The sequence below is a fragment of the Rhineura floridana genome, chromosome 1, assembly GCF_030035675.1.
Source record: "Rhineura floridana isolate rRhiFlo1 chromosome 1, rRhiFlo1.hap2, whole genome shotgun sequence".
Classification (NCBI taxonomy): Eukaryota; Metazoa; Chordata; class Lepidosauria; order Squamata; family Rhineuridae; genus Rhineura; species Rhineura floridana.
The window spans coordinates 235702662-235774750 of record NC_084480.1 but is presented as its reverse complement, the minus strand read 5'-3'; the positions used below and the strand labels follow the sequence as shown (position 1 = coordinate 235774750).

Below are 72089 nucleotides of genomic sequence, written 5' to 3'. Positions count from 1 at the left end.
ATTCTTTGAAAAGGGCTGCAGTCACCCATGCTTTTCTATTAGACCTCCAATGCACTGGAAGTCTAGTTTTAACATAGTTCTTCAAAGCTCTAGGGTTTTGCCAAGGATAAATTAGCATAGGCTTTAGCTTTAAGGTACCAGAAGCATTGCCGCCTAACAGAAGGGTTATTCTATCTTTAGCTGCCTTGCAGCCTGGCATTGTTTTCTCCTCTCTTGCGATGAAGGTTCTTGTAGGCATCTTTTTCCAGAACAGCCCAGTCTCATCCACTTTAAAAATTTGATCCTTGGAGTAGCCTCCCTCTTCAATAATTTTGACAAGGTGGATAGCTTTCTGCAGCCTCAGTATCTGCAGCAGCTGCCTTTCCTTGCACTTTGATGTTATGTAGGTTAGACCTCTTCTTGAACCTATCAAACCATCCAAAGCTTGCAACAAATTCGGCATCCTTCGCTGCCTTACCTTTCTTAGCCTTCAGGTCACTGAATAGGCTTAAGGCTTTATTTTGAATCATTGCCTGGCTTACAGGAGCCTGGTGTGCGGTCTGATTTTCTAACCAAACTATTAAGAGTCTCCCCATGTCTGCAACAATGCTATCCCTTTTTCTCATTGTTGTTGTGTTAACTGGCATAGCACTCTTAACTTCCACAAGAATTTTTTCTTTACTCTTCAGACAGTTTAATCATTTTAAGCTTCATATCTAAGGTAATAGATTTACGACTTTTCTTTTTATCTGCCATTATGTACTGTACTACTGTACTGAACTGTACTGTACTGTACAGTACTGTATGAAATTGTGAAGCCAAACAATTCTGTTGATTCTCCTTGATCTCTCAGCTGCTTTTGATACCATCGACCATGGTATCCTTCTGGGAAGACTCACGGAGTTGGGAGTTGGGGGTACTGCTTGGCAGTGGCTCCGCTCCTACTTGGTGGGTTGCCACCAGAAGGTAGTACTTGGGGAACATTGCTCGATGCCCTGGACTCTCCATTGTGGAGTCCCGCAGGGATCCGTACTGTCCCCCATGCTTTTCAACATCTACATGAAGCCGCAAGGTGTGGTCATCAGGAGTTTTGGGGTGCGTTGCCATCAGTACGCTGATGACACGCAGCTCTATTTCTCCTTTTCATCCTCTTCAGGTGAGGCTGTTAACGTGCTAAACCGCTGCCTGGCCGCGATAATGGACTGGATGGGAGCTAACAGACTGAAGCTCAATCCAGACAAGACCGAGACGCTGTTGGTGAGTGCCTTCTCTGCCCAGATGGAGGATGTTCATCCTGTTCTTGATGGGGTTACACTCCCCTTGAAGGAACAGGTGCGTAGCTTGGGGGTTCTTTTTGATCCTTCCTTGTCACTTGAGGCCCAGGTGGCCTCGGTGGCACGGAATGCTTTCTGCCATCTTCGCCTGGTAGCCCAGCTACATCCCTATCTGGACAGTGACGACCTCACCTCAGTTGTTCATGCTCTGGTAACTTCTAGACTGGACTACTGCAATGCGCTCTATGTTGGGCTGCCCTTGAAGACTGTTCGGAAACTACAACTAGTCCAGAATGCAGCGGCCAGATTGCTGACACGGACCAGAAGGTCCACTCATATAACACCTGTTCTGGCCCGTCTGCACTGGCTTCCTGTTTGTTTCCGGGCTAGATTCAAAGTGCTGGTTTTGACCTATAAAGCCCTACACGGCATGGGACCGCAATACCTGGTAGACCGCCTCTCCCAATATGAACCTACCCGGACACTGTGCTCAACATCTAAATCCCTCCTCCGAGTACCATCCCATCGAGAAGCTCGGAGGGTGGTGACTAGAACCAGGGCCTTTTCCGTGGTGGCCCCCGAACTGTGGAACAGCCTGTTCGATGAGGTGTGCCTGGCGCCGACGCTACTATCTTTTCGGCGCCAGGTGAAAACCTTTTTATACTCCCAGGCATTTTAAAGTGTGTTTTAATAGTATTTTCATCATTATTTGTATTTTGGATGTTGTTTGGTTCTTTTATTGTTTGTTTGTTTTCTTTTCTTGATTTATTGTATTTATACATTGCTTGTTTTTTTATCTTTTTGTACACCGCCCAGAGAGCCTTTGGGCTTAGGGCGGTATATAAATTAAATTAAATAAATAAAATAAATAATAAATTCCAGTTTCTGTTGGGAGTCACAAGCCAGCAGTGGCAAAAGCCAGAACTAATGATGGGCAGAGACAGAGAGAAAAGTATTCTGGATTAATTAATTCAGAATAAAGACTGCCCTGCTTCAATTTTCACTAGGGTAAAATTCCCGATCCTATGCAAGTCTACTTAGAAGTCTTCTTTTGGAAAGAAGTGAACACAATTGCTTTTTTACTTTAGTGTGCTACAGAGAGAGCGAGCGAGCAAGAGCAAGAGCGCAGACTTCTGCTATTTTGTTCTCAGGAGGCCCGTGTAACTCCTCGACTTCAGGTTGCAGTACTGTAAGCACGAGGTGCCCCCCCCCACAAACACTAAGCTGCCATCGACCTAGGCCGGGGCAGGCAGAGCCAGCAGCTGCTGGCTAGACTCGGATCGCTACAGATATGGCTTGCGCCAAGGGACTTAAATGGCTTGCACCAAGGGACAAGAACAAGGAGGAACAAGAACAAAGTTGCTCAGATACCAACGGAGTCGCTCAGAAACCAATGGAGTTGCTCAGATACAAAGACGACACTGCTACCGCAAGGTATGTACTGTACGCAAGTTTGGGCGATAGCGTCAGTGTTTGTAAGTGTGAAGCGAGCGTACGTAAAGTGGGGAATGGTGGCGTATGGAGTACGTCTGTACTTGCGAGTGTCCGTAAAGTGAAGGTACGTATAGCGGGGTATTCCTGTATTGGAGTTGGTCTTATGTCTATTTATCTGTGTCAGTCAGAGTGATACGCTGGAACCCCATGATGTGAAAGTATAATTGGAAAAGCTTCCTGTTTAATGAGGAAGAATTTGAGTGGGCAAAGTTAAAAGGAGTAATTTCTCACCTGAAGCAAGGGTCAAAAGTACAGTCTGTGAACTAATGAGCAAATACATGTCATGTGCCAAAATTTATTTATTTATTTATTTATTGTATTTGTATACTGCCCTATAGCCAAAGCTCTCTGGGTGGTTTACAGTAACTAAAAACATTAAAAACAAATATACAAATTTAAAACACATCTTTTAAAAACAATTTAAAACACAATTTAAAAAATTTAAAACAATTTAAAAACACATGATAAAATGCCTGGGAGAAGAGGAAAGTCTTGACCTGGTGCCGAAAATAACAGTGATGTCCTCCTGAGTTTTTTTTTTTCACCAGAAACCTTTGATGAATGATGTAGAATGCATCTTCAGTGCCCTTTATCTGGGAATGGCAGTCAGAAAATAGCACTGAATGAACAATGAGGAGAAGCAGCAGCAGCAGCAGCAGCAACCAGAGAGAATAACAAAAGGTGCTGGAGTCAGAAAAGGAGCAGAACGTAAGAAAGAACTTGATATTGCAAGATATATATTCATGTCTACCCTTGGCTGATAAAGAGTTCATCATCAGTCCTAAAATTAAAGACATTATTGTTGAAAAAAACTAAAATCTAGTTACACACATGTTGATATTAATCTGAAAATCCTAACAGTGTGGTAAAGTGCAACAACACCTCGCCTTACAATAGACAATCTGGGGCTGAAACTGCTGTGTTTGATCCTAAACTAACATGTAAAAGTCAATGCATTGCATAGGACATCTTACATGAGCTTCCAAAGCTTTTTAATCCTACCTAGACGTTTTTCAAAGCAGGTAGTTCCAGGGATAGCTGTTCAAAAGGTCAACAAGTCTCAAGTTTAGGATGAAGCAAAGCGCAAGAGCCTTCTCCCATTTCCCATGAAAGATGTGTTTAAAGAGGGTTGTATCCAATGCTCAGAGCTTGGAAGATTACTTTTAAAAAGTAATAAATTACAGTTACAATTACTTGGCCCAAAAAGTAGTAATTACCGTTACAATTACAATCGCTCTGAAAGTAACTGATTACTTTACTTTTTCTCAAAAGTAATCACTACAATTACATTTCAGTTACTTTTTTAAAAAAACTCCTACAAGGTGCTGGCCTTGGCTGCTGCACATCTAAGAAGCCTAAAACAATATTAAAAATAAACACACACACAGAGGGGGTAGTAGAATAAAAAAATTTATCTGTAAGATTAACATAACGGCATAACAGAATCTCACATCCCCCCAAGCAATGATGATACCCCAACTCTTGAAATCAAATTTTACACTTGAAATGCTTTTATAATATGTTTCTGTTATGTCTCAAAAGAACAAGATGCTCAAAGAGCATGTCAGACAAGGAATGTCTTTTTACAGTCATTACGTTGCCACCAGTACTGAACAGGCGTTCTACTGCGGCGCTTGAAGGCATGCCTGTGTTGTGCTGCAAAAAACACCGCAGCACACATGGAAAGTCATGGAGTGATGACACTTCCCTGCTGGGAGACCTCAGGTACCTCACCAGTTCCTCCTCAGCAGTGTCCACTGCTGACTTCTTGCCCTGGGGCAGAAAGTTAAAGAAGTCATCTTCTAAGTCATCTCCTTCCTGGTCTTTATCTGAAGACTGATCACTGTCCTCATTAAGTACACCCATCTTTATTTCAGCTTTCAACAAGGCTTCCATTGTGTATCTAAGAAAGAGAGAGGATATGTTAACACATATATGTTAGGAAACCATCATCTGCTCTTCATTTCCTGATGCTTGTCATGTCCCCTGGTTCAGGGTCCAGCCTGAGCCTGTGGATGATGACATGGAAGGTAGGAAGGTGACCAAGTCACCACACTCATGGGGCAGCACAGCAGACCCTTAAGGATTACCTGCAGCAACCCAAGGTTGTGACGAGGAGCCCCAGGAAGAAAAGGACCAGCCCCTGCCTACCACCTTAAGCCCTCTGATGCCTCCCTTGAGACAACATTTCCCTTGGAGTAATCCACCCAAAGGGCTTCCCTAATGTTCTTACTTGTTGGTATGGGTGGTGGCCTGACACAATTCCAGCCAATCTAGTTTGAAGCGAGGGTGTAGGCAGGCTGCCAGAAGAAGCCTCTTGTCCTCCCAGATAGCTGCAAACCGCTTTCTTAGGGCTTCGCGCACACCTCTCAGCAGCTGAAAACAGTATGTGTACCTCTCAGGTTTGTTTTCCAGTCCTTCTAACTTGCGGTCCAGATTGCAGAGCGTTGGTAGCAAATACCCCATGAACATGCCGTTCTCCTGTTGCAGGATATCTAGGGACTGGGCTAGTGGCTCCATAATCTCTGTGTATTCCTGTACCACTTCAATCTCAGCAGCTGTGATCCTGGACAAGGTGCAGCGGTCCATTATGGCGTGCATTTTTAGTGGCACAGTTGACAGGAGCTCATGTAGTTGCTTCAACGCATCAAAGGTGGAATTCCACCTGGTCTTATTCGGTACCTTCAGATACACACCACATTGCGCACGGATATACTCAGCAATCTGTGCTGACTGGTTCTGCTTGGACCACAACTTGCTGCACTTTCCCATCAAGGAATGAAACTGTTTCTTGAAAGGACCAAGAAGACTACTTTTGGAGGAGTCAGAAAGCATGGCCTCTATGTCTTGTGTTGCCACAAGGTTGAGGGTGTGGCTAGCACATCTCTGGTGTGGTGGTAAAACAAAATCCTCTCCTGAGTCTGCAGCTTCTTCCTCTGCCTCAGGTCCTGTGTCCAGGATCTCACAGATAGGCACAAACTCCACCTCAGCCTCCTCCTCCTCCTGGTTATCACCATCCTCGTCACTGGTGCCTGCAGCTTCCACTGGTTCTTTGGCCATGAAAACTCTGAACGCTTTCACAAAGTTGGAGCCATGGTCTGTAGTAGTGCACATAATTTTGTTGTGGATCCTGTACTGCACATGTACATCATGCAGTGCTTTTGAAAGGACATCGTATGTATGGCGCCCCTTCAGACGCTTACAAGCCAAGGCCCCGACCTCACGTTTCAGGGTCGTTGGGTTGATCCAGTGGGCTGTTACCCCAAAGTAACTCTTCTTGCCATTGGTCCAACAATCTGCAGTGGTTGCTATATATGCCACAGCACCCATTCGGTTTGCAAGAGTTTCTCTCATGTGGCATGCTCTCTTCTCAATTCTGTCTCTCAGAGTCTTGGCACATATGATGGTGAGATCTATGGGGAGTCCAATGCAAACCAGATTAATGAATGATGGTTTGTCCACAGTCTGAAGTGGTAATGTCTCCTCTACAATGAAATCAATGATTCTCCTGTCGAGATTGCTCTGGGTGACAGGCTCCCTGCCAGATCCCCACCTCTCAAGGGTTGTCTGCTGCTGCTTCAGCATTTTGGGAGGAAGGGTGTCATGCATTGGTTCAGGAAGGCCACGTCTCCTTGCCTTTATTGCTTCTTCAATTGCTCTCAGCTTCTCAGGGTGTGCCTGTGATGCGTCCTTCCCTGGCTCTCCCTGTCAGGTTCCTACCTGCTCGTGGTTACTGCCTGTCTCTAGGCACCACCAGGGACTCCACCAGTCCGGACCGCACTCTCTTATTGTTTCTCTCCCCGCTCTAGCACAGATCTCAACAGATCCCCCTGCTAGGCAACCACCAGTAACGTCCTAATACTAGTATTCCCAGAGACTCTGAATACTGGTATTGTTATTCTCTTCACCACTGCCACCATTTGTTACAGTTCCCCTTCAGCCTTGGTCATTACCTTACCCTCCCTTCTGGTCTGTGAAACTCCAGCCAAGGATCAGGCCTTTGGTAAACCAAATTAAGTAATTATTACAGATAACAAAGCTAACAAGATTAACAAGATTTCTTCTTAAGGCACATAAGCATATGGTTTTACTCAATACTAATCCGAACTCCACCTCCCTCCTTCTTCACTCTCTCCTGGCAAACAACTCTCTCAAACCCCACCAAGCAATCCACTCAGTTCTCTTCTCCCCCCGATTCCACTCTCACTCTTCCTTTTATACATTCAGCCATTTTAAACACTCAGCCAATCATCTCGCATTCTACTGCCCATTCACTCCCCCTCCTCTTTCACTCCACTTACCATGTATCTTCTAAAACAACAACACTTACCATATATACATTAATATAGGAACATCACAGTGCCCTCTGAGGAAAAAGAACAAAGCATGAATCCAAGAAGAAATGGAAGAGGAACTTCACAATTTAAACATAAATAGACAATGGACACTCTTTGAGGACCAGCATGACAAAGGCTTACCTCAAAATGTTTCTTCACATTGGATGAGGAGGAAACAGCTGATCTCAGATTTTTGATCCTTGGAAGGCAGTAATTGCATCGTACAACAACATTTTTCCCACTCTGGCTCACAAATGTACAAGCTTTCTCAAAGCCAAACCATGGTACTTGCTGTTCTGCAGATGTGGCTGTGGGCAACTGGCACTGCTTCATGCCCTCCTCCTCCTCATGCACAGGGCCTCCTTTCTGAACCTCACTTTCTAGTTTTGCCTCCTCAGGATCAACAAACTGTGACTCAAGTGGCCGCACTAACTGACTGCTGCTCTCAGCAGCAAAACCTGCAACAGGCGTCTCTGTAATAAACAAGAGATAATGCTCCTATATGGGTGAACTTCAGCTGTGATGTGCCCCCATCTCTTCCCCATGCTGCAAGATCCCCCAGTCAGAGTGGAAGTAAGCAGGAAGTAAGCACAATTAAAAGAGATCCTATTTGCATCATTTTTGCTCACTGAATAACCCTGCCTGGGCCAGTCTAACCTACTATCTCACAGGGTTGTTGTGAGAACAAAATGAGACTAGGGTTCAAATCCCCACATAGCCATGAAGCTCACTGGGTGACCTTGGGCCAGTCACTGCCTCTCAGCCTCATGAAAACCCTATTCATAGGGTCACCATAAGTTGGAATCAACTTGAAGGCGGTACATATATTTTTTATTTTGAATATGATGATTATGATAATAAATATGCAGCATTTCAAATTAATTCTGTATGAGAAGCATTCCATGCCAAGCTTGGAAAACCAAGGATGAGGTATAAAATGTAGACAAAAATACTTTTGACAAAATGCCGTTTATCTTTTATATCTATATCTATAATTAGCAATACAGCTGAATGATGTTTGTAAAGTATTTTTTCTTTCCTTTTTCTTTTTTATTAATATTTTAGTACTACTGCTAAAGTTCTGATGAAAGAATAAAGCATTCATTAGCCAAATTCAAATGATTAGAACACATCACATAAATTCCACTGAAGTTGGAGTTTTTGCCATAGAAAATGAAAAAAAAATATAACCTATGATAGCCCAATAGACAATCAGAACTAATATAAAACCCTATTGCTTCTCATTTGCAAATCTTGCAAGATCTAAGGTAACTCTAGATCATGTGAGTTCAGGTGATGCATGTTATGTACATTTGTATAGATATTAGCAGAGATTGTCAACAGTCTCTCTCTCTCTGGGACTGGGAATCTCTCTCTTTCTCACAGAACATGAGTTTGAGAGCTGGGGGACTGAGAGGAGGAGCTGCAAGGACCCTACTTCTCACCTCATCTCTGCCAAGAACAAAAAAATCAGCCTCAAGCCATTTATTATACGCCTAATGATTTTAATTTTATTATTATTATTATTATTACTGAGACAGTTTTTGTCCCACATACAATTCAGTCTTGTGATTAAACAGGACAAAAATACAAATAAAAAGAAAGATGGAGTTCAAATAAATATACAATAAAAAGCTAGCCGGCATTTTAAAAGGCAGGAGTGCTCTGTCTGGATAAATACAGCACACAGGTATGCATAGGAACAAGGGGGAGAGTTCAAAAAAGGGGGGAAGGAAGAGAAGTAGGCCAGAGCTTGGAAAAGTTACTTTTTTGAACTACAGCTCCCATCAGCCTAATCCAGTGGCCATGTTGCCCAAGGCTGATGGGAGTTGTAGTTCAAAAAAGTAACTTTTCCAAGCTCTGAGTAGGCCGAAGTTTCAGAAGTGCCTTGTGATTGATGGGGGGGCGGCAGCAAGGCAAGGACAGGCAGTGGGAGGGGCAGAAGGGGCTGTGGGGGGGGGCAGGGGGCAAAAATGCCATGGGGGTGGAAGGGGCCGCGGGGGGCACACACAGACACACACACACACACACACACAAATCATTGTCACTCACCTCTACAGCTCTTCGCCATTCTGCTGCTGCCTTCTCCTCCGTTGTCCTTGCCCTGGCTTTTTCCTCCGGCGTCCATTTTTTCCTCTCAGACGCTAGCAGGCCCTGCCTATTCACCTCTACCCTCGTGCCTCCTAACATAGATCACGAGGGAAGAGAGAGTCTGCGCAGAGGTCCAATCAGTGTGAGGCACATGTCTTGTGTTAACCAATCACAGCCAGGAGCTGACTTCCCTTTGTTCCCGCCCCCAAGTAACGTCCAACCTAACGTGGAAACATTAAAGTTGCAGCTGAAAAGTAGGGAAATTACTAGTCGTTCCGTTACTTGCCAAATGCAATGGAATTACCCACTCGTTATTTAAAATTGTAACTAATTACAAGTAACTCGTTAAAAATAACGAGTTACTTCCAAGCTCTGCCAATGCTGCTGTTTTGCTCACACAACAGACTTCCAGTTGTGCAATGAACTTTCCCCCTCCTCCCCTCTACAGCCTCTAAATCTGTTCCAGAGGGTTGGAGCAGAGTTTTTGAGAGGGGGGAGGTGAAGAGAAGGAGAGTCCTGGCGCATGAGTGGATGCAACCAGTATTTATTTATTTGGTGGATTTGTTTTTTAAAAAAAGTTTTGTTGTTATGTGCCTTCAAGTCGACTACGACTCATGGCGACCCTATGAATCAGCAACCTCCAATAGCATCTGTCGTGAACCACCCTGTTCAGATCTTGTACGTTCAGGTCTGTGTCTTCCTTTATGGAATCAATCCATCTCTTGTTTAGCCTTCCTCTTTTTCTACACCCTTCTGTTTTTCCCAGCATTATTGTCTTTTCTACTGAATCATGTTTTCTTATTATGTGTCCAATGTATGATAACCTCAGCTTCATCATTTTAGCTTCTAGTGACAGTTCTGGTTTAATTTGTTCTAACATCCAATTATTTGTCTTTTTCGCAGTCCATGGTATGCGCAAAGCTCTTCTCCAACACCACATTTCAAATGAGTTGATTTTTCTCTTATCCGCTTTTTTTCCTGTCCAACTTTCACATCCATACAGAGATCGGGAATACCACGGTCTGAATGATACTGACTTTGGTGTTCAGTGATACATCTTTGCATTTGAGGACCTTTTCTAGTTCTCTCATAGCTGCCCTTCCCAGTCTTAGCCTTCTTCTGATTTCTTGACTATTGTCTCCATTTTGGTCAATGACTGTGCCAAGGTATTGATAATCCTTGACAAGTTCAATGTCCTCATTGTCAACTTTAAAGTTACATAACTCTTCTACTGTCATTACTTTAGTCTTCTTGACGTTCAGTTGTAGTCCTGCTTTTGTGCTTTTCTCTTTCACTTTCATCAGCATTCGTTTCAACTCATTACTGGTTTTTGCTAGTAGTATGGTATCGTCTGCATGTCTTAAATTAATGTTATTTCTTCCTCCAATTTTCACACCTCCTTCTTCTTGGTCCAATCCTGCTTTCCTTACGATATGTTCTGCATACAGATTAAACAAATAGGGTGATAAAATACACCCCTGTCTCACACCCTTTCCTATTGGGAACCAATTGGTTTCTCCATATTCTGTCCTTACAGTAGCCTCTTGTCCAGAGTATAGGTTGTGCCAGAGCTTGGAAAAGTTACTTTTTTGAACTACAACTCCCATCAACCCCAGCCAGCTTGGCCACCGGATTGGGCTGCTGCGCATCAGGATAATCAGATGCTGTGGCACCTCCATTTCTTTTAAAGCATTCCATAGTTTTTCATGATCTACACAGTCAAAGGCTTTGTTGTAATCTATGAAGCACAGGGTGATTTTCTTCTGAAATTCCTTGCTCCATTCCATTATCCAATGTATGTTTGAGATATGATCTCTGGTGCCTCTTCCTTTTCTAAATCCAGCTTGGACGTCTGGCATTTCTCGCTCCATATATGGTAAGAGCAGAGCTTGGAAAAGTTACTTTTTTGAACTACAACTCCCATCAGCCCAATCCAGTAGCCATGCTGGCTGAGGCTGATGGGAGTTGTAGTTCAAAAAAGTAACTTTTCCAAGCTCTGGTAGAGCCTTTGTTGTAGAATCCTGAGCATTACTTTACTTGCAAGGGATATTAAGGCAATAGTTTGATATTACTGCATTCCCTAGGATCTCCTTTCTTTGGAATTGGGATATATATTGAACGCTTCCAGTCTGTGGGCCATTGTTTACTTTTCTATATTTCTTGACAATTTTTGTCAAAATTTGGTCAGATTCAGTCTCAGTAGCTTGTAGTAACTCTGTTGGTATGCCATCTGCTCCTGGTGATTTGTTTCTTCCAAGTATTTTAAAAGCAGCTTTTACCTCACATTCTAAAATTTCTGGTTCTTCATCATATGGTTCCTCAGTGAATGAATCTGTGATCCTGTCATCTCTTCTTCAGTGTATTGCTTCCATCTTCCTTTTATTTCATTTTGGTCAGTCAGTGTGTTCCCCTGTTGATTATTCAACATCCCTACTCTTGGTTTAAATTTCCCTTTCATTTCTCTAATTTTTTGGAATAGGGCTCTTGTTCTTCCCTTTTTGTTGTCCTCTTCTATTTCTATACAATAACTATTGTAATAGTTCTCTTTGTCCCTATGTACTAGTCGCTGTATTGTTGCATTTAGGGTTCTGACCGTGTTTCTATCTCCTTTTGCTTTTGCTTTCCTTCTCTCTTTAACCATTTTAAGAGTTTCTTCAATCATCCACTGAGGTCTTTCTCTCTTTTTAACAAGAGGCATTATCTTTTTGCATTCTTCCCTGATAATGTCTCTTGCTTCACTCCATAGTTCTTCCAGTTCTCTGTCAACTAGGTTTAAAGCCTCAAATCTGTTCCTTATTTGATCTTTATATTCTTCTGGGATGTTATTTAAATTGTATTTTGGCATTATGATTGCTTTGTTGTTCTTCTTTAGCTTTACTCTGATTTTCAATACAACTAGTTCATGATCTGTACCGCAGTCTGCTCCTGGTCTTGTTTTTGCAGAAAGTATGAGACTTCTCCATCTTCTGTTACCAATTATATAATCAATTTGATTCCTATATTGACCATCTGGTGATGTCCATGTGTACAGTCATCTTTGTGGTTGCTCAATAAATGTGTTTGCAAGAAACAAATGATTGGCTTCACAGAATTCAATAAGTCTTTCTCCTGCTTCATTTCTATCTCCTAATCTCCATTTCCCCACAATTCCTAGTTCTTCTCTGTTCCCTGCTTTTGCATTCCAGTCTCCCATGATTATCAGAACATCTTGTTTTGGTGTGTGATCAATTTCCTCCTGTACTTCTGCGTAAAATCTCTCCAATTCCTCTTCTTCTGCATTTGCCGTTTGAGTGTAGATTTGAATTCTATGGATTCTATGGAATTCAAATTGTAATACAATTAAACACAGTATAAGAAATAAAAGGAACAATCAAAATATAATTAAAATCATACAGCTCCTAGCACAATGCATTATAAGTGCTACAACAGGCATAAAAAACATGAAGTGGTCCACCAAGACCCTTAGCAATTTTCAACTGGTGCATAGGGAAAAAAGTTTGGGAATCATTGGTCTACGCCATACTTCATCCAAATAGACCTCAGGATGTGGACAATAACAACTACGTAATGAAATAGAAGGAAAGCAAAACATAGACCATCGTGAAACAATAAAAAAGATGAAAATGGACTGCCTTCAAGTCGATCCCGACTTATGGTGACCCTATGAATAGGGTTTTCATGGTAAGCAGTATTCAGAGGTGCTTTACCATTGCCTCCCTCTGAGGCTGAGAGGCAGTGACTAGCCCAAGGTCACCCAGTGAGCTTCATGGATGTGTGGGGATTCGAACCCCAGTCTCCCAGGTCATAGTCCAACACTCTAACCACTACGCCACACTGGCTCTCTCAAACAATAAAAGACAACAGCTAAAAAAAAGTAGCCCTTTAAAATGGTGGGCAGACAAGAAAGTCTTACTGTGAAAAATATTTAGACATTGCAAGAAGATCATAATGGCAACACCATCCTTTGTGCAAGCATAATGCCCTTAAGCAAGTGTTGGCATGTGGAGATGGTCCTCAATTGAAGATCTGAATGTATAGGCAGGACAATATGGAGAGGTGGCACACCTTTGGGTATGTGGGTGTCAAGTCATTTAGGATTTTAAAGGGAAGCACCAGCACAATGAATTGGGCCTAGAAACAAATAGGAAGCCACTGTAGTTCTTTAAGTATTGGTATAATGTGGCTCCACCTACCCACATCAGGTAGAACTATTGCAGCCAAAGTCTGAACTAATTGAAGCTTCTGAGTTGTCTTCAAGTGCAGCCGCACTTATAAGGGATGTTGTTGTTATGTGCCTTCAAGTCAATTATGACTTATGGCAGCCCTATGAATCAGTGACCTCCAACAGCATTAGGAATGACAGTAGTCAAATTGGCAGGTTACCAGACCATGGATCCCCATAGCTAAGCTTTCCCTATCTGGGAATGGCTGCAGCAGGTGAATCAATGTAAGCAAGTAACTGCTATAAACTGCCCAGAGAGCTTCGGCTATGGGGTGGTATGTAAATGTAATAAATAAATAAGTAAAATGTATTTCATGCCATCAAGACGCTCCATCTGTGGACCCCCAGACTGTGCAGCTGTTATTTCATGGGAAGTTTAACCCTGCCCAGAACAGAAAAACATCAAATTCCTGTAGCCATGACCCATCTATTTATAACACTTCTATCTTGTCAAGATTCAGTTTTAGTGTGTTGGCCCTCATCCAGCCCATTACTGGACCTAGACACCAATTTACCATCTGCACAGTCTCACCTGACTCTGATGACAGGGAAAACAGAGCATACTGATGACACTTCACTCCAGATTCCCAGATGACCTACCCCAGCGGCTTCATATACTTGTTGCAAAGCTGTTGGCAGACCTTTGTCTTTTCCTTCTGAAACACTTCAGATATTTCTATTTGAACACAATCATCCAAGGAAATATTGCCTTGCTGCCTCTGTTTGCTAAGCAGGGGAACCATTTTAATTTCTAAGGCTTCCATGTTTTAATATTTGCTTCTCAGTGGCAGCACACTTGCAAAAGAACCTTGCTAAAGAATACCCAGATTAGGGTAATGCGGGTTGCAAAGATCAGTTTGAGGCTCAGACTGTCTGTTGTGCTCTTTTTTTTTTTTTGGCAGTTTGCAAAATTCTTCCTCAAAAGCATCAAATGTCCCGAAAGAAGATATTTACTTAGGTTAAATATCCATAAAAAAATATGACCTTTTAGCAGTGTGAATCTGAATGGTGCTAAATAAATGCTAAGGTAATGTTGCTAAAAGAATATTGGAGTAAAAAAGGGAACATTTACAAAAAGCTAAGGGCTAAACAGGACAATAAAATATAAGCAGAGATAACGAATGTGGTGCCCTCCAGATGTTGCTAGACACTGACTATGCTGGCTAGGACTGATGGGAGTTGGAGTCCAACAACATCTGGAATAGAAGGTACCAAACTGGTTATATGCGTTATATAAGAAATAGGGACGACATTACTGAAGCAGATGATAGGGTAAATATGGCATTTTGGGGTAGTTGATTTAGAGCCATTTTCATATTTCCCCCCTTTCTTGGCCTATCTCATCAGATCAGCCTTTCCCAACCAGTGTGCCTCCAGATGTTGTTGGACCACAATTCCCATCTTTCCTGACCATCGGCAATGCTGGCTGAGGCTGATGGGAGTTGTGGTCCAACAATATCTGGAGGCACACTGGTTGGGAAAGGCTGCATCAGATTAATGTTCTTAGGGATCCTCTTGTTGTTAAAACGATGAACTGAACTTATTTTGTTTTATTTGTTTATTTAATGGAGTTTGCATACTACTCAATTGTAAAGACTGAACCATCTTCCTTAATGCTGAGCAAAACGATTAATTTTATGGCCCAGCATTTCACTCATCTTGACTTCTGCAAATATGAACACCATCAGTGAGCTCAAGAGTGAATTAACAGTCTATTGATTGGAATCTCCCACCTCTTGGGATAAAATAGCCTAATGTCAAGCCTGTATCTCCGGTTTGTTGTAGCCAACTCGTGATAGATGTGAACAACCCTATTATCAGAGCAGCTTGACTTTTAAGCCCCTTAGCGTTGCTATTTAAATGGGCATGCATAAGCTTATAACTGCCCCCTAGGCATAGGTGCTCTTATCAGTTAGGACATGTTTGTGGCTTTGACAGTGCATTTGGACAGGAAGCATGCTATCATTCACAGCTATGTAAGATTAGAAAAGGAAAATGTGAAAATGTTAAATGGCCACATGAACTACAAATGGATTATCTGTATATTGGTGATATTCAGTAAGCACATGAATCTCTCTCTCTCTCTCTCTCTCTCTCTCTCTCTCTCTCCCTCCCTCCCTCTGTGTGTGTGTGTGTGTGTGCGCGTGTGGCAGGTCTGGAAAGCAGGCCACCCAATTTGACCAAATCCTGCCCCAAATCCATTAAACAAATCAGAGGGACACTATGGTTGACAGTGAGCACCTATCTCATTTTCATCATGACTGGGGCTCTTTCTCATAGCTGTTTTGAGGACTTGTATTCAATCTGTGCAAATTTGCAAGCTCCAATGGAATATGTGTATGGTGAAGTGGTCACCTACTATTTTATTTTATTTTATTTTATTTTATTTATGGCCTGCCCTTCCTCCCAGAAGGAGCCCAGGTTGGCAAACTAAAACACTAAAAGCACTTTAAAACATCTTAAAAACAAAAGACTTTAAAACATATTAAAGCAAAACAGCTTTAAAAACATATTAAACAAAACATCTTAAAAACATCTTTAAAAACAACTTTAAAAACATCTTAAAAAGCAATTCCAACACAGATGCAGACTGGCATAAGGTCTCTGTTGAAAGGCTTGTTGAAAGAGGAAGGTTTTCAATAGGTGCTGCAAAGATAACAGAGATGATGCCTGTCTAATATTTAAGGAGAGGGAATCCCAAAGTGTCGATGCCACAGTGCTAAAGATCTGCTTCGTATGTTGTGTGGAATGGACCTCCTGATAAGATTGTATCTGCAGGAGGCTCTCACCTGCAGTGATTGACTGGGTATATAAGGGGTAAGATGATCTTTCAAGTATCCTGGTCTCAAGCTGTGTAGGGCTTTGTGCACCAAAACAAGAACATTGAACCTTTGACATATAAGCTCAGATGCTGATTCAACACACATTGCAAATTTTTCCAGCAGGTTCATAGTGTTGCAGTTCAGTTTTTCCTTGTCAGGTTGCAGGCAATGATTGGGCTGTGGAGGAAAAGGGTTGGAGCTCTTTCTCCCCATCCTATAACCCTGATCCAAATATGCGGACTTGCACTGCTTCTTTTTTTTTTTAGAAAGAAAAAGATGTTGGGTGCTCCAAACATGGAACTCTGATGGCATGTCAAGAATGATCCTACAGCTAAAGTTTGAAGCCATCACTCAGCAGCTCTGACGGGTCTAAGTATAGGTCCACAGTTAAAATCAATAACAAACACACCTGTTCTGTAAGTGAGCTGTTACCCTTAGATAAGAAAGCAGGGATGTGCACATAAGGCTCAGGAGCCCATCACAGATTAAAAATGGGGCAGCACTTGGGAGGGGACAGCACTCTTAAAAATGTCCCCATCTCACTGTTTTTGATGATCTGCTGAAACTTAGAATGTGTGAAAATTATATCACAGACTTCAATGAATGTAGAATTTTGCCTGCTCCTTAGTTAAAGTAATGCATTAATTCTGTGCTAATTCTTGGCTATTGTGTTATGCATACTGCTGGAAAAGAGCAAAAACACAGAACTCCACACTTCCACATGTATGTGATGTTGCAAGATCCTTTTTTTAAAAAAAAGGATGGCATCCTAATGAATAATTTTACAGAGCATCTTAAGACATGTTGAGTTGTTTATTGATCAGATAATTATTCTAGTTTCTTTTTTTCCTCCAAGAACCTAATTAGCAGAAGGGTCTCAGGAGACCCGGGAGAGAGCTACAGGCAAACAAAATTAGAAGAAACAGAAGAATTGCCTTAAATTGAAGGATTAAAAGAATTAATTAAGCTTACTTCAACTAAGCAACAATGCAGGACAAATGGAAGAAAACTGACTTTACTATAAACTGACTTTATAGTTAGTTTTAAATTGATTTTATCTTTGTTGCATTTGTTAAACTTATTGCCCACTGCTTAGAGACTATAGTAATTGAGTGGTATATAAATTGAAGAAATTCGATCTGGACCATGCCACCACACATCTATGGCTTGGTAAGCTCCCCAGTTGGATTGCTGTGATGCATTTAACATGGAGCTGGCTTTGAAAAGTCAGAAGCCACTGCTAACCCAGACTTCAGCATCCCAATGTTGCCCCTAGTTTGGCATGACAGCATGGCTTCCATCTCCAGTGCTACATATTACCTTTAAAGTCCTAAGCAACCTGGGCCCCTTTGAGGGAAAACCTTCCATTTATTTCCCCCTCCTCACATCCATCTTCTATTGGTACAAGGTGTAGGGTGGATGTTTATGGGATGCTACAAAAAGATGTTAGCCATGCTGCGACCTGTGTCTTGTGCTGGCACCTACTTTTTGGGATGATCTCCTCTCTGCAATATGGCAGGCATCAGCAGTGCTGTGCTTCCATCATTTACTAAAAAAGTATCCCATTGTACAAGTGTTTCCTGACTTTTGATGCCAGCTTTTAATGAGCATGGTACAGTAATTGTTTATTTCTTATGTTGTATTAACATCATTGTTTATTAGCAATTTATTGTTGTTATTTTATTGTTGTAAACCATCTTGGGATTTATTTTCAAATGTAAAGTGGTAAAGTAATGATTTTAAATAAAATAAATCCATAATCATAAAGTGGAAGTGCATCACCAAAAAAGAGGGCAAAAGAGAACACAGAACTGCATATGCTGATTTATATGTATAGATGCAAATTTTGCAGACATTACTAAAATTTAAATAGAAATATATCTTACCATAGTGGGGAAGACTGTGACCAGTGTGCCTGCTCAACTTGCTATCCAGAGCAACAACAAGACCCCTGTCCTTCAGTTCAGTAGAGGACTCCTTCAAACAGAGGCCTGTCCTTTCATAGGCCTTCAAATGGGGCACTGTCCTCTGTAAAACAGGATACATGGCCATCCTAACTAACGATTCTATGTCACTTCTTTCAAAGAAGTCAGATGGGTGAGAGAATGGGGTGAGGCTTTTTCTCTGGTGATGCCTTGAAGCTGAACTGCCTTCCTAATGTGGCTCACTTTGTTTCTGCCAAAGGTGCTAATGGTCAATAAGGGGGAAATGTGCAGGTTTAAGAGTTTAAGCTAATGGTGTGGCTGATAGGTACTTCAGGATAATGTTTGGGAGTCTGGCAAAGTTGGCATGAAAATTAACCACATCATCAGTGATATCCTGGAGTGGCGTCCTGGGGCAGCAATAGCCATGGTAGTCCTGCTAGTTGCAAATGGCACACACATAATCTTGGAGATCTACTCAGCAAAGAATAAAGAATAACGTCCAGATTTGTAGTGTTAACTTAAGCTGTTTGGATCCCCCCCCCACTCCCCCAAAATAAAACTGTATAAGGGGATTAAAAAAGAGCTCTGGCTGATACCAACAATCTCACAACTTTCATATATCTTGACCACTTTTAATTTTTTTTTTAGTCTATAACATAATTTTTTGTTATAGAGCAGAAACAGCAAACTTGGCTTCAGAGCTAACAAAATCATTTATAAATCAAATCCACATAAAGCTCAAGTGACTGCTTGATTGGTCCTGTAAATTCACAGGTAAGCAACTGGGTTGCCATTTGCCAAGGATGCAGGATTGAGGGCTTTGTCTGTGGGCAGCTGAGGGTGTGTTTGGGGGAGTGACCATATGTTGAGAGTAGCTGAAAATTTACAGCACAATGAATGCTAGAGTCAAGGAGATCAATACAGGCATTTGCATACTATTTATTTATTTATTTATTTAGTATTTTATTTTATTTATACCCCACCTTCCCCCCAGCAGGAGCCCAGGGTGGCAAACAGAAACACCAAAAACACTTTAAAACATCATAAAAAGACCTTAAAATACATTAAAACAAAACAACTTTAAAAACATTTAAAAAACACTTTAAAAACATTTTTAAAAAGGGTTAAAGATATTAAAAGACATATTAAAAGCAATTCTAACACAGATGCAGACTGGGATAGGTCTCACCTGAAAAGGCTTGTTGGAAGAGGAAAGTTTTCCAAAAGTGCCGAAAAGATAGCAGAGATGGCGCCTGCCTAAAATTTAAGGGGAGGGGATTCCACAGGGTAGTTGCTGCCAGACTAAAGGTCCGTTTCCTATATTGTACTGAATAAACCTCCTGATAAGATGGTATCTGCAGGAGGCCCTCACTTGCAGAGCGCAGTGATCGGCTGGGTATATAGGGGTAAGACAGTCTTTCAGGTATCCTGGTCCTGAGCTGTCTAGGGCTTTGTACACCAAAACTAGAACCTTGAACTTGGCCCGGTAGCAAATGGGCAGTCAGTGCAGTTCTTTCAGCAGCGGGGTGACATGTTGACGATACCCTGCCCCAGTGAGCAGTCTTGCCACCGCATTTTGCACTAGCTACAGCTTCCGGAACAACCTCAAGGGCAGCCCCACATAGAGCGCATTACAGTAATCCAGCCTAGAGGTTACCAGTGTGTGGACAACAGTGGTCAGGCTATCCCGGTCCAGAAATGGCCGCAGCTGTCTTATCAGCTGAAGCTGGTAAAAGGCACTCCTAGCCACAGAGGTCACCTGAGCCTCTAGTGACAAAGATGGATCCAGGAGCACCCCCAGACTATGGACCTGCTCTTTCAGAGGGAGTACAACCGCATCCAAAGCAGGCAACTGACCAATTATCCAAACTTGGGAACCACCAACCCACAGTGCCTCCGTCATACTAGGATTCAGATTCAGTTTATTGGCCCTCATCCAGCCCACCACCGAGTCTGTGGTTGGCTGTGATTGGTGAACACAAGACATGTGCCTCACACTGATTGGACCTCTGCGCAGACTCTCTCTTCCCTCGTGATCTGAATAGGCAGGGCCTGCTAGCGTCTGAGAGGAAAAAATGGACGCTGGAGGAAAAAGCCAGGGCAAGGACAACGGAGGAGAAGGCAGCAGCAGAATGGCGAAGAGCTGTGGAGGTGAGTGACGATGATTTGTGTGTGTGTGTGTGTGTGTGTGTGCCTCTCCTTACCTCGCTGCTGCCTCCGCGGCACCTTCTGCCCCCCCACAGCCTACTTCTCTTCCTTCCCCCCTTTTTTGAACTCTCCCCCTTGTTCCCATGCATACCTGTGTGCTGTATTTATCCAGACAGAGCACTCCTGCCTTTTAAAATGCCGGCTAGCTTTTTATTGTATATTTATTTGAACTCCATCTTTCTTTTTATTTGTATTTTTGTCCTGTTTAATCACAAGACTGAATTGTATGTGGGACAAAAACTGTCTCAGTAATAATAATAATAAAAATAAAAAATCATTAGGCGTATAATAAATGGCTTAAGGCTGATTTTTTTGTTCTTGGCAGAGATGAGGTGAGAAGTAGGGTCCTTGCAGCTCCTCCTCTCAGTCCCCCAGCTCTCAAACTCGTGTTCTGTGAGAAAGAGAGAGATTCCCAGTCCCAGAGAGAGACAACTCCTGTAAACCCCATTCTCTCCAACAGCATCCCCAGGCGGGGTACCTGTGAAGATCACCTCTTGTTGAAAAAAATCCATTTATTGCAGCTGAATATCTGGGCAATGTAAAATTAAAATGTTTAACTGATTAATCCTCTCCCTTTCAATAAACTGATCAATTACATTTCAATTGATTTGCTTATCACCAAGACTTCAAATCTATGAGAATTTCCAGAATATAATAATTAAAAGGAGTGCAAGACAATGAAGAATTCAATACAGAAGCTCTAGGGCACACAGTAAAAAAAAATGAAGGCTGATCTTTGTTATTGTTTCATGCATTCCCCGGTACAGTAACACACAAAATTACTCTAAAAACAATAAACAAGTGTCTCATATTAAAACTCATTCTTATCAATAAAAATAGGCCCCACTGATTAATCAACTCTCCTTTTAGTTAATTAATCTGCTGAAAATTAAAGCTTGTAGCCCTAGAGTTGTTTTTTTTTTTTAATCATTTGACCAGGAAGACAAGTACCATTCAGTTCGCATACAGTGAATTTCAGAGTTGAGATTAATCTGTTCTCATCACAGCCCAGGCTTGTGTATTTATGTACAAGCCCTTTCTTGATGACATTGCCATGTGGTGACCAAAGCAAGGAGGAGAGAAGTCTCAGGCTGTGTGGTGCAGTCGCTGCAACACAATTGCTGCCTAGACAAGAATGTGCAGGTGCAAAAAGCAGAAGCTCAAGTAAGCTTCAATAAGATGAACAGTGCCAAAGCTGCACAGGCTGCAATAGGCAATGTTGAGAGGTTTCATCATTACTGCTTTTTAGGAAGTGAAGGTCAACCACTGTCAGTGCCACCCTGGGCTCCTACTGCGAGGAAGGGCGGGATATATATAAATATAAATAAATATATATATATATACAGAAAGAAAGGAGAGATGTAAAGGGGCGTATTTCTTTAGATGTTACCCTACTTTCCATTTTTGCTTTCTATTTGCTTCTAGCCCTATTCTGTCACTCTCCAGTACACATGAAGAAGGGGCAGTGAGGGCAACTCCCAAACCTGGGTGTTTCGCCTCCAAGTTAGTTAATTAGAACTAGGTATGCCTTTCCTATCTACGATGTATTTCTATAAATGAAATAGCTTTTCTTATTTTACTAAGTCTTAAGTCTCAGTGATCTCAGTGCAGGGTAAAAGCCTGCCACAAACACACACATTGGCACACACAAGCATCATAGACTGTTGACAATCTCTGCTAATATCTATACAAATGTACATAACATGCATCACCTGAACTCACATGATCTAGAGTTACCTTAGATCTTGCAAGATTTGCAAATGAGAAGCAATAGGGTTTTATATTAGTTCTGATTGTCTATTGGGCTATCATAGGTTATATGTTTTTTTTCATTTTCTATGGCAAAAACTCCAACTTCAGTGGAATTTATGTGATGTGTTCTAATCATTTGAATTTGGCTAATGAATGCTTTATTCTTTCATCAGAACTTTAGCAGTAGTACTAAAATATTAATAAAAAAGAAAAGGGAAAGAAAAAATACTTTACATACATCATTCAGCTGTATTGCTAATTATAGATATAGATATAAAAGATAAACGGCATTTTGTCAAAAGTATTTTTGTCTACATTTTATACCTCATCCTTGGTTTTCCAAGCTTGGCATGGAATGCTTCTCATACAGAATTAATTTGAAATGCTGCATATTTATTATCATAATCATCATATTCAAAATAAAAAATATATGTACCGCCTTCAAGTTGATTCCAACTTATGGTGACCCTATGAATAGGGTTTTCATGAGGCTGAGAGGCAGTGACTGGCCCAAGGTCACCCAGTGAGCTTCATGGCTATGTGGGGATTTGAACCCTAGTCTCATTTTGTTCTCACAACAACCCTGTGAGATAGTAGGTTAGACTGGCCCAGGCAGGGTTATTCAGTGAGCAAAAATGATGCAAATAGGATCTCTTTTAATTGTGCTTACTTCCTGCTTACTTCCACTCTGACTGGGGGATCTTGCAGCATGGGGAAGAGATGGGGGCACATCACAGCTGAAGTTCACCCATATAGGAGCATTATCTCTTGTTTATTACAGAGACGCCTGTTGCAGGTTTTGCTGCTGAGAGCAGCAGTCAGTTAGTGTGGCCACTTGAGTCACAGTTTGTTGATCCTGAGGAGGCAAAACTAGAAAGTGAGGTTCAGAAAGGAGGCCCTGTGCATGAGGAGGAGGAGGGCATGAAGCAGTGCCAGTTGCCCACAGCCACATCTGCAGAACAGCAAGTACCATGGTTTGGCTTTGAGAAAGCTTGTACATTTGTGAGCCAGAGTGGGAAAAATGTTGTTGTACGATGCAATTACTGCCTTCCAAGGATCAAAAATCTGAGATCAGCTGTTTCCTCCTCATCCAATGTGAAGAAACATTTTGAGGTAAGCCTTTGTCATGCTGGTCCTCAAAGAGTGTCCATTGTCTATTTATGTTTAAATTGTGAAGTTCCTCTTCCATTTCTTCTTGGATTCATGCTTTGTTCTTCTTCCTCAGAGGGCACTGTGATGTTCCTATATTAATGTATATATGGTAAGTGTTGTTGTTTTAGAAGATACATGGTAAGTGGAGTGAAAGAGGAGGGGGAGTGAATGGGCAGTAGAATGCGAGATGATTGGCTGAGTGTTTAAAATGGCTGAATGTATAAAAGGAAGAGTGAGAGTGTGACTTCCGGGAAGGGTGACTTAGCCTGTGCCTGCTTTTGAGACGGGCTCCTGCCTCAAAAGAAGCTTATTCAGATATATCAGTCAGTTTTTTCTTTTTTTTTTGACTGATTAAACTTCTCCCGGGTAGGGAGAAACGAAGAGATTAACCTCAAAGCCTATTTTTGTTGGGACGACCAGATCTCATTAATTTATGGGACGAGGTCCAGCCGACGAAGGTGGGACGGATTTTTAACAGCAAGCTCTATCTGATAAAGCGAACGTTCACCTTATCTTCTAAGAGAGAACGCACTAACAGGCAAGCACCCTTCTTTCTATATTTTTCTTTTACTTGACTTAAATTGTTGCTGTTTAAAAGAGATTTGCCAGATTGATCAGTTTTTGACATCTCACTGGGGAGCCATAACTTCTCTCTGCTACGCACTAATTAATAGCTTATCTCTGTTTTTGTTGCAAAAAGCTGTCCTGGATTTGCATTCTAAAGATATACACAGAAGAGGGATTTCTATTCCAGATTTTTATTTTGAAAAATATTATACTGTTTTGAGACTACTCTCTTTTTGGTCTATTTTATTTTGACGAATCTGTTTCTTGACGATTGCCATTAATTGTTTCGATCCTGGGAACTGCATTTTGTTTACTTAACTATTGGAGAGATAAGGCTGTCTGCTCTGTTTATACTGTGATGTCACCAAGTTTGGAGTATTAACCCAATTGTTGCTGAAATAAGAAGTGGTTTTCCTATATTTTTCTTTTAAAATGGCAATTAAGAAAGTGGCTGAAAATCTGGAAATAACTATGTTTCAGAAAATAATGGATGAGATTGAGATAATGAAAATTGAATTGAGTAAAATGAAGCAGGAGATTAAAGATATAAGGGTCCCTGTGAGAGAGGTGACCCTGGAAGGGGTCCCTGTGAGAGAGGAGACCCCGGAGATTGGAACAGGGGTCCCTGTGAGAGAGGTGACCCTGGAGACTGGAATAGGGGTCCCTGTGAGAGAGGAGATCCCGGAGATTGGAACCAATGTGGAACAGGAACAAGATTTGGAGTCTATGGACTTTAGAAATAAAATCTATTGTTTGGAACTCAATGTTATCTCTGAAGAAATGAATGAAGATTCTAGAGATAAAGTTATCAATGGCATGGATAATCTTCTGGACTGGAATGATGTGATGGAGCCCAATATAGAGAAAATCTATGGAATTAACTGCAGCCATGTGACAATGGAAAAACTTTTAAGAGATGACCCAGTGTATTTTGAAAAAAAGAACAGAGATATGATTTTACAGCAGTATTTCAGCAACCTATTCAGAATGGATGGCAAGAAAATATTTGGGATAGAGGTAATCCCCATCAGACTCTTACTATATGACTATGGCTCTGACAGCAAGATTATTATGGAATACTGATAATGGAAGATTGGATATTGAAATTACTGGACTTAACAAGACTACTGAAGATGGAAGATGGAAAATGGAACTAATAGAGATAATAGAACAATGGCTACTGAAATTATTGAACCTAACAGATTCTGATGTGATGGATTAATTGAAATGTTTATTTTGACTATGGTTATGACAATAAGATTATCATAATTAGTAATGAGATGGATTAATCGATATGCTTATCTGGAAAAAAAAATTGATAGATATATTTCTTAAAGAATTGAAACCTCTCTTTGACTTTTTGTGGAAAGAATAAAGTAATGTTTATGAGATTTGATGATTAAGTAAGATAACTACTGGAGGAAAGTGATTTTATAATATGACTTAAGAGACAGGATTGTTATATATTATAGACTTATAACTGATTTGATCTTTGACAAATGGGAAGTCAATATTTTACTCTTTATTTTTTATTTTTGTTTTTTTTTTCTTTTTTTTCTTTTTGTTTAACTATTTTTGATTTTGTTTTTTGTCTTTGAATGTTTTATGATTTTGTCTTGTATGTTTTATGAAAATCTGAATAAAAATTATTGAAAAAAAAAAAAAAAAAAAAAAGGAAGAGTGAGAGTGGAATCGGGGGGAGAAGAGAACTGAGTGGATTGCTTGGTGGGGTTTGAGAGAGTTGTTTGCCAGGAGAGAGTGAAGAAGGAGGGAGGTGGAGTTCGGATTAGTATTGAGTAAAACCATATGCTTATGTGCCTTAAGAAGAAATCTTGTTAATCTTGTTAGCTTTGTTATCTGTAATAAATACTTAATTTGGTTTACCAAAGGCCTGATCCTTGGCTGGAGTTTCACAGACCAGAAGGGAGGGTAAGGTAATGACCAAGGCTGAAGGGGAACTGTAACAAATGGTGGCAGCGGTGAAAAGAATAACAATACCAGTATTCAGAGTCTCTGGGAATACTAGTATTAGGATGTTACTGGTGGTTGCCTAGCAGGGGGATCTGTTGAGATCTGTGCTAGAGCGGGGAGAGAAACAATAAGAGAGTGCGGTCCGGACTGGTGGAGTCCCTGGTGGTGCCTAGAGACAGGCAGTAACCACGAGCAGGTAGGAACCTGACAGGGAGAGCCAGGGAAGGACGCATCACAGGCACACCCTGAGAAGCTGAGAGCGATTGAAGAAGCAATAAAGGCAAGGAGACGTGGCCTTCCTGAACCAATGCATGACACCCCTCCTCCCAAAATGCTGAAGCAGCAGCAGACAACCCTTGAGAGGTGGGGATCTGGCAGGGAGCCTGTCACCCAGAGCAATCTCGACAGGAGAATCATTGATTTCATTGTAGAGGAGACATTACCACTTCAGACTGTGGACAAACCATCATTCATTAATCTGGTTTGCATTGGACTCCCCATAGATCTCACCATCATATGTGCCAAGACTCTGAGAGACAGAATTGAGAAGAGAGCATGCCACATGAGAGAAACTCTTGCAAACCGAATGGGTGCTGTGGCATATATAGCAACCACTGCAGATTGTTGGACCAATGGCAAGAAGAGTTACTTTGGGGTAACAGCCCACTGGATCAACCCAACGACCCTGAAACGTGAGGTCGGGGCCTTGGCTTGTAAGCGTCTGAAGGGGCGCCATACATACGATGTCCTTTCAAAAGCACTGCATGATGTACATGTGCAGTACAGGATCCACAACAAAATTATGTGCACTACTACAGACCATGGCTCCAACTTTGTGAAAGCGTTCAGAGTTTTCATGGCCAAAGAACCAGTGGAAGCTGCAGGCACCAGTGACGAGGATGGTGATAACCAGGAGGAGGAGGAGGCTGAGGTGGAGTTTGTGCCTATCTGTGAGATCCTGGACACAGGACCTGAGGCAGAGGAAGAAGCTGCAGACTCAGGAGAGGATTTTGTTTTACCACCACACCAGAGATGTGCTAGCCACACCCTCAACCTTGTGGCAACACAAGACATAGAGGCCATGCTTTCTGACTCCTCCAAAAGTAGTCTTCTTGGTCCTTTCAAGAAACAGTTTCATTCCTTGATGGGAAAGTGCAGCAAGTTGTGGTCCAAGCAGAACCAGTCAGCACAGATTGCTGAGTATATCCGTGCGCAATGTGGTGTGTATCTGAAGGTACCGAATAAGACCAGGTGGAATTCCACCTTTGATGCGTTGAAGCAACTACATGAGCTCCTGTCAACTGTGCCACTAAAAATGCACGCCATAATGGACCGCTGCACCTTGTCCAGGATCACAGCTGCTGAGATTGAAGTGGTACAGGAATACACAGAGATTATGGAGCCACTAGCCCAGTCCCTAGATATCCTGCAACGGGAGAACGGCATGTTCATGGGGTATTTGCTACCAACGCTCTGCAATCTGGACCGCAAGTTAGAAGGACTGGAAAACAAACCTGAGAGGTACACATACTGTTTTCAGCTGCTGAGAGGTGTGCGCGAAGCCCTAAGAAAGCGGTTTGCAGCTATCTGGGAGGACAAGAGGCTTCTTCTGGCAGCCTGCCTACACCCTCGCTTCAAACTAGATTGGCTGGAATTGTGTCAGGCCACCACCCATACCAACAAGTAAGAACATTAGGGAAGCCCTTTGGGTGGATTACTCCAAGGGAAATGTTGTCTCAAGGGAGGCATCAGAGGGCTTAAGGTGGTAGGCAGGGGCTGGTCCTTTTCTTCCTGGGGCTCCTCGTCACAACCTTGGGTTGCTGCAGGTGATCCTTAAGGGTCTGCTGTGCTGCCCCATGAGTGTGGTGACTTGGTCACCTTCCTACCTTCCATGTCATCATCCACAGGCTCAGGCTGGACCCTGAACCAGGGGACATGACAAGCATCAGGAAATGAAGAGCAGATGATGGTTTCCTAACATATATGTGTTAACATATCCTCTCTCTTTCTTAGATACACAATGGAAGCCTTGCTGAAAGCTGAAATAAAGATGGGTGTACTTAATGAGGATAGTGATCAGTCTTCAGATAAAGACCAGGAAGGAGATGACTTACAAGATGACTTCTTTAACTTTCTGCCCCAGGGCAAGAAGTCAGCAGTGGACACTGCTGAGGAGGAACTGGTGAGGTACCTGAGGTCTCCCAGCAGGGAAGTGTCATCACTCCATGGCTTTCCACGTGTGCTGCGGTGTTTTTTGCAGCACAACACAGGCATGCCTTCAAGCGCTGCAGTAGAACGCCTGTTCAGTACTGGTGGCAACGTAATGACTGTAAAAAGACATTCCTTGTCTGACATGCTCTTTGAGCATCTTGTTCTTTTGAGACATAACAGAAACATATTATAAAAGCATTTCAAGTGTAAAATTTGATTTCAAGAGTTGGGGTATCTTCATTGCTTGGGGGGATGTGAGATTCTGTTATGCCATTATGTTAATCTTACAGATAAAATTTTTTATTCTACTACCCCCTGTGTGTGTGTGTTTATTTTTAATATTGTTTTAGGCTTCTTAGATGTACAGCAGCCAAGGCCAGCACCTTGTAGGAGTTTTTTTTAAAAAGTAACTGAAATGTAATTGTAGTGATTACTTTTGAGAAAAAGTAAAGTAATCAGTTACTTTCAGAGCAATTGTAATTGTAACGGTAATTACTACTTTTTCGGGCCAAGTAATTGTAACTGTAATTTATTACTTTTTAAAAGTAATCTTCCAAGGTCTGGTCAACCCCGCTTGGCAAGCTTTAATAAGCCAAGAAGGGCAAGGGTCAAGAGGACACGTTGATGGCCGCATACTACAGGAAGGATGCCAACCAAAAGGCCTAAATGGCAGTGTGGGTTTCAGAGTTTGACTCAGGCTTACTGGTAGATGCATGCTTTCTTTATTAGGAGCCACTGCTTTATTATAAAATCATAAGAAAAAAGGAGAGAAAAAAGCAGTTTTTGTACCATCATTTTTGAACAACTTCATTTGCATGTTTCAAAATTGTGGAGGCATCTGCGCAAATGCATGAGGGCTAAAACTGGGGATCGGATGAAGGTGCATGCGCAAGCCCCACCTTTAACATTCCCACCTGCACTGGCTTATGTCAGACTTTTACATGTTCAGTGTAAATGTCTGAAGGGGGTTCAAACCACATTCAGCTGAACATGCTTAGAAGACCCCTTCAGACCTTTGTGCTGGATATGCAGAGGTCTGAAGTACAGCTAGTGAGTGTGTGTGAACACTGAGGGCAGGGCTGTGTGCATGCCCCTTCCCTCTCTCCAGCTTAAACCCTCCTATGTTCCCTGAAATAAGGCTAATACTACAAACTGCATGTATTAACTGGGGTGCCATATCAGTAACGGAAATTTTTAAAATGTGTCAATCTTCTGTTTTTCATGTTGACATGACAAAGATGTATCGGTATTTTGCAAAGTTAATGTAGTGACAAGTGAAGGAAAATAAACATACATGTGGCAATAAAAAAAGTTGTGATTTATTTATTTATTGCATTTGTATACCGTCCCATAGCCAAAGGGGCTGGGCAGTTTACAACAATTAAAAACATTAAAAACAAATATACAAATTTAAAAACACATTTTTAAAAAGCAATTTAAAAACACATGCTAAAATGCCTGGGAGAAGAGGAAAGTCTTGACCTGGCACCCAAAAGATAACAGCGTTGGTGCCAGGCGCACCTCGTCAGGTAGATCATTCCATAATTTGGGGGCCATCTCTGAGAAGGCCCTCTCCCTTGTTGCCAGACTCCCAGCTTCCCGTGGAGTAGGCACCTGGAGGAGGGCCTTGGATGTTAAGCATAGTATACAGGTGGGTTCGTGTCGGGAGAGGCGTTCCATCAGGTATTGTGGTCATAAGCCATGTAAAGCTTTATAGGTTAAAACCAGCACCTTGAATTGACCTCGGAAACATACAGGCAGCCAATGCAAGTGGGCCAGAATTGGTTTTATATGTTTGAACCGTCTGGTCTCTGTTACCAATCTGGCTGCTTCATTTTGCACAAGCTGCAGTTTCTGAACCATCTTCAAAGGCAGCCCCACGTAGTGCATTGCAGTAATCTAACTTGGAGGTTACCAGGGCATGGACAACTGAAGCGAGGTTATCCCTGTCCAGATAGGGGCATAGCTGGGCCACCAACCAAAGTTGGTAGAAGGCACTCCGTGCCACCGAGGCTACCTGAGCCTCAAGTGACAGAGATGGTTCTAGGAGAACCCCTCAAACTATGAACCTGCTCTTTCAGGGGGAGTGCAACCCCATCCAGGACACGTTGGACATCCACCATCTGGTCAGAAGAACCACCCACTAGCAGCAGATGATAATTTAAAAAGCAGGCAGCCTGCCTGAAACATGAGAAAGGCATGTAGTAAAATGAGTTGTAAAATGCCTGTTTTAGCTCATTAAAGAAATTCAAGACAGTTTAAACTCTTAAGCTGCTAGATCTAACAATGAAGATTTTGGTCCCTAAACTATCCTAGTTCTTTCACTTTTCAAGCAAATAACCATATTCTACTGCTGCCACCAGCAAAGGGAGAACAAGTAGATATGGGGTGCTTCTAGATAGGGGCTTAGTACTGCAAATGGGTTGTTGAGATATCACATATGGGTCACTGGCAACAGGATTTTTTAACATTTATCTGATTTTTCCTGGAAAGGGAGCACCAATCCCACAATAAACACCCTTCTGGAAGCATCCACATTTAACCTCCTCTTTAAGATATTGTCCTCAGTTGGTTTCTCTCTTCTCCAGAATTTCCTCATGTAACTGTGAACCAAAGGTTCAGTGTTTTGTTCATACATTTGAACAGAGCCAGTATGTCCTTAGACAACAACTCAGACTTACAATGCTCCCTTATAGTGAAATGGAAAGGGAAGATTTGAAATTGTCTTCACCCAAAGGAGGACTCCCATACTGGCTCTGTTCAAATGTATGAACAAAACACTGAATGTTCTCTCTTTATACTATGTTTGTCTTCGTTCTTGGATAGTATCCTATCAGAGGAAGAAAAGCAGTCTGTTTAATGGAGCAAACAGGCTCTTTCTATAGAATGATGGAAGGTGATAGATTTTGTTAGCAAGGGCTAAGCAAGCAAAGTTCCTTTAGGCTCAGCCAACAGAGTTCTGTTGCCTGGCTTCTCCATGGATGTAGTGATGGTCACAAGATGTAGTGATAGCTACCAACTTGAATGGCTTTAAAAGAGGATTAGATAAATGTATTGAGGAGAAGGCAATCAGTGGTTACTAGTCGAGGTGGCTATATTCTGCCTTCATTGTTGGAAGCCTCTGAATACCAAGGCCTGGGGAACCCAAGTGGGGAGAGTACTGTTGCACCCATGTTTGCTTGTAGGCTTCCCATTGGCATCTGGCTGGCCACTGTGGGAGCAGAAGACTAAACTAGATGGTCCTTTGGGTGATTTAGCAGGGCTTTTCTTATGTTCTTATTCAAGATGGGGGCATAACAGGGCAGAAGATCCTAAGCTGTGCAGATAGCCCATCCACACTGGGATGCACATTTGGACGCTCATCCTCTGCACAAATGATTCCACATGTCTATAGCTGTATTTTTTCTAACTGGAATTATTTGTCTGTTGCTTGGTTAATTACTTTGATTGGTATACTCTTGCTTGAAGCCAGGCAGAGGTTAATTAATTTCCAGAGCTCTGTGTAAAGACAATTTAATTATGCAATCCATGAGGCACAGTCAATAATTACTGAAAGACTCAAAAAATGATGGTCATGGTCAGAGCTTGGAAAAGTTACTTTTTTGAACTACAACTCCCATCAGCCCAATCCAGTGGCCATGCTGGCTGGGGCTGATGGGAGTTGTAGTTCAAAAAAGTAACTTTTCCAAGCTCTGGTCATGGTACATAAAAATCAGACTGCTTGAACCTTTAGGTTCAACCTGGATGCTTTCATAATTAACTGCTATCAACCCTCAGTGCAAAATTCCTCCTTATGGTTCTGAGAAGTGACTTTTGTGGTGCACTGCAGTACATTGATTGATTTGATATTTGGTAGATGTTCATCACTCATAACCTACAAAAAAGGTTGATGTCAAAATCATCAAGTAACAGCTTCCTCACCTTTTTCGTTTTCACCCTCAGAAAGGAACACAAGTTTTCATTTTAATTAACTCCATTCATCCCTGACCATTGGCCATGTGGATGTGGAAGTTGGAGTCCAACAACAACCGGAGAGGACCATGTTGGCTAGCCCTGCATTAAAGTGCAAAGAGAAGCCACATAAAAGAAAAACATGGAATATCTTGGGACAGAAAAGCACAGTTAGGTACTATTCACATTCATAACAGTAGAATCCCACAGCCTGCCAATGAGGAATATGAGTGGGGAACCAAACTGCAATGGTTTATAATAATTAATTAATTAATTAATTAAATTTACTAAAGCACTAAAAATATCTTTAAAACATCTTCAAAATAAAACATCTTTCAAAACATATTTAAAAATAAGTATTTTTTGTTAATTGGCATTGGATTCTTTTCCCCAGCACCTTTGCTGGGGTCACTTACTGGGATGTGTCACTGGTTACCAGGGCATCATCTCTGAGAGCATCAGCATGGACCTGACCAAGCTAAATGTGCCAGAACAGAGAATCTTCTAAGAAAGACAGTTTTGTTGATTGCTGGTACCCTTTTATTGTTTATGTTCACCAAGTGGACCATAGTTGGGCTCTGCCAGACCACTACATCGCTATCTGGAATGCATGAGGGGTATTGATTTTCCTTCTAGGGGAGCAACGCAGTTGGGCCTGGACTACAGTTTCATGCCTGACTACTTCTTCATACCTTTGCCACTCAACCTGGGTTTATTATTACTAAAGGCTAGACAATATATTTTTCAGGTCACTATATATATTATGTGCACATCTGTTTTATTGACGATTAAATTAATTGCACTGTATCCTTTCTGTTCACATATCATTGCAGGGGTGGTAGTGGGGAAATAGGTTAGGGATATGTAATTGGTGGATATTTCATTTATGTCATTATGATAGCGCAATATAGGTTATTGTTGTATGGGCATATTTCTATATCTTTTCTTTGTTTTAGGTACAGTGAAGTGCTGTATTTCTTTATTCCAATGTGTACTTGCTTGTTTTATACGTTAAATTTTTTCAGTAAAAAGTATTTAAAAAATATATGTCAGAACAGTGAAAACCTTTCAGGAGTTAAAACACTCCATATTTGGGGAGATATTTCAGAAGAATAGCATGGGATGTTTGACAGCACCTGCTCCTCAGGAGTAGCCATATTGGTCTGTTGTGGCAAGAGTCATTCGGCATCTTGAAGACTAACCAACGAATATTGGAATAAACTTTCTTGGACTAGAGTCGCCTTCATCAGATGCATGCAGTGTTGTCTTCAATTGGATATTGAAGTTTTTAAAAAATAAACTGTGGTTAAAAAAGTACAGCTATCATTCACAATAGCAGTAACTAGTGATAATTAACATAGCAAATCAAGGATGGTTGTGTTAACACCTGTAGTGGGACAGGGAAAAATGATTTATATTCAAGACAAAATTGATAGAATCAAATTTCTTAGCTCTAGTTTAGCTATTTTATGGTTGAGCCTTCCTTTGGAATTCTTTTGTTGAAGACAGAAGAACTAAGAGCAGAACTCATAGGAATGCATTTACAGCTGGATGTCTGCCATTTTAGGCAAAGTTTCCTTTGATATGGAGGATAATGATGTTTGTGTATAGCATGCCAGTTGACTAAAGGCATGTAGTGCTGCACAAACCATCTCCCTCATGCGTGATCAGGGGCTGTGGCTCAATGCTGGAGCGGAGCATCTACTATGCATGCAGAAGGTTACAGGTTCAGCCTTGGCATCTCCAGGTAAGGCTGGAATGTTCCCTGTCTAAAACGTTGGAGAGCTACTGCAGTCAATGTATAATAATAATATTATTAATAATAATCTCAGCTTCTTCCCAGAACTCAAGGCAATTTACAAAAATTAAAACAAGAAAAGTTAAAAACATATAGGTAAAACATGCAGAAAATTATAATTAAAATGTAATTAAACTATCTATAGAATTATAACCATTTAAAACATAGCTATTAAAAACACAAAATCAAAATAGCACCCTATTAATAGGCCTTGAAGTCAGTTCCCCAAAGCCTGTTGGAACAGAAAGTTGTCACCTGCCAATGGAAGGACAGCAGGAAGGAAGCCAGTCCAACCTCCTTAGCAAGGAAGCTCCAAAGCCAAGGGGCAGCCACCAAGAAGGCCCTCTGCCATGTTCCCACCAGACATGCCTGTGAAGGTGGTGGGATTGAAAGATGGGCCTCTCCCTACAATCTCAGAGCTTGGGCAGGCTCATACGGGAAGATACAGTCCTACAGATAACCTGGACCTGAGCCATATAGGGCTTTATAGGTCATAACCAGCACTTTGAATTGTGCTTGGAAACAGACCAGTAGCCAGTGGAGCTGTTATAACAATGGAGTTATATGCTCTCTGTAACCAGCCCCAGTTAACAATCTGGCTGCAGCTCTTTGGACCAGCTGATGTTTCTGAACATTCTTCAAAGGTAGCCCTATGTAGAGCGTGTTAAATGGGATGTGACTAAGGCATGTGTCACCATGGCCAGATCAGACATCTCCAGGAATGGGCGCAGTTGGTTTTAACTGTACTAATGTAGTCTTGGCCACCGCTGCAACTTGCGCATCCAGGCTCAGGGCTTAGTCCAGGAGCCTGTGTCTCCAGGAGGAGTGTAACCCTGTCCAGAACAAGCTGAATCCCTATTTCGTGATCTGCCTTCTGACTGACCACAAACACCTCTATCTAGTCTGGATTAAGCTTCAATTTGTTTGCCCTCATCCAATCCATTACTGATGACAGATAATACTGAGTTAGATGGACCAATGATCTAACTTGGTATAAGGCGGTTTCTTATGTTCCTCTGTAACCAAATATTTGAGCAGCTATTGGAAAGACATTACACACAAAATCCAAATAAAGCTATTTCATCAAAGTGCATACAGCTTGCAACTTTTGAAAACAATTTCCTTTTTTCTTAACAGTGAAATTGTGAAAGATAGACAAAACCTGCACAAAGCATCACTTGGCCATCCTTGATAAAACTGAAAACGAATTTTGAAGCGGTGAATATCCCATTTACTATGAAGCTGGGCAAAGGTTTGGCATTGGGCTGAACTGGGACAGGTATTCTGACAGAGCATGACAGATGTCTACATCAGCACTGTGCGTATTTCCCTAAACTGGATGCTACTAGATAAAATGGCTAAGTTCACAGTAGATGTTCCTATATAAACTGTCAAAAGTAGACCTTTCAGGTTTACAAACTTCATATTAAGAGAGGTTTAGGGTACCATGTTCTGTATTCATATGCCTAACATTACAGATTATTTCAGAAACATCTAAAACTAACAATGATTCCAGATCATCCAACTGAAGCAGTTTAACTAATTTTAATAGAAATCAAATGAATATGTTTTACAGCAAGATACAGCTTTTGATGACTAACAACTTGCTGCATCTGAAAAGCATTTGTTTCCAGGATGATTAAGCCAAATCTATTTTTATCTGCTCTACTGAAGTTTATGATTTGATGACCACAAAAGTTCCATCGTTACAATTGAATATTCTTATCTATCTATCTATCTATCTATCTATCTATCTATCTATCTATCTATCTATCTATCTATCTATCTATCTATCTATCTATCTATCTATCTGTCTGTCTGTCTGTCTGTCTGTCTGTCTGTCTGTCTGTCTGTCTGTCTGTCTGTCTGTCTGTCTGTCTGTCTGTCTGTCATCTGTCATCTGTCATCTATCATCTATCATCTATCATCTATCATCTATCATCTATCATCTATCATCTATCATCTATCAATCTAGATTCTTTTTAGCAATAACTAGAGAAAATTATTAATCCAGGCTTAGTGCTGCTGTTATTTGGCAGCTTTACAATGCTTTTGCTCCACCAAGAAAAATCTACCAGAACAGAAAGGTTTTCTTTTACATCTCTTCTTTTCATGGCACAAGGTGGATACACTCACATTTGCATCTCATTCCCATGTTAGTTTGGTCATCTTTATGGGCTCAGATCTCAGTCCCATAATCCCGCCTATTTATGGAAAGGTATGCTTTTCTAGTTGCATTCAAACATCACACTCTCTGATGCTCCAGCCATGGTCTGGAGGATCAGGACTGAGCCATGTGTACACATGCATGCATTCCCTCACCTTCTCCTTCCATCCAGTCCATGCACATCTGGCTTAATGCTTCCTGGATTGCCAAGCCACAGTTTGGTGTGATGTATAACTGAAAAACTGTGGTTTGAACAATTCCTCCAAACCAATATTGTAAATCAGGATCAAATCATGAGTGCACACATGTGGCTCATTTCTGACCCTCCAAACCACAAACTGCATGTAAACTAGCCTTCGCCCAACCTGGTGCTCCCCAGATGATTTGAACTACAGCCCTATCCAGGATGGCTAAGGGTCAGGAATGGTAGTCCAAAATATTGGGAGGGAACCAGGTTATTATTATTATTATTATTATTATTATTATTATTATTATTATAGATTTATTTGTACCCCGCCTTTTGGCCAGAAGGCCCTCAAGGTGGCTTACAAGTACATTAGGTTAAGGCAGCCAAGTTAATGTAAGCCAAGTTTGTCACCTGTTTCTTCAGCATATTTCTAAAGTCCATGAAGATATTTTAGTTTCAAAACGTTGCTGTGATAGTCTGTAGCAGTAAAAAGTGATTGGTGGAACTTTGATTAATTAGTTTATTATGACCTGAGATTCTGTAGGCAACAGCCTACTCCAGCAAGGCTGATTCACACATGGCATAGCAACACTGATTAGTCACATGGCAAGAAACTGAAGGGACCCTATGACTCACATGCCCTGTAATGACAACTAGTTTCTGTGTGAGGTGACATGAATGGGTATAATGAGGGAGGATACATAAGCTGAAGTCTCACTTCTGCATCCCACTGTGTGGTGAAACAGCCCTCAGATATCAATATAACATTATTCTTGAAATGCTACAATGCAATACAATACAATACAAATCGTTCTATGGCAATCCAGCTCACTGTAATTCCACCTTCTGTTTTTAAACTTTGAGTGGCTAAGTCCAGCTTGAGTTTTGGCAAGAGAACAATCTTTTAAATGTACTTCTCAGTTCTGGACTCCGAAATGCATAAATCACTGGGTCAATAACAGTATTGCACATGATCAGTATACCATTCATGTGAAAAATGGACCCATAGCAAATACAGTAAGGGTTTTGTGGGCAAAACTGCATTAGCAGCATATGAAGGACAAAGGGAGCCCAGCAGCAGAGAAAAACACCAAGTAATACAGTTAAAGTAATGGCCCCTCTCATGTTAGCTCTCTGGTGAACTGAGCTGGTAGGCTGCAAAGCAATCTTCTTAGCATGAGAGCGTGCAAGGAGGAACATATGGATATAAAGGCTGAGGATAAAAATGAGCATGAAGCAAAAGAGGACAGAGAAGGACACAACAGTAGCTGTTGCATGAGAGAAAATGACCATTGCTATGCCACTCCCAGTGCAGAATACCCAAATGACTACTAGGATCACTAGAGCACGCTTCACTGTCATAATGTTATGGTACCGCAGTGCATAGAAGATGGTTATATATCTATCAGCTGCAATGGCTGACAGACTGAAAATGGACCCCAGTAAAGACAAAATAAACATGAAATCCACAATGTCATCCATTGTTCTTACAAAGCGTTCTTCACATGATAAGTATCTCATTTTGCAGAAGATGATGAAGAAGATGTTCTCTAGAGTCTTGTACAAGCTTCCTAGCATGTCTGAAACGGCTAAACTGCAAATGAAAATATACATGGGCGAATGCAGATTCTTATTCCTTCCCACTGCTATGAGCACCAGCACATTTTCCAGTATTCCTAGAGTGGCAATGGTGAAGAATATTTCTTCTGGCACAATGACCTTTGCACAGTCAGAGGTGTTCACTGAGAGATTACTGTTGTTTTCAGGTAGATGACTTATTGTTTCAGAAACTTGGTCAATCTTCATCATATCAGCCTTGGGGGGAGGATGCATAAGAGATACTCACTCTGGCTTGACCTTATACAACAGCCAATGTGTCCAGCAGAACATCTTGCTACGGTGAAATTATTCGAATATACCTGGAAAAATGGTTAACAGGTGATTAATAAATGAAATACACACCAATATGAAACATAATATATAGAAAACATAGAATGAGTTTACATATATTTACTAGTAAATGTAAGCATTCTGCAAGCATAGGTGCATATTTGTGGCCGCTAATGGAAGTGGCCTGCTCCCATGTGTGATTTAAGCATAAAAAAACAACAGAACTCACACAACAGCAGTCAGTTGTGTACTATGGTTTGGCTCACTTTGTGCTGAAATGATGGCTGTTCTTGTGAGATACACAGTGCTCTTATCAGACATTCAGCTGGGGTGTGTGAGGGCAAAACTGTGTTGAATAATAAACACAGGGAAGTAAAAATATCATGCTTTCAATATTTTTCAAGTAATTGAGGTGTTGTGCTCTAGCTCATGCCAGATAGCTAAAGACACTCACCATCAAGCCAAAGTGTGCACTCCAGAAGCCACTGGACTCCAACTCCCATCAGCCCCAAAGGACGCATGGCCAATGGTCAGGGATGATGGAAGTTGCAGTCCAGAAACTTCTGGAGGGCACCATATAGACAGATGCATACATAAAACATTGTCACAACTAGTCAATCATTCCTTTGTTAAGGAGATGGTTAAAAGCCTGGAATAATTAGACAATGTCTCTTTGTGGTGGGGATGGGAACCTTGGCCCTCCAGATGCCACAGGACCAACTCCCATCAGCCCCAGCCAACATTGCCAATCATTAGGGATGATAGAAGTTGGTCCAGCAACATCTGGTGGGCCACAGGTGCCCCATTCCTGATTAATGGGATTGTTAGGAGATGGTCTAAGAAGCTGGAGATGTTATTTTCACTCCTTACTGTCCACTCATTGGGAGGACATGTCTGTAGAGGGGAACTTACTATCTGTGTTGACCCTACACAATCAGAATGATAGATCATAGGAGAAATCTAAGTGTGTGAAGCTGGGTCCCTTCTACAACATGGACATTGGCTCTCCCAACATACGGACAGTGGGTTAGCAGAAGCTCAATGGTGGGAGGACAGGACTGATGGTCGTGATCCTGCTCTGCTCCTCATGCTGTAAGTTAATTGGGTGTGTATGTACATCTCTCTCTCTCTTTCTCTGTGAGATTAATTAATTGTGCATCTATCTATCTATCTATCTATCTATCTATCTATCTATCTATCTATCTATCTATCTATCTATCTATCTATCTATCTATCTGTCTATCTGTCTATCTGTCTATCTATCTATCTATCTATCTATCTATCTATCTATCTATCTATCTATCTATCTATCTATCTATCTATCTATCTATCTGTCTGTCTGTCTGTCTGTCTATCTGTCTATCTGTCTATCTGTCTATCTGTCTATCTATCTATCTATCTATCTATCTATCTATCTATCTATCTATCTATCTATCTATCTATCTATCTATCTATCTATCTATCTATCTATCTATCTATCTATCCATGATATTTGACTAGAGAAAGCTACCACAGATTACATTTCCCATTTTCTTTCTTTTCTGATGAAACTTGCTCAGCTTGATCAGGCATTGCAACTGAAGAAACATCAAAACAATTGCATTATGGACTACAGTAATGTTAAACTAACCCCAATGCAGTGCAATTAACAAGCAACACCATGGAAGACTGACAGGCAAAAGTAACTTCTCTCATGATCTTACTAACTCAATTTCAGGTGAAAAATTCCTTATGTAAATGTGTAAAACTTCATATCCTGAGACTTAAACTATTAATTTAAGGAAAAGAAGAAAATGATTGCATTAGGCATAGTAAACTGCACTGGATGAAATACTCATTTCTACACTTAAGTGGACAAGATTTTAAACCCAAGTGCAGCCTCATTCTCTGCGTGTTCACCCAGATGGGAGTCCCACTAAGTGTTACGATGCTTCCCACAATGAAACTCTGGGCAAGTTTATAAGATCATGTATAAGGTTATTCCATAGGTCTGCAGCTTTAGGCTCAAAGAGGTTGGATATATATATATACACACACTTTTCTGGCAAGCTTCAGTGCCTTTTTGTAATTCTGGCATTTCTTACAAGGCTGATGATATTATTAGAAACAAATTAGATGAATGAATACTGGAGCTGCTACAGAGATTAATACAATATTTATTGCTATACAAACCTTCAGTGTTCCTTGTTGACATGTGCTGGATATCAAATTTGTAAATATTGATGCCTGCAATTTAAGGATGCCATCTGGCCAACCGATTAAAAACACTTCATTAGAAGCAAATTGCACACTGCATGCAAACTTGTGTAACAGAGTCCTTTGGCCAATTTTAGGGTATTTTTTTAAAAAAGCAGCTTTGAGATGATTTTTTTGCCACCGTACCAAAGAAGACTCAGGACACAGATATGGTATAATGTTGTATTTATTAAAATATAACAAATATTAAGCCATAATCCAATTCAATCAAATTAATCCAATTTAACTCCTTCGGGCAGGTGAGGTGCAGACTAGTAGGGAATTCTCCCTCAATCTTAAAATAGGTCAGTCACCTTGGACTGTAACTGCCAACCAAGGATGTGGGAAAAGTCATCTCCCCTTGTTATTGGAGTCAGGTATGTGGTTCCAACTTCCACATCCTGGCCTCACCATACAGGCATTCACCATGATGCACAAGCCGGTCCCTCTAGGACACTCCCCAGATCCACACCAGACATTAAGCACTAATGGTTCCCTAGGGAGTGCCCTTTCCCAAAATGCCTCAGCCTCCTTCCTTTCCCCCCAAATACCTCACCTGCCCGAATTCCATGCTAGCCAAAGGAGAACAACCCAAACCACTCCCAGAAAGCCAATAAAATCAAACCAAGCAGTATGGAGTAGGCGAAACCAAAGGGATTCTGAAATCAGGATCCTCCCCCCTTCCCAAATTCCTACTCAGCCCCATTGGCGAGTAGCAAAGCCCATACTGACAAGGAAGGGAGGGTGGATGCCGCAAGGCAAAAAAGGCAGGTCTTCCAGGGAGGAGCGGTCTTATATACCTGCTGATCCCTGCCTCATAATTGGCCCTAAAACTACCACTTGACCCCCTTTGCTTTCTTTGTGAACCTTCCCAACCCTTCTATTAAATATGGGTGGTGGCAAACATGCCCCCTCAAAGCGGGGAGGCCATTCCTCCATGGGGAGATGGCAGTTAACCCATTCCCTGCAACCATTTTCTGAGCAAAACTCCAGTTTAGCACTACTGGAATCCGGAGGGAGTGAAGGATTGTAGTGGAAAAGAGCAGGCAGGGAAAGGATTATGCATCTCTCCCTCTGCTTCTTCCACCTGCAAAAATCCCCTTCCCCCAGGTAATATAAGAACACAAGAATTTATTTATTTACAGTATTTCTTCGTTGCTCAATAATGAATGTTCTCTTGGTGATGTGTATCATAATCAAAACAATAAAACCATAAAGTTTAAAATGCAATTCCAAAAGCAGCATGAAAACAATCAAAATAAAACAGAGAACCATATCAGCAGCAGCAAAAAAAATACCCCCCCCCAAAACACCACAGCCTAAAACTTCTCCAAGAATATAATTGGGGTTAAAATATCATATTTAAAGGCCTGTAAGAATAAAACGTCTTCTCTTGGTGACAAAACCACGTTGTTGTTAATGAAGTCACTAAGTGAGATTCTCTAGGGCATTCCACAAGGAAAGAATCACCACTGAGAGACCCTTTCTGTTGTGGCCACCCTCCTTAGCTTGCAGAGGCACACAGAGAAAGGTCTGTTCTAATGATCGCATGGCATGAGTAGATGCATACAGAAGTGTAATCGTCCAGGGTCTTAGGGGGGCCAGCTCCCAGCATGATCCCTATGTCTCCAGTGTCTTACGAGCCAATCAGCATGACAGGGGAGTGTGTTAGCCACTGAGAAAAGTCTCTAACTTGTTTCCTTGTCTTTTCTTGCTGATTGGAGGCAATCAGAGTGAAAGGAGGTGAGTCAGCCATTGAGAAGACTCTAGCAGCAGGAAGACAGACGTGTAGACACTGAAGTAAAAAATTCAAGCAATATCTCTGACGGTGAGAAAGGACAGTGAAATGGTAACAGTGATAGAGAAGCAGAAAGCAGTATTTAAGCCTGACCAGATTATTCCATAATCTTAGAAGATTATATAATCTTAGAGGAGGGTGCGCCTGTGGGGGCATGGCTATGTCTATCATGAATGGACCCTACACTTCTGAATTTGCCACTGCACTATTGGATGTGTAGGAGAAGAGACAATCCTGTCGCTACTGTGGTCCCATGCTAATTGCCAATTTAGCAAGTGGCCATCCCTATAGCATGTAATAGGTAATTATGAGCTGTATGAAGTACTTTTGCTTTGACTGTTTCAAATCTTTGTCAATCAATTTGTTTTATTTACTAAAACATCTGTCACAGTTTTGTAATCCTTATTCCATACATTTTTTTTTGCCATTTGCTCAATTGTGTCTGGCAATAAGAAGTTTAAATTTACATACAGAGATATACAGTGCCTTGCAAAAGTACTCAGACCCCTAACCAATGTTCTCATATTACTGAATTACAAATGGTACATTGTATTTCATTCTGTATGATATTTTATTTTGAAACACTGAAACTCAAAATCAATTATTGTAAGGTGACATTGGTTTTATGTTGGGAAATGTTTGTAAGAAACAGAAAAAACTTAAACATATTGCTTGCATAACAATAACAGCTTTAAATCTTTTGGGGTAGGTATGTACCAGCTTTGCACACAGTGTTGGAGGGATTTGGGGGCATTCTTGGCAGTTTTGCTCCAGGTCATTCAGGTTGGTTGGATGTCGCTTGTGGACCACAATTTTCAAAGAGCACCACAGATTCTCAATGGGATTTTGATCAGGACTTTGACTGGGCCACTGTAGGACATTCACCTTTTTGTTCTTGAGCCACTCCAAGGTTGCTTTGGGATCCTTGTCCTGCTGAAAAGTGAATTTTCTCCCAAGCTTCAGTTTTTGAGTGGCCTGAAGCAGGTTCTCTTGCAATATTTCCCTGTGTTTTTCTCCATGCATTCTTCCTTCAATGTTAACAAGATTCCCTGTCCCGGCTGATGAGAAGCATCCCTACACCATGATACAGTCACCACCATCCTTCACTGTAGGGATGGTGTGTCTTGAGGCATGGGCAGTGTTAGGTTTGCACCACACATAGCGCTTTGAGTTTTGGCCAAAAAGCTCTGCCTTGGTCTTATCTGAGCACAAAACCTTTTCCCACATTGCAGCTGGGGCACTCTCATGCTTTCTGGCAAACTCCAGACATGCTTTCAGATGGTTCTTTTTGAGTAACAGCTTCTTTCTTGCCACCCTCCCATACAGGCCAGTGTTATGCAGAGCTCTTGATATGGTTGACTGGTGCACCATTACTCCACTCTCAGCTACTGAACTCAGTAGCTCCTTCAAAGTGAGTGTTGGCCTCTCTGTGGCTTCTCTCACGAGTCTCCTTCTTGTTCGAGTGCTCAGGTTTGAGAGACAGCTTTCTTGGCAGTGCCTGGGTGGTGTGATGCAGCTTCCACTTCCTGATTACTGATCCAACTGTACTCACTGGGATATCCAAACACCTGGATATTATTTTGAACCCTTTTCCTAATCTAGGCATTATCCGTCACTTCTGTAGAATGCTCTTTGGTCTTCATTTTCCTTCAGATCCACAGCCTGACCAATGATCCTTCAACAGTGGGGTTTTTATCCTGACAATGTGACAGCAACTTTAATGCTCCACAGGTAGAGGCCAATGGTAAGGTCATTGTGTCCTCGATAGGCCAATTTCTTTCATCTTTGTAAACTGGGAGCTTCCACAGCACAGGGGTTGAATACTTATGCAAGCAACATGTTTCAGTTTTTTTATGTTTCTTACAAACATTTCCCAACATAAAACCAATGTCACCTTACAATAATTGATTTTGAGTTTCAGTGTTTCAAAATAAAATATCATACAGAATGAAATTACAATGTACCAGTTGTAATTCAGTAATATGAGAGCATGGGTCAGGGGTCTGATTACTTTTGCAAGTCACTGTATACATGTATACAAATGACCAATGGCTTTCTTCTTGTTGTTTACAGACATTTAAATGGTGGGAATTCTTTAACCAGGCAATTATTTTTCTTGGACAAACAAGCACATTATATATTTTATTTAAATTTGCATTTTTTTTTGGACTACAACTGGGAGACCAGGGTTCGAATCCCCACACAGCCATGAAACTCACTGGGTGACCTTGGGCCAGTCACTGCCTCTCAGCCTCAGAGGAAGGCAATGGTAAAACCACCTCTGAATACTTACCATGAAAACCCTATTCGGGATTGACTTGAAGGCAGTCCATTTACCACCTTTTCCACAATGCTTTTAAATTCCAATTTATTGCCTTATGCGGTTGCTTTCACTCTCACTGAGTTATCTCTTGATGAGTCACTCACTGAGGGCCTGATCTAGAAAAGACTAAAGTGGCGAAAACTGGGATTGTATTCATTAGCCATTGCCACAGCAACATTTGCAGGAAAAACTAGGCAGGCCTGAGGTCAGGTAGGCAAATCCTCAGTTCCAGGCAGTACCGGTGCACTAGGATGCCATATCAGCATTTCATAAACAGGTTTCTGCCATGACAGTGCAGCATTGGAATCTTTAGTGGTTGCATAGCTGCTCTAATGCAAAAGTCATACATATGTCTTAGTACTACTCTCCAGTATTGTTTGATTGCTGTAAGAGGGTGCTTGAAACGCCTCTGACTGCTCGTTCTCACCATCAACTCATTTCAGCAGTATAAAAAAACTTTGCAAAAGCTTAGCACTCCATATCCTTCCTCCACATTGTTCCTGGTGGAAGGAGAATGTGCTAGTAAGCCCTCCTAAGTCACAGATATCCTGGATACGTGTCATCCTTTAACAGTCACATCTGATCTTCTTTTGAGATAACCACCTTCCTTGTAAATTCTTTGTCACAAGAAAATAAAAGCCCTCTGGATCACATAAAATATCTACTTAGTGTTGTTTCCCCCATGGCCAACCAGATGTTTCCAGAAACTCCACAAAAAGAGCACAAAGGCAAAAATCCCCTCCCTCTGTTTATCCTCTTGCAATGGCTTTTCAGTGGTATACTGCTTCCAAACCTGATCATTCCACTTAACTGACTTGAATAGTAGCCAACAACAGACCTGTTAGCCCTCCTTCAATTTGTCTAATTGACTATCGTCAATCTTATCATTAATCTCTACATTTTACTTGTGCAAAGGGATACATTTAGTAGAGTTAATTCCATCTCTGTGTGCATGCGTGTGTGCAGGGGGCCCACCATGTCTCCAAATTTCATGCACCAATGTGGAAAAAAAATTATGGACATTTGGTTTTCCAGTGCAAGTGAATGGGAGTACCAAAGTTTTGGATTTCCAAATCTAGTCAGATTGGGTCTGGATCAATTTGTGCTGAATCAGCTTATTTGAAGGAGCGCCTCCAGCATTGACAGGGATGCCGCTCAACAAGATCAGCCTCAGAAGACCTTCTCTGGATCCCACCTGTCAAAACAGCTAGACCGGTGAGGACTCGAGAGACGGCCTTCTCAATTGTGGCCCCCACCCTATGGAACTCTCTCCCAAATGATCTACGCCATGCCCCATCTATAATGAGCTTCCGCCAGACCCTGAAGACCTGGTTTTTTAGGCAGGCTTTTGGAATGGGCTAGTTTTACTGTGTTTTTAAATTTTTAACTGTTTTATATACTGTTTTATCGTGTACGTTGCCCAGAGTGGCTGGTTATCCAGCCAGATGGGCGACTAACAAATCTCATAATAAATAAAGAAATAAATAATCAGGGCCAGATCCACGTCACCAAATCAGGCCTGAATCAGATGGTGGTGGTGGTGGGGATTGCACAGCGCCAGCGCTAATGCTTCTTGCTTGATGTGATGGATATATTTGTTTGTGTAGAAATCATTAGGATTTGTGTGGCTGGAATGTTGCCTTCTTATTAAAAGAAAGGTAAGAGTCATACTTGTTGCTCTGTCTGCTTTGGTTGGCCCACCCACTTTTTGACTCTGGCTCCACCCACCACTGATGTGGAGCCCCAAGAAGGTTGCCCACAATAGAATCCAATCCTCTGGCTGAAAAAGGTGGCTCACCCTTGTTTTATAGGTTATTTGCCAGAGGGCAGGCAGTGACATGTACTGATGATCAGTATGGTTTATCAGATCTCATGAATTTAAAATCCCAACAGCAGAAGAAAAGCAAGATGCAATGTTACCACTTTTGAGACAATATAAGTATACCTTGAGATTTCCTAACTACCATTGTAAGAATACTATTGTAATAGAAACTAGAAGGGAAGTTCAATATGTTAAGAAGCCAATAAATACTGGAAACAAGACACTGTCTGCAAACTGAAAGGTACTTCTCCCTTGAGGCTATGTCAGTTCAAGTGACTCAGAAAAGCTTTGTGGCTATAAGGGCATTAAGGTACTTCAAATCAAGTTATTTGATAGCCTTTTATTTGAATAAAACCAGCTAAAGCTGCAGGTTCAACAAAATTGAAAAAGTATATCCACAAGGCAAACAAAATAATGAAGCATTGTTCTCTCCCTCCACCTGCCCCAGCTAGCAGGGTGAATGGTCAAAGATGACAGATATAGTCCAACAATATCTAGAGGATCCATCCCTGATCAACATAATTGAGTGAATACCTACCCTACTCCAGATTCACATCCATATGATCAACCAAATTGTGAATGATTTCATACTCTTCTTTAGAAAAGTCACTTTTATTCCTCTTGGTATGAGCAGCACAAGAATTAAAGTGTGTGAAGGTCTTAAAATGCATTTGTTATGCATTTTAAAACATGGCTTTAGGGTCAAGGTGACAGACTGGAAAAGACAGGATGACATGTTGTATATTTGCCAAATTGCTCCAAGAATCACAGTAATAATTTCTAGTTCTCATCCCAGAGTGTAGGAGCAGTCTACCACAGAAATAAGGTCCAGTTTATTACACAGCCCTGGTGATTGTCCACATGTTTGCATGCCACAACATTTTCACCGGATCATCTTAGCAATGATTTTATGTATGCATTTATAATTCACATTCTTGAAAATTCAAAGTGTCCCACCACAAATTGGCAACAAGACCTTTCACATTCTGCAAATAATACTGAAGTATAAAAGCAACGGCAATGCCTGATGAAACAAAGGCTGGTTCTAGCATAATATTTGGTAGCTATGACAACCTGATGGCAACAGGAGATTTGCTTATTTATTGTTGGAGTGGATTTCCAGAGAATGCAGCTGATAAAGTGTATTCAGGCTTCTACAGTACTTTAGGGGAGCATTCATACACTTCCTGTGCTAAAAAAATTAAAACTGTTGAAAACCCAGCCAAGATACCTGTTAGAGGACCCTTATCATAAACTCATTTTGTAGTAAATAGATCCCACTGGTTTTAGCAGAATTTCCTTCCTAGTCATTTTAGGACAGCATCATTATTACTGAACTGATTAGATGCTGACTAGGGTTGCCTCCCCCCTTGAAAGACAGAATTATGGCATCTGGGTGGGGCCTGGGTTTGAAGCCTGGAGGATGGAGGTCAAGGGAAGGAACTTAGTGGCTCCAGTGTTGATGCCCAGTAGCCCAAAGGCATATTATTAAGAAATCAAACATTTAGGACACATCCAAGAAAATGCCTGCTTTACAGATGGGCTGAGATTTGTCTCAAGAACCATCAATTAATCCATGCTTATTTCAGCTTAAAGGATGGGCTGTGGTGGGACTGGGAACAATGACATTGAATGATCAGAATCAGTCAGAAAATGTGGCTTTATCTTTGCTGCAGGCTGCACTCCCTTCCTTGTCACTACAGTAAATGACTCAAATGGCCCACTCTGAAAACTCTTAAGGCTCCATCTCACTATACATTAACCACTTTAAACAGCCATGGCTTCCTCCAAAGAATCCTAGGAACTGTAGCTTGTTAAGGGTACTGAGAGTTGTACAAGAGACCCCATTCCCCTCTCAGAGCTACAATTCTCAGAGTGGTTTAACAATCAGTCCTCCTTCCCAGGGAACTCTGGAAATTGTAGCTCTGTGAGGGGAACAGGGGTCTCCTGCACAACTCTCATTACCCTTAACAAGCTACAGTTCCCAGGATTCTTTGGAGGAAGATGTGTCTGTTTAAAGTGGTGTAATACTGCATTAAATGTATGTAATGCAGATGGGACCACAGTTAAGTGAGCAGGTTTGGGTAGCCAGTAATTCCACTGTGCAGCTCAGACAAAAATGATTGCTGCCAATATGGCTATCTGTTCTAATCACATGAGCAACATGTTTACCAACCACTTCCAAGTTTGATGAAACAAATGCAATTGAACATAAATATATATTTATTTACAAGTATATATTTATATTGATAAATATATATATATTTAGAACTGATGATAAGAGAAAACCAGACAGAAGGGGGGGTCCCCTCTTTTACCTGACAACTTGTGCCCCTTCCCCTGTAGTCAGTGATCAGTATAAGAATTTTGTTTTGGTGTGAGAAGAGGGGAGGCAGAATTGAATAAACATTCCAGCTGTGTTTTCACTGAGGAGACAAACCCATATCTGGGTTGTACCATTTCAAACTGCAAGAGGGGAGTTCACATTAAGGATGGGAGAAATATTTGTTTCAGTTCACATTTTAATGTGAGCCTACCTAATGTCAACTTCTTGATTTCTCCCAGTTTTCCAGCGCAGTTCAACAACCAAATAATAAGTACAAAAATGTGTGCATTAAAGGGAAAGTACACATTATAATGCATATATGAATGAAAATAGCATGCAACATTCATTATATTAGCTTGCAAAATTGCTGATGAATTTTTGGGAGGACTTTAAAATAATTGCAAATGAAAGTGCAGAAATGTGGGAAATTGAAACTAAGATTGTAAATATGAAAAACTGAGAGAAACTAAAACTGACAAATTCATCCAGCCCTAATTTGTGTGCTCCATGCAGGGCTGCTGAGCATCTGCCAAGACTCCTGCCTTAGCAGGGAATCCACTGCCAAAATCTGAAGGCCCATTGGTCCTGATGCTCCACTGTCTTGCCTGTTCACCTGCCTTCTCTGAGTGAGGAGCTGCTGTCCAGGTATTTGAAGGCAACTATCATGTTTCCCCTTGATCTTCTCTTCTCCAAACTAAACCTATCCAGCTCTTTCAACCATTCCTCACAGAACAGGTATCCAGGCCCCTCATCGTCCAGATCAACCACCCTTGTTGCAGGAATTTGAGCCACAGATTTGTGCAACATTTCCATAGATCAGAACATCCCTACAGTATCCTGGGGCATGCCCGAGGGTCCTTGCTGCATGCATAACCGTGTAAAATAAACCCATCTCAAAGGGGTAATTGAAATGGCTCTAATCCAATATGTTTTTCTCTCTGCTAGTCCTGGGAATGTTCTTTCCCCTGCCCCCACTTGTTCTACTTGTCAATCCCCCTGCCAGCTCCGCCTGGATTCACTGTGCCCTTCAATCTCTCTTGTACTACACAGCACATGCACACACTCACCGCACACACACAGACCAGACACGTCTCGCTCACTAACACCACATGCACACGGCCACACATATATACATTTCTCCTGCTTTTCTCCCTTCCCTCCCAGACTACACAGACTTCCTCTCTTCTTTTCCTCTACCCACAAACATATTTTTCTCGCCACTCCATAATTGTTCTCTCTCCACAAGAATATCTCTCACCCCACCACACAGATCTCTCTCTCTCTCTCTCTCTCTCCCCCCCTCCAAGACCATCTCTTCCTTCCCAGATCCTTTCATTTCTATCCAACAGGATCTCTTTGTCTTCCTCCTAGGGATGGGCAAGAAGAAACTGGATTCTGTTCTCATTTAAGCCGAATCAATCAAATCTGCACTTTCCAAAACAACACGAAAACCAAAACACAGCCATCCTTCAAAATTTGCACTTACCTGAACTTTGTGTATTGCAGTTCTCCAACTAAGCAATGTTTGCAAAAATGCCTGTTTTAGGGGAAAGTGTGCATTAAAATGAATATATTATACTTTAATATAGTAGGGTTTAATTTGGATTCCTGCATTGAGCAAGGGGTTGGACTCAATGGCCTTATAGGCCCCATCCAACTCTACAATTCTATGATTCTATTAATGAAAATAACATACAAAAATGCATTACATTAGGAGAAATTGCTTGCAACAATGTGTACCTTAGTCAAAACGACATACAAAAATGTGTAGTAGGAGAATTTCTCACTAAAATGCTGGAGAATTGCCATGAGGATTTTTAAAGGAAAAACCCAGCAAATTGCTGCCGAAATGTGACAAACCAAATTTCAGATTGGGAAAATGAGTAACGGAGAGAACTGAAATTGACAGATCCTTCCATCCCAACTCCTACCCCACAGATCCTCCTCTCCTTCCCTTTCTTAGGGACAGATTAATGTGTCTGCTCTGATTTTGCTCAGTTTCTCATTTTTCCAGTTCAGTTCTCCATATTTCCACATCGGTTGGTGCATTTTTTAAAAAGTCCTCGTGAAAATTCATCAGCATTTTATTGCAAATTTCTCCTAATACACACGTGTGCATCCTTAATATACACATTTTGGCAAAACAGTTTCCCCTAATATGATGCACTTTAATGTTATTTTCAGAAACATATGCATTTGTATGCACACTTTGTCCAAGTGTTCACATCTCTGTACACATTACTAGACTGGAGAGCTGCACTGCAAAATTTGGAGAAGTGTGAATTTTGAAGGATTGCTGTGTTTCAGTTTACATCTTGTTTTGGAAAGTGCAGATGAGGTAGGTTCACCTTTAGATGTGAACAGAATCAAATTTCTCCCCCATCCCTATTCTCTCTACCTAAGCACATCTGTTTCTCCTCAGATCCTTCTCTCCCTTATTCCTCTGTACCCAAGAGCATGTCTTCTCCCCCACCCCACAGATCCTTCTCTCTCTCACTATCCAAGAGTATCTTTCCCCCGCCCTTCTCTACCTCTCTCTTTGCCCAGGTGCCTTGCAAATGCCCACAAAGTGATGGGGGAAGTTATCCTGCTGTCACTTCTCCCCCCCCCACCCCCTATGCTCAAAGTAAAGACCTCAGGGCTTGCAAAAGGGCCACAAGGCAGCTGGAAAACACATACACACATGCCGCTCAACCCCTCCCCGTCCAGGATGTGAAAACCTTATACAGGCTTTTTGGCACCTCAGAAGCAGCCCTACTGTGTCCCAGCCTCCTTTCAGAACCTCTGAAGACAGCCTGATGGCAATCTAGCACACTATAGTATAGAGTGACTAGCCTCATGATCACAGAGAGGCCTTGACTGACCTTGACTGGAGTGCCCCAACCTAAGCCTATGCATTGTTTACTCAGTCAGAAGTAGGTCCCACTGAGTTCCAAGGAACTTCCTCAGTAAGCACGCAAGAAGGATCAAATGAGCAGTATGTTAATTGCACAGAATAAAATAATTCTATTTTCTTTAAAAAATTTATGAAGCCTCCGTGTCCACCAAGCAGGATTAAAAACTGCACTGTATGGTTTTAAAAAATGCCCAAACCTTCTCTCCACTGCACTTCACTAAGCTGCTATTTTCATTGAGGGGAAACTCCTACTGATGTCAATGGGGCCTTCTCATCCACTACAAATAGCAGAATTGAGGTGGGTGGGGTGCTGGGACTGTGGCAGGAGCAAAGGATTAATCCCTCTTCCCACTCATCATGATCTTCACCTGAGTTGGTTCACTGCCTACAGCAGCTATTGACGTTTTAAAAAATGTGCTCATTGTTGGAATAGGCAAACGTTGCATGTTCCCTTTAAGGGATATTTGGGGAAATATCCCATGTACCTGTTTACCATGATGTAACTTCCTTATGGGTGGGGTTAGTTACCTGATTTCCTCCTCCTTTGTCCTGGGGATTCTTTGAATATTCTCCATTACTGATCTTCTACCACTGGGATGAGGCCGCCTGGCAGATGCTGTCTGCTGAGAGCATCGCTGTAAAGACTAAGATGGACTGAGACTTCTATTTTACTTTTCATATAAGCTAAAGCCTATGTTTCTGAACATATGAAGAGGTCGGGAGTAAGTGTTCTTTAAATTTTACCTAAGAAGATTGTGTCTGTTGTTATTCATATAGAGAAAGGTGGGCTAATTACATTCTCACACTGCTGCTTGTATTTTTTATATCTCTGCTAAGAAACAGGAGCACCAAACTTAGTTCCTATTTCAGTTTGTATTTTTAAAATACCAAACGCTCATTAATTACTTTCACATAATTTTGTTTACATTTCAAGTGCTTTGCTCTCTTGCCTGTCGCCCATGAAGCTCTAGCGCAGTGAGTTTTTCAAACTGGGTTCCCAGAAACTCAGGAGTTCCTTGGGATTTCTCTCTCTCTCGCTCTCGCTCTCGCTCTCTCTCTCTCTCTCTCTCGCTCTCTCTCTCTCTCACACACACACACACACAGACATTCTCTTTATTTCCATTAAGATGGCGGCTCAGAGGACGCGGTAGCTGGAGCTCCGTAGCCAAGCTCTTTTGCCATCTATTTTAACATCTATTCTTACTTTATTTTTATTAACTTTTGTATTTTTTGGGGCTCACATGTGCATGGAATTAAATGGTAGTTCTTGCCCCGTTTTAATTAATGAAAGTTTGCATACCTTGGGGCGTTTGGGACGTAGAGTGCTGTGGAGGAGTGGTTGTGGCGGCGGAGGAGACTGGAGTCGAGAGGTGGCGACCGGTCGTTGTGAAGGAGCGGCTCGGCGGCTTGGCGGTAGTGAGAGTACCGCATTAGAGTGCCCGGCGGCAGTGAGAGAGCCGTGGGAGAACGGCGGCGAGAGAACATCGTGTGGGAGCAACTCCGCGGTGGTGAGAGCGCTACAGAGGAGCCCCTGGTGGCGGTGTGAGCGCCGCGGGGGGAACGCCCGATGCCGAGTGCGGCTGCGAGAAAACATTGTGAAAGAACAACTCCACAGTGGTGAGAGCGCTGCGGAGGAGCGCCCGATGCCGAGTGTGGCAGTGAGAGAGCATTGTGAAGGAGCGCCTGGCGGCGGTGAGAGCGCCGCGGGACGGGAGTGTCTGACGATGAGAGTGGTGGCGGCGGCGAGAGAGTGGCGGCGAGAGACTACTGTGAGGGAGTGACTTGGTAGTGGGGAAAGCACCGCAGAGGAGCACCCGGCAGCGGTGAGAGAGCCGCGGGAGAGCGGTGGCGAGAGAGCTCCTGTAGGAGCAACTCCGTGGCGGTGAGAGCGCTACGGAGGAGCCCCTGGTGGCGGTGAGAGAGAGAGTCGTGTTCCATCTTCGGCATCTTCGGCCTCTGGCGCCGCGGCCTCGAGTCGTTTCTGGAGTCGCCACTGCTTTCCGGGTCGGCTCCATTCATTGTATTCATTGCTTTTGGGCCCATTTACCGCCTTTGGGCCCTTGTTGTGACGGTTACCGCTATCATCGTTTGTCAACTGTTTTATTGTTGTTGTCTGGTTGTATGAATGGTTTGTATGAGTGTGGGTGTGATTGTATATAGATTATGAATTCTGTTGTTTATTTTATTTTTATTTTTATTATGTGTCTGGGCGGGAGGATAGGGTGCGGGGAGGGAGGACCAGAGGGGGCCCCTATTAGCGTAGTGACGGGTAATGGGAGGTATGGCGTTGTGAGGAGGACATGCCAGTTTAGGGGAACTCGGTCCAGACAATTGGTGGCTGTACCGTGTTCCGGTCCTCCCCACATCCACAGGATTGCTGGTAGCTCTATCAGCCAACTCTCGGATCTCCAGTTGCTGCTTCTTAATGCCAGATTGGTAAATAATAAAACCTCCCTCATCCATGATTTAACTATGGATGAGGTGGCCGATCTGGCATTTATTACTGAAACCTGGGTGAGCGATTTGGGAGGCATTAATCTCTCCCAACTATGCCCACCTGGGTATTCAGTTCAGCATCTGGGTAGATCCGAGGGTTGGGGAGGGGGAATCGCTGTGGTCTATAGAAGTTTAATCCCTCTTGCTAGGCACCCTATCCAGGTGGCTAATGGTCTGGAGTGCCTTTACATTGTGTTGGGTCAATGAGACAGACTGGGAATACTGTTGGTGTACCGTCCACCCTGCTGCTCAACAGCTTCCCTAACTGAGCTGGTGGAGGTGGTCGCAGGCTTGGTGTTGCGATCCCCCAAACTTCTGGTATTGGGGGATCTCAACATTCATGCCGAGACCGCCTTGTCCGGGGTGGCTCAGGACTTCATGGTCTCCATGACAACCATGGGGCTGTCTCAATTTGTTACTGGCCCTACGCATATTTCGGGGCATACTCTAGACTTGATTTTTGCCACTGGATTAGGGGATGGTGATCTGGGAGTGAGGGATTTTACATCTGTTCCTTTGTCATGGTCAGATCACCGCCTATTGAGGTTTAGACTAACAATGTTTTCTTCCCTCTGCAAGGGTGGAGGACCAATTAAGATGGTCCGTCCCCAGAGACTAATGAATCCTGAGGGTTTTCAGAAGGCTCTGGGGAGTTTTCCGGCTGATAAAACTGACGCTCCTGTTGAAACCCTGGTCAATCTGTGGAATACGGAAATGACCCAGGCAGCTGACACGATCGCCCCAATGCGCCCTCTCCTTTGCAGAGCTCAACGGGCTCCGTGGTTTACCCCGGAGCTAAGAGTGATGAAGCACGAAAGTAGACAGCTTGAGTGCAAATGGAGACGAACTCCCGACGGCTGTAACCTTACACTTGTGAGGGTCTCCACCAAGCTCTATGTGAAGGCGGTGAGGGCAGCAAAAAAGCAGTATTTTGCTGCCTTCATTCAGTCATCTTCCGACCGCCCAGCAGAGCTTTATAAAGTTGTTTGGGGACTTTTACATTCTGGTCCTCAGAACACAATAATATCATCAACAGCTCACTGTAATGAGTTTGCGAGACACTTCCAAGATAAGATCACGAACATCCGCTGGGACCTTGACTCCAATATTGTAGCAGTTGACCCTAATGAGGTGTCCAGAGCACAGTCCTGTCCTGTTTTATTGGATGAATTTCAGTTGGTACAGCTCGAGGATGTGGACAAGGTGCTTGGACAGGTGCGGGCAACCACGTCTGCTCTGGATCCTTGCCCCTCGTGGCTAATAAAAGCTAGCAGGAATGGAACAGCCGGATGGGCCAAGGAGGTGATCAATGCCTCTTTACGAGAGGGAGTGGTACCACTCTGCCTGAAACAGGCAGTGGTGAGACCGCTCCTAAAAAAACCCTCCTTGGACCCTGAAAACCTTGACAACTATAGACCGGTAGCAAATGTCCCATTCCTGGGCAAGGTTTTAGAGCGCGTGGTCGCTCGCCAGCTCCAAGCTCTCCTGGATGAAACTGATTATCTGGATCCATTTCAATCGGGCTTTCGGCCGGGGTTTGGTACAGAAACAGCCTTGGTCACCCTGTATGATGACCTCTGTTGGGAGAAAGACAGAGGGAGTGTAACTCTGTTGGTTCTCCTGGACCTCTCAGCGGCTTTTGATACCATCGACCATGGTATCCTTCTGGGGCGACTTGCGGATTTGGGAGTTGGAGGCACTGCTTGGCAGTGGCTGTGCTCCTACCTCGAGAATCGTCTCCAGAAGTTGGTGCTTGGGGAGCACTACTCGAATCCCTGGGTACTCCAATATGGGGTCCCACAGGGTTCGGTTCTGTCCCCCATGCTTTTTAATATCTATATGAAGCCACTGGGTGAGGTCATAAGGAGATTTGGAGTGCGTTTCCAGCAATATGCTGATGATAACGCAGCTCTACTTCTCCTTTTCATCTTCTTCTGGTGAGGCTGTTGATGTACTAAACCAGTGCCTGGCCGTGATAATGGACTGGATGAGAGCTAATAAACTGAGACTCAATCCTGACAAGACTGAGATGCTGTTGGTGGGGGAGCTCTCTGCCCAGATGGTTGATGTCCGACCTGCCCTAGATGGGGTTACACTCCCCCTAAAGGAGCAAGTCCGTAGTTTGGGGGTCTTATTAGATCCGCTCCTGTCACTGGAGGCTCAGGTAGCCTTGGTGGCACGGAATGCGTTCTACCAGCTTCGGCTGGTAGCCCAACTACGACCCTATCTGGACAGGGAGAACTTTGCCACAGTTATTCATGCTCTGGTAACCTCTAGACTGGACTACTGTAATGCACTCTACATAGGGTTACCTCTGAAGACGGTTCGGAAACTTCAGCTAGTGCAGAATGCTGCGGCCAGAGTTCTTACCGGGACTAAGAAATATTATTTATTTATTATTTATTTATTTAATTTCATTTATAAACCACCCATAGCCAATGGCTCCCTGGGTGGTGTACAACATACAATAATACAATAAATCAACAAAAATCACTAGATATAAAATACAGATACATAATAACACTAAACACTAAATATGATCATATAACTCCTGTCCTGGCCCAACTGCACTGGCTACCAATATGTTTCCGGGCCAGATTCAAAGTGTTGGTTCTTACCTATAAAGCCCTTAACGGCATTGGACCGCAATACCTGATGGAACGCCTCTCCCACTATGTACCAGCCCGTTCACTAAGCCTGACGTCGAAGGCCCTTCTCCGGGTTCCAACGCATATGGAGGCCCGGAGAGTAATAACTAGAGCTAGGGCCTTCTCAGTGGTGGCCCCCAAGTTATGGAACGCCCTCCCTGACAAGATACGCCTGGTGCCTTCTTTGTTATCTTTTTGGCGCCAGGTAAAGACCTACCTCTTTGCCCAGGCATTTTAAATTTTAAACTCTAAATTTTTAAATTTTACTTTAATCTGACTTTGTTTTATCTTGTTTATATCTTTTTATACTGTATTGTTTTCATGTTTATTTGTGTTTTAACCTGTTTTTATCTTTTTGTACACCGCCCTGAGAGCTTGTTGCTATAGGGCGGTTTAAAAATGTAATAAAATAAATAAATAAATAAATAAATAAATAATTCAAATAAAAGACCTGTTCTTTCCAAAACTTACGTTGATAAAGTGGAACTGATGGAAAACTTCAAGAACATTTGGGTGATTTAAAAATTATGTCTAGCTTACCTAGGTCCTTTCCATTTTCTTTTAGGTAATGTGTAATTTCAATTGATCTTTTGGGCTGTTCTCCTTTTTGTTGCTGGTGGCTGTGGTTAATTTTTGTTCTTTAGTTGCAGTTAAGGGACGAAATAAAACACAGAGACATCAGCTTGGGTTGAATAAGGGCCACTTTATTAAATTACAGCAAGAAAAAAACCAATTTAAAGTGACCTGCAGAGGGAAGCCTAGGTGCGTGTGTGTGACAGTGTGACCTCTAGGAAAAAATATGGATGGCCACCTTATTACATTCTTAACACAATTGTCTGAAAATAGTATGATAGCATTAATATCATTTCAAGCAATTGGGTAAAAATGTGTAGGATTGTGTTACATAGAAAGCTGCTTTATAATGAATCAGACCATTGGTCTATCAAGCTTAGTATTGCCTACACTGACTGGCAGCAGCTTTCCACGGCTTCAGACAAAGGACATTCCCAGCCCTACCTGGGGATGCAGGGGATTGAAACTGGGACCATCTGCATGCCAAGCAGATGCTTTACCACCGATCTACAATTCTTCCCATTTGGGTGTATTGGGTCTCAGATCCTTGCTCTTATTTGCTGGTTAGCTGAGATGGGTCACACCACCATGATACTAGTCTCTAGCTGCGCAAGAATCAAGCCAGTATAATAAGGTAGGTGCATGTATGGCAGTGCCTCTCTCATCACAGATTTTATGCTGCCCTGAGGTGTCCTTTAAATTTCCTAGGACACCAATTCAGTGGAAAAGACCCATCATTGTGACTGAATCATTGAAGTGTGTCACCAGCCATGTGAGAACCACTTTTAAATAAGCAGCTTCCAGGCAATTGGGAGACAAAGGGCATTGGAGCTACTTCTGGTGAAGGAGTGATGCTGGAGCCTAGGCCCTTTCACCGACGATAATGGATCCTAATTTGTGAGCTGAGCTGACACTATTGCAGCTATAGAGCTTCCTCCACCAGTTTGTCAAGAACGTAAACACAAAAGGTGTGGCCAATTCCCTTATGGATAATTCACACTGATAAAAATTGAGGGTGGCAGAAGGCTTACACATATGATAGCAATGACCTCTCAGTGAATTTCCTTTCAACATCAATCTTCATGGTGTATCTAGGATCCTTACATAGTGTCTATTAAGTCTCTATGAAAAACCACAGACATTTCTACAGTATTTTTAAAAACATCTTCCCATCACAAATATATTTTCAGTGAGAAAGAGCTTTCTCCTTGAGAGTTGCAAGAAGACTAAGTTTTGACTTTTCAAATGTCACTTAGTATTGTCTGTGTAAAGGATGTAAGTAACCAGATATTGACACCACATCTTAACCTTTTCCTACAGAGAGCAATAAAAGTCAGGTATTATAAAATGCTACACTGAAAAATATATATCAAGCTTACTGGTGGAAACAGAATAGAAATATCATGCCAAAAATGATAATTCTTGAGCAGAGTAAAACCATATTCTTATGAAAGAATAAGTTATGCAAGTACAGTAAATGTACAGTACTTTACAGCATTCATAGTTGATATGAACACCCATGCATCTGAATACCAACAGTCAGGAGTTTAAGAGGCAGGCCTAACTCCGTTCACATGTATGGAATCATTTACAGCTTACACTACAGAAACACAGAAGAGGAGTGGGCATGAACTGTAGACATCTAATGTTTCTGGGAATAGTCATTTGGGTAATAATAAGCATACAGTACCCTGGTAAATCCTTACTAGGGTTGGGGAGGGTAGTCACCCATTGCTTGTTCTGCTAGCTTGGTCCTCTGCTCTCTTCTTCTCTCTTCCCCTGTGCTCCCCAGCATGGCAATAGGCAACCACCATAGCATGACCATTGTATTACCCTTTGTGCTATATAGGCTAACACAACTATGAAAAAAAGGAAATGGACTGCCTTCAAGTCGATTCCGACTTATGGTGACCCTATGAATGGGGTTTTCATGGTAAGCAGTATTCGGGGGGGGTTACGATTACCTTCCTCTGAGAGGCAGTGACTGGCTTAAGGTCACCCAGTGAGCTTCATAGATGTGTGGGGATTCGAACCCTGGTCTCCCTGGTCATAGTCCAACACCTTAACCACTACACCACATGACAACTATACCAAGTTATTATATACAAAATTATATACAAAGAAGTAATGAAACATGCAACCCTCCAATTGCAGCTCTAAATGGTACAATCCAGGAAAAAATATATCTTTTCACTCATTGCGTGTATTAACTGGCCCTAAGTGCATAGTCACAAAGTTGTACGAAAGATAAAAAGAAAAGACTCAGCAGAGAGGTTGCTGGAGTCATTTTATTTTTTTTACTGTGGAATATCAAGTGCCTTATTAGAAGGCAGATTCAGGTAATAATTATTTTCACCTAAAAGAGAAACTCACTGTTATGGTACAGGTTTTTCTCCCTCTGCTCCTACTGAACATGAAGTCAAAGCAATAAATATCCCCACTTGCAACAGAACAAAGTTTCCTGACTTCAGATCATGAGGGAACCACGTGAGCTCATAGAACAGGTGGCACACATTTCCACGCTGTCTCTCCTCCCTTTCAAAAGATCTGACATCTTCAAGGGAGAAGCAGTTGAAAGTGATGCGAAGAGCTCTCTTTGTATTCCCAAGGGCTTGTGGCTTCCAACACATTGTGTCTCCTCATTTCTAGCCTGCCCTCTGCCCATACATACAGTAAATCATTGACACTTAGGAGCTCCGTAAGGTAAAAGGGGGCCAGATTTGTTGGGTTGTGGACTGGAGAGATGGATTGGTCGCAGCCAGTAATGTAGTGGCAAATTCAGAAGTGCAGGATCCCTTCATGATAGTCACAGCCATGCCCCTCTCCCTTTTTATTCCTGGTTTGAGAATGAGATCATTGTTAATGCCTTCTCCCACAACAATAGAAGTCCCTAGGAGCCAGTAAGTATGAAAGGGGAGAGTGTTAGCTACTGAAAAGACTCTTCTCAGTGGTTAACACACTCCCCTTTCATGCTGATTGGCCCATAGGATGCTGGAGACATAGGGACCCTGCTCCCAAAAAAGTAAGGGGTCTAAGACTTCCTGGGACCCTGGACTAGTATACCCCTGCAGCAGCTCAAATTCTCAGTGGCAGCCCCCACCCTCTGGAACTCTCTCCCACAAGATCTCCAGCACGCCTCTTCCCTAAATGTATTTCGGAAAGCCTTAAAGACCTGGCTCTTTCAACAGGCCTTCGGGATCTCCGGGGAGGGTTAATTGCTATGACTGAAATGCCTCCTGCCCTGTTTTAATATTGTTGTTCCAGCTGTATTGCTTTTATACTGTTTTTATATTGTATTACTGTATTTTATCATATTGTGTTTAACGATTTTGTACGTCGCCTAGAGTGGCCATTGGCCAGATAGGCGACACAGAAATTAAATTTATTATTATTATTATTATTAAATAAATGAGTGTAAAATGCTGCCCTGGGCTCCTGCTGGGAGGAATGGCAGGATATAAATCAAATAATAAAAAAATAAAAATAAATAAAAGCGCTTCACGGTTTCTTGGTGGGCTTCAGTCATGTCCTATTATTATTATTTATTTATTTATTTATTTAATTACAATTTTAGACCGCCCTATAGCAGAAAGCTCTCAGGGCGGTGTACAACAAATAAAATCACAATTAAAATATGAGCAAGTGTGAAAAAAATATAGTACAATTATAAAAACATTAAACATGATAAAAATCTGAAATAGAGTTGCCATTGAGTTTATAAATTAAGATCCATATTAGGTTTAAAATATTAAATTTAAAATGTTTAAAATGCCTGGGCGAAAAGGTAGGTTTTTACCTGGCGCCGAAAAGATAACAGAGAAGGCGCCAGGCGTATCTCGTCTTGGAGGGCATTCCATAGTTTGGGGGCCACCACCGAGAAGGTCCTAGATCTAGTTGTTGATCTCCGGGCCTCTTTATGAGTTGGGACCCGGAGAAGGGCCTTCGACGTCGAGCGTAGTGAATGGGTAGGTACATAGCGAGAGAGGCGTTCCACCAGGTATTGCGGTCCGATGCCGTTTAGGGCTTTATAGGTAAGAACCAACACTTTGAATCTGGCCCGGAAACATATTGGTAGCCAGTGCAGCTGGGCCAGGACAGGTGTTATATGGTCAAATTTCTTTGTCCCAGTGAGAACTCTGGCCGCAGCATTTTGCACTAGCTGAAGTTTCCGAACCGTCTTCACAGGTAGCCCCACGTAGAGTGCATTACAGTAGTCCAATCTAGAGGTTACCATAGCATGGATAACTGAGGCGAGATTCTCACTGTCCAGATAGGGTCGTAGTTGGGCTACCAGCCGAAGCTGGTAGAATGCATTCCGTGCCACCGAGGCTACCTGAGCCTCAAGTGACAGGAGCGGATCTAATAAGACCCCCAAACTACGTACCTGCTCCTTTATTATTATTATTATTATTATTATTATTATTATTATTATTATTATTATTGATGATGATGATAATAATGATAATGATGATGATGATAATAATGATGATGATGATGATGATGATGATAATAATAATAATAATAATTACATTTGTATACCGTCCCATAGCCGAAGCTCTCTGGGCGGTTTACAACAATTAAAAACATTAAAAACAAATATACAAATATACAAATTTAAAAACACTTAAAAAAAACAATTTAGATAATCCACATTGTGCAATTGAAGTTGATCTGAAGCTTTTGTGCAACAATCCCATTTCTCAGTCCCCCCAAAATCAGACTTTTTGTGATAGAGATGAAAAAATGCAGTGAAATGTGTAGGATAACATTTGCTTGACATGATGTTGCCTAACCTCTTTGCAAACAAATGAGAATGAATGCTCAGTAAACAGGTCATCTGGAAGCAATGCAAGGGAACACTGGCAATGATGGACCAGTGTTAATCCCTGTTGCGCTGCAGAAACAACTAGCATAATTCTCCAGAAATCTAGTGAATTGTTTTACAAATAAGAGCAGGCTTAGGTCCTACAAGGAGCACATACAAGTTGATTTGATTCCAGTTTTACATAAAGAAAACTGTTTGGCTAGCCAGGATCACTGCAAAAAGATCTAGATGATTGGTTCCATGTGGACCCAGTTGTACAAATGCCAGGAAACTGATAACTGAGAGATGCAACAATCATTTCAAAGAGAAGGGGTGGTGAGTGAAAAATAAATATTTCAATCAAGATTCATACATACCTTCCCACTGAGAACAGCAGAGATTTCACAAAGGGCAGGGAAATTTGTGTGAGGAGTCTTGCTGGAACAAGGAATTTGTGAAATGTTCACAGAGATGAATAGTCGTTATTCCAAACGTTGGTGTTTACAAGCCCAAGCAAAAGAAGCAATGTTCAGGTCAACATGATGGCAACTGCTAGGAGGAAAATTGTTTATAAAAAAATGAAGTGAGCAGTGCCCTTGTGTAAGAAATAGACGAGAACATATAAATCAGAGAGAAAGACAATGGGTTTGTTATTGCAGCCTTGAACAAATGTCATTTTAAAATAAATCATCTGCTTGGTGCCAAAGAACTCTATGGAGTCAAAGAAAAGAGAAATCTGATTAAGACCAGCCTGGGGGAGTTTTTACTGGCATGGAGGTAAATAAGTGGTAAAGCTGTACCTGTGTCTCAGTGTCTCTGGCTGTCATTAAAAGCCCAGAATCAGGACTAGCAGAAAAGGTGGCAAATTAAAGTGACATTCAGCTCTTCAGAGAAATACTTTTTAGTTGGTTCACATGACATGCTAAGGCAGACTTTATGCACGGGCTCCCGGAGAGGAGCTCACAGCCACTTTGCTCCTCCATGATCCTTTTGGCTTTCATATGGCAAAAGCAGGTCTGTGGTAGTCAAAATATAATCTTGAAAGCGAATTTTGCCAGAATGGATTGGGTGTGTGTGTGTGAGAGAAGGCATACAAAGAAAAAAGATTTCATAGCAACAGTGGTCATTTCTCCATTTGAAAAGTGACTCCTTTGGGATGAAAGGACTTTCCCTCTAAATGCTTTTGTATTGCCACTGTATAACGCCTCCCACACCTTTGTTCATCCAGAAAATATATTAATTCATTTTAACAGTTCAACTTGTTCTCTTCTTTCAAAGAGATGCTTTTGTTAAATGGTGTCAAAGATAGCTTTCACCATTTGCTGAACAAGAGTTCTGGCAACCACATTATTTTACTCATATCTCACTCCATTTCCAAGGATACAGTTTCTAGTTGGTCTCCCATCCAGCCATTAACAGGGCCAGGTGTGCTTGTGCAACAGAACTACAACATCAGTACCTTCAGACCAGTCTCTTGACAGAGACACCATTGACATTCCTATCAAAGGAAGGGGGGGTAGAGAAATGGTGCCAACATAAATAAGCCCCCCCCAACCCCACAAAGTGGCAAACCTCAAGGTGCTGACCACTGGTGTATTTGAAAAGCAATTCCAGTAAATGTTTGCAGTTTGTGGTGTGCTTTGAGGAACTGCTCTTTATCAAAAGAAGCAACAAGGTCTTCTTATTTTTGGTATAAGAGCACTGCTGTTGCTTTGAGGATGAAATAAGTTGCTTAATTAGAAAAGATCATTGTGTCTGATGAAGAGCAATTGCTTGAAACGCATCAGGCAACATAAAAGGGAGTTTGTTTCAAGAAATCTTCAGCACCCTCAGGGTTCCCCCCCTTCTTTTTGGCATAAATTGGTAGAATGAAAGCAACCATGCCATCCCATCCCTAGATCATGCTGACTGTGATTTAACATTAGGCAAATATACTCCTTACAATTTTAGAATGCTATGGACTTTATTTGTTTACATCTGTACATTACTCCTCCTCTACGGGGGTCAGAATGGCATTTTAGTTCCATAACAACAGCTTGAGAGGTACATTAAACCAAGATTGATGGTGAATAACAATCCAGTGACCTTTGCAGCTGAGCAGAGATCTGAATCTGGGTGTTCTCATTTATCCATGAAATGTGAACAGAAATTTCACATCATCGTTTTTTAAAGTTTTTTTTTTAAAAAAAAGAAATATGCCACAGGCATAGAACTATATCGCATCAATGGGCTTAATCTGGATATAAAGCTATGCTTATAATCATGTTTGTAGGCATCAGGTCAACTTAAGAGTATGTGAGGAACACATATGTGCTATTGTTCCAGTGAAGAGATGAGAAAGTGGCCTTTGAGGGAATGTGGTGAACCCAGATAACAAGTTTTGTTGTTCACTATTTGGTACAGCAAACAACAGATAAAAACCCAGGAGCAGTGAAGTAGCGAGACACAATGCCAACAAGGTCTTGCAAGATGAACAGGAACGACATAATAGTGTCTCCCTGTAGATTTTATGGCGGGCATTTACTCTTTGTGTTTGAGATAGGAAAGGTAGTTAAAACTACATCTGGAATATCAATGTTGATAAACTGTTCCTCTCTCTCTTTCTCTAGATACATAACCCTTCCTCATATAAAGATATAATGCAGGAATGGGCAACCTGTGGCCCTCTATATGTTGTTGGACTCAATCTCCCATCACCCCCAGCCAGGCCTGGCAACCAAGAGGTCTTCTGTATCTTTAAAAGTTGTGCAGGGGAAAGGGAGAATTCCACCTTGTGGTTTTTCCCATTACAGTGTAGCAAGAACACCTGCACTTGGCTGACTTTCTCTTCTCCTAAACATACAGGATCAGTCGCAGGCCAGGAACCTGGCAACCCGGCCATGGTGCCACCACAGAAAAGGTAATGTGCCTTTTATTCATTCAATGTACCTCAGATGCTGGGAGAACTTGGAGCAGGGTCACTATGATTTGACAGTTCAGGCAGATTCATATTAGTAAAGATACTCTTGTCTCAGGCTTTTTATCACTTTGAAGGTTCAACCTTACACTTTGAGTTGAGCCCAGAAACAAATTGGTGGTAACCAGTACAGATGATATGTGGGTTGGAGCTGGTAGACCTGTAAGCATGCTGGAGTTTCAAGACTGTCTTCAAAGGCAACTCCCTCTATATGCATTGCAGTAATTCAGTCTGGAAGTAACCAGAGTATGAATGAATGTGGCATGTGGGTGTAAGGATATTTCTTCTCAGAGATATTTTGTGAAATACTAAAAACAAAATCTTCTGCATAATTGACTTGGGAGAATTCACCTAGGAGGGGATGTTAATTTTTGTGTGACCCATCTCATTTGATAGATTTTGGAGTGCTGACTTGAGATGCTGATGTCAACCAGACTCCCTTTTCTCAGAAATAGTGTTACTGTAGAGTTCCCTGGTAAGAGGAAGTAAGCCACTCTGCAAATTGTAGCTCTATGAGGGGAATAGGGCTTTCCTAACAAATCTCACCATCTTAACCAAACTACAGTCCCTAGGATTGTTTAAAGTGGTATAATAGTGCTTTAAATGTTTAGTGTAGACAAGGCCTATCCTGCTTAGTATTTTTGAATTGATACAGACAAAGCCAAACAGGAAACGGCCACGTGTCTCCTAATAGATAATAATTCTGCAGTACAAAAAGCATGTGAACTGCATAATTTAAGATTCTGGATTATGGTCTTGGGTTATATAAAGCAGGTGTGGCCCTCCAGATGTTGTTGAACTACAATCCCCATCAGCCCCTACAAGCATGGCTAATGGCCAGGGATGGTGGGAGTTGCTATTCAGCAACATCTGGAGGGCCACAGGTTTCCCACACCTGATATAACGGCTCTTTTAGTTGCAAATCAATTTTAATTGCCTTTGTTAGCAGCCTAACAAGGGACCTATATAGAACCCTGTTAATAAACTGATTTATCAACACATGCATGGAGCCTGAGTTCAGTAATAATAGTTCAACAGACACAATTATAACAACCAGTTAGTATGCATGATTGCTCTAAAAAAACAAAAATATATGAATTTCAGTGTGAACTTGATTTAAATTCATTACAGTAGGGCCCAGCTTATACAGCAGGTTAGGGACCAGGCCCCCACCGTAAAGCGGAAATCGCTGTAAAGTGGAACCCATAGACTATAATGGGGCCGTTGTGTGAAAATGATGTGAAAATGTCGCAAAATGCCGCAAAATCGGCTTTAAACAGGGGAATTTCCCGCCGCCGCATTAGTGGAACACCGGAATGCGAAGCGCGGGTAACCGGGGCCCTACTGTATTGGTCTTTTTTCCCTTGGTGATTCTACTGCTTAAGTCAATGATTTAAATTGTCTTGATTTAAATCAACTCACACTGAAAGTACCTTTTGACATAATACAAATATAGAAGGACTGGTGTTTAAGAAGGCTGTCATTCTCTGATACAATCTGTATTCTGCTGTTATAAGGCACCTGGTTGGCCACTGTGAGAACAGGATGCTGAACTAGATGGGCCACCGGCCTGATCCAGCAGGTTCTTCTTATGTTCTTAGTTATAGAAAGTGGTGTTGGAGGATGTGGCTGTGTTTATCCTAATGTACATTTGTCCTAATGTAAGTTGTCAATTGGAAATGAAAAAATGGTTGTATATAAATAGTGAACTCTTTTGTATAATAGCAATAATAATTTGAGCTCCTGATTACCAGCAGTGATAATTTCCAAGAATTATTCCAGTTTGCTTCCTCAGTAGTCAGGGGGCCACCAACAGTCATTTAGATCAAGCAGCACTTTGCACATCTGCCTTTCACTTTGTGCAGCTATTTGAAAGCCAAGCATTTTTGAACATTTACTTGGAAAGAGCAATTTTAATAGGCATTTGGTAATCAAATGAAATGTAATATTTTAGAGTTCATCTTTATTAATTGTCAGGGTGTTGCTGTGTGTAACTCTTTTAAAGCTTTGCAAAATTATAGCCCTGCTGCGTGACTGATTGGGTAATCTTTTTCCATGAGTCACATCTGATTAACGTGAAGGATGATACAACTGTGTAAATAAAGCTGATGTCAAGCAGAGACCTCTGACCAAGATGCTTTCTTCAGTAAGGCCTGACTCAGTGGTAGGCAGTCTTGAAAGGAGGGGCATTTTACTTGGCAAATTGGAATATACATGATGAAAAAGAACCTCCAAAGTATTATTTGGTGTTCTACCCTAATTGCTTTCATGAGATCCCTAGAGCATAGTTGGCTGCTTCTACTGGGCAGCTGTTTATGCTAGCATGCCAACATTTCCAGAGTGATTTGTCACATATGGGCATATCAAACTGTGCCAGGAGTAGTATAGCTTGAGGCATCACAATGTGAATCCCATTCTTCATCTGCACTGTAGCTGGGCATTCAGAGGGCTGAAAGCAAGTTCCCTAGCCAGAGAGTTCAACTCCAACTTAATTTGTGTAAGCTTGAACTATTCTTAGTCCTTTCACACATCCTTTGGCAAATAAGGCAAGCTTGGTGACCAAGGCTATATGCCACACATTTAGCCCCACCCTTGCCACCACCATGTTTATCACAAGTTTTGCCGTGCAGAACCAGAGCTTGGGCGTAATTTGTTACAAGTAACGGAATTACTTATATTTCATTACTATTTATTTATTTAATTAATTTGTATCCTGCCCTTCCTCCCAGCAGGAGCCCAGGGCAGCAAACAAAGCACTAAACACTTTAAAACATCATAAAAACAGATCTTAAAATACATTAAAACAAAACAGCATTAAAAACATTTTAAAAAAAACAACCTTAAAAAAGGGTTAAAAACATTATTAAAGAACATTCAACAATTCTGACACAGATGCAAACTGGGATAGGTCTCAACTTAAAAGGCTTGTTGAAAGAGGAAAGTCTTCAAAAGGTGCCGAAAAGATAGCAGAGATGGCGCCTGCCTAATATTCAAAGGGAGGGAATTCCACGGGGTAGGTGCTGCCACATACTTTTTTGAGGAATGAGTGGGTAATTCCTTTACATTTTGACTGTAATAGAACTAGGAGTAATTGTATTACTTTTGTGGAGTACCTGTAATGTTTCCAGCATTACTTTTGGGCATTACTTGCCGGGGGGGGGGAGAGCAGTCTTCTGTTCCTCTTTTGTGGATGAAAATCATGTGCCTCAAACTGGGCTTCTGTGCAGCATCGCTCTTCCCTCATGCTCTGTGGGTGGGTAGCAGGTGACGAGGGAGCAGGTGGAGAGTGAGACGGGGTGGAGTGGAGAAAACAATTGTTTAAAAAAATGGATGGTGGTGGTGAAGAATGGAGTGGAGGGAAAAAGGAGCTGGAGGGCAAGAACATGGAGGAGAAGGAGGAGGAGGAGGAGGAAGCAGCAGCAAGATGGAGATAAAGAACTGTGGAGGTGAAAGATGACTCTCTCTCTCTCTCTCTGTGTGTGTGTGAGTGAGTGTGTGAGTGAGTGTGTGAGTGAGTGAGTGAGTGAGTGAGTGAGTGAGTGAGAGAGAGAGAGTGAATACCATGTTTGCACTTGGCACACAAAGTGACCTCCATTACCCTCTCTGGCTACTGTGCTGCATTTGCAGTATTTTAACTTTTTCAGGGGATGCAGGCCTGGCAACCAAGAAGTCTTCTGTATCTTTAAAAGTTGTGCAGGGGGAAGGGAGAAATCCACCTTGTGGTTTTTCCCATTACGGTGTTGCAAGAACACCTGCACTTGGCTGACGTTCTCTTCTCCTAAAGATACGGGATCAATCTCAGGCCCTGAGCCTGGCAACCCTAGTGGGGGGTGGGTTGCACTTGGTTTGATGTGCAAAGATCTGAGTAGTGGCCCCTCCCTCCCTCCCCACCAGCGGAGAAACCACCATTGCTATCTTATGGATAAAAACAATTATTGATATATTGATGGAAGTATACTATAGTTAATTAAGTAGGGACCAATTGTAGTGTGTCTCATAGCTTTTAGCAGAAACAGGAACTCCACAAGACCAGATAAGGGCTCATTACCCAAAGAAATGGAGCAGATATTCCAACATTCCAACATTACTGTTCATTACAGAAAATGTTTTATCTCGCAGCTGTTAAGAAATGTCTTGATTAACCAAAAGAATCAGTCTTTTTTTTAAATGCTGTTTACATCTGGGCAGAGCTTGGAAGATTACTTTTAAAAAAGTAATAAATTACAGTTACAATTGCATGGCCCATAGAAGTAGTAAGTACCATTACAATTACAATTGCTCTTAAAGTAACTGATTACTTTGCTTTTTTTCAAAAGTAATCACAATTACATTTCAGTTACTTTAAAAAATATATTGATGGACGTGAGAGCCAGTGTGGTGTAGTGGTTAAGGCAGCCTTTCTCAACCAGTGTGCCTCCAGATGTTGTTGGACCACAATTCTCATCTTTCTTGACCATTGGCAATGCTGGCTGAGGCTGATGGGAGTTGTGGTCCAACAACATCTGGAGGCACACTGGTTGGGAAAGGATGGGTTAAGGTGTTGGACTATGACCTGGGAGATCAGGTTTCAAATCCCCACACAGCCACAAAGCTCACTGGGTGACCTTGGGCCAGTCACTGCCTCTCAGCCTTAGAGGAAGGCAGTGGTAAACCACCTCTGAATACCGCTTACCATGAAAACCCTGTTTATAGGATCGCCATAAGTCGGAATCGACTTGAAGGAGGTATATTTACATTTTTACTGATGGAAGTGGTGTTCCCCACAAAGCGGGGTGACTTCAGCAACCAGAGCAGGGACTCAAAGCTGCCTTGCTCACTTCTTGGGCTCTACCTAACCCCTTCAGCAGTCATTGCCACCACTCTATAGTTCCCAGTTCATGAACCACCAACTGCCGGAAGTCCTAGTCAACATGGCCAGTGGTCAGGGATGATGGGAACTGTAGTCCACAATATCTAGAGGGCACCAGTTGGCTGATTTTATTAAAGTTGCATGAAACCAGCAACGCAGACAATATAGATAAGAATTTAATTGTAGTTGTGGGATGTGTTCCCCGCATGCCCCACCACCTTTGTATCAGGACCAGACCAGACACAGATAGGAGGTTCTTATTGAGTTCAAGGGGAGTCAGTGAACATTGACACAGTGAACATTGCTCAGGAGAAGGCAGCTAGACTCCAAATGTGCTTTGGATCACGATCCTGTTCACTCTTGGTGGCACATGTAGGATACCCCTGAATGAGGAGTCGAACTCCCGTGAAGATCCACTTGTTTTCAGTGGCGTATTCATGAGAATACTGTCTGCTGTTCTTTGGGTTCATGGTCTTATGAACAATGTTGTGCTTTTTAAATACTTGGGCTGCTGGATGTGTATTAATTATTACTGTGTTTATTAAAGTTGTGAGTTTTATGGAAGGTGTTGCATTGTATTCTATTTTATTATTGTTGGAACTGCATTTTTATCTGTTATGCAACAGCTGCCTCAAGTGAGATGAATGAATGAATGAATCTTTATTTTTACCCCGCCCTTTTTCCAAAACTGGAACTCAGGGCAGCTTACAAATAAAAACTACACATAGGTAAAAAACATACAAAAATATACAATTAAAATAGAATTAAACTATTCGTGACATTAAAACCATGAAACATACACTTAAGATACTAAGACAATTTAAAACATTAAGAATAGGACCATAGAACAATACAACAGACCTTATGAGGCCCTATCTTAAACATCTTCTAGTCCAAAAGCCTGTCGGAATAAAAAAGTCTTTGGCTGCCAACGGAAGGATAGCGAGGGAGGGGCCATTCGTGCTTCCCTAGGAAGAGAGTTCCAGAACCTGGGGGCAGCCACCGAGAAGGCCCTATCTCGCGTCCCCACCAATTACACTTGCGAAGGTGTTGGGACTGACAGAAGGGCTTCTCCTGAGGATCTGAATGCCAGGGCAGGCTCATATGGGGAGATACGGTCTGACAAATAGTCTGGACCTAGGCCGTATAGAGCTTTATAGGTCAAAACCAGCACTTTGAATTGTGACCGGAAACAAACTGGCAGCCAGTGGAGCTGTCGTAACGAGGGGGTTGTATGGTCCCTGTAACTAGCCCCAGTTATCACTCCGGCTGCAGCTCTTTGTACCAGTTTAAGTTTCCGAACAGTCTTCAATGGCAGCCCCACGTAGAGCACGTTACAGTAATCTAAACGGGATGTAACTAAGGCATGCATCACTGTAGTCAAATCAGGCGTCTCCAGGAACAGGCGCAGCTGGCGCACCAGTCTTAGCTGGGCAAAAGCACTCCTGGCCACTGCAGAGACCTGGGCCTCCAAGTTCAAAGCTGAGTCCAGGAGCACACCCAAACTGCGAACCTGTGTCTTCAGGGGGAGTGTAACCCCATCCAGCACAGGCTGAATCCCTATTCCCTGATTTGCCTTTCGACTAACCAGGAGCACCTCTGTCTTGTCGGATTTAATTTCAATTTGTTCGCCCTCATCCAGTCCATCACTGATGCCAGGCACTGGTTCAGGACCAGGACAGCTTCCTTGGCTTTAGGTGGAAAGGAGAAATAGAGTTGGGTGTCATCCGCATACTGATGACACCGAACCCCAAACCTCCGGGCAACCTCACCCAGCGGTTTCATGTAGATGTTAAATAACATGGGGGACATTTGCTCAACAAGACAGCCTATATGTTAAATAAATAAATAACTGCTGAGACTAGAGGCAATCTGCCATGGGCTTTCTAATAACCTTGTTCTCTATTTATTATTCATTAAACTTGTATACCGCCCCATAGCCGAAGCTCTCTGGGTGGTTTACAATAGCTAAAAACAAATACAATTTAAAATACATCTTTTAAAAAACAATTTAAAACAATTTACAAATTTAAAACAATATAGAACACATGCTAAAATGCCTGGGAGAAGAGGAAAGTCTTGACCTGGTGCTGAAAAGATAACAGTGTTGGCGCCAGGCGCACCTCGTCAGGTAGATCATTCCATAATATGGGGGCCACCACTGAGAAGGCCCTCTCCCTTGTTGCCATTCTCTGAGCTTCCCTCAGAGTAGGCACCCGGAGGAGGGCCTTTGATCTTGAAAGTAGTGTATGGGTGGGTTCATATCGGGAGAGGCGTTCCATCAGGTATTGTGGTCCCAAGCCGTGTAAGGCTTTATAGGTCAATACCAGCACCTTCTCTCTCTCTCTCTGTATTTTCAAGCATG

The 72089-nt window shown here is 42.1% G+C and overlaps 1 protein-coding gene across 2 annotated transcripts; it reads right to left on the bottom strand.

Moving 5' to 3' along the window:
• Positions 1 to 36644: 36644 nt before the first annotated feature.
• Positions 36645 to 62357, bottom strand: MC2R (melanocortin 2 receptor). Of its 2 annotated transcripts, none has more exons than XM_061594983.1 (2): positions 62297 to 62357; positions 36645 to 38027 (listed from the first exon to the last, which is right to left on the bottom strand). In XM_061594983.1, exon 2 carries the CDS (start codon positions 37939 to 37941, stop codon positions 36976 to 36978), a length of 966 nt encoding a protein of 321 aa, XP_061450967.1. In that variant the 5' UTR covers positions 37942 to 38027; positions 62297 to 62357; the 3' UTR covers positions 36645 to 36975. The 2 variants fall into 2 exon arrangements, with proteins under 2 accessions (XP_061450967.1, XP_061450881.1); XM_061594897.1 differs by lacking the exon at positions 62297 to 62357 and adding an exon at positions 59489 to 59577.
• Between the last annotated feature and the right edge of the window lie 9732 nt (positions 62358 to 72089).

Bases quoted from the DNA above. Each gene is read 5' to 3' on its own strand.
- MC2R (XM_061594983.1), bottom strand. From the start codon at position 37,941: ATGCATCCTCCCCCCAAGGCTGATATGATGAAGATTGACCAAGTTTCT.